This window comes from Ambystoma mexicanum, chromosome 12, assembly GCF_040938575.1.
Source record: "Ambystoma mexicanum isolate Mex_15411 chromosome 12, UKY_AmexF1_1, whole genome shotgun sequence".
NCBI lineage: Eukaryota > Metazoa > Chordata > Amphibia > Caudata > Ambystomatidae > Ambystoma > Ambystoma mexicanum.
This window is the reverse complement of record NC_090936.1, coordinates 347386121-347458209: the sequence shown is the minus strand read 5'-3', so window position 1 is coordinate 347458209 and position 72089 is coordinate 347386121.

Genomic DNA, 72089 nt, shown 5'->3' with positions numbered 1-72089 from the left:
AGAGCTGTAACTTAGCTTACAGTGCCCTCTTGTGTCGTGTTGCACTAAAGCTGCGACACGATAAAAGAAACTACGGGAAACCACGTTCCCCGGTACTGACTGTCTTAAGGGCATGTCAGTTTCCCCGTAAGAAAGGAGCGAAAGCCCAGAGAAGTGCGGCAGAAGGCTGTACTTCTCTGGCAAAGTCAAAAACAAGGTTAAAAACAATAGCAAAAAGTTTAGGGGTTGCCACATGGAAGGACAATTCCCTACAATTACGAAATCTTTCCTAACAACATCTCATGCTAAAGGAAGGGTCTCAGGTTTGGAAGGGGAAGGGTTTGGATATCACATCTCACTTTATAGGACGGGTCTGTGGTTTGGTATTAGAAGCATTAAGATATCATGTCTCATGCTATCGGAAGGGTCTCAGGATTGGATTGGGAAGGAGTTGGATATCACATCTCATGTTATAGGAAGGGTCTCGGGTTTGTTATTAGAAGCATTGGGATATCATATCTCATGCTATCGGAAGGGTCTCAGGATTGGATTGGGAAGGAGTTGGATATCACATCTCATGTTATAGGAAGGGTCTCAGGATTGGAATGGGAAGAAGTTGGATATCATATCTCATGCTATATGAAGGGTCACAGGTTGGAATTGGAAGGAGTTGGATATCACATCTCATGCTATCGGAAGGGTCTCAGGATTGGAATGGGAAGGAGTTGGATATCACATCTCATTCTATAGGGAGGGTCTCAGGTTTGATATTAGAAGCATTGAGATATCATATCTCATGCTATCGGAAGGGTCTCAGGATTGGATTGGGAAGGAGTTGGATATCACATCTCATGTTATAGGAAGGGTCTCAGGATTGGATGGGAAGAGTTTGATATCACATCTCATGCTATAGGAAGGGTCTCAGGTTTGGTAGAAGCATTGGGATATCACATCTCATGCTATAGGAAGGGTCTCAGGATTGGAATGGGAAGGAGTTGGATATCACATCTCATGATAAAGGAAGGGTCTCAGGTTTGGAAGGGGAAGGATTTTGATATCACATCTCAAATTATAGGACGGGTCTGTGGTTTGGTATTAGAAGCATTGAGATATCATATCTCATGCTATTGGAAGGGTCTCAGGATTGGATTGGGAAGGAGTTGGATATCACATCTCATTTTATAGGAAGGGTCTCAAGGTTGGAATGGGAAGGTCATGGATATCACATCTCATGTTATAGGAAGGGTCTCAGGTTTGTTATTAGAAGCATTGAGATACCACATCTCATGTTATAGGACAGTCTCAGGTTTGGTATTAGAAGCATTGAGATATAACATCTCTTAGTATAAGGCGGGTCTCAGGATTGGAATGGGAAGGAGTTGGATATCACATCTCATGCTATAGGAAGGGTCTCAGGATTGGAATGGGAAGGAGTTTAATATCACATCTCATGCCATGGGAAGGTCTCAGGTTTGCTAGAAGCATTAAGATATCACATCTCATGCTATCGGAAGGGTCTCAGGATTGGATTGGGAAGGAGTTGGATATCGCATCTCATGCTATAGGAAGGGTCACAGGTTGGAATTGGAAGGAGTTGGATATCACATCTCATGTTATAGGAAGGGTATCAGGATTGGAATGGGAAGGACTTTGATTTCACATCTCACGCTATAGGGAGGGTCTCAGGTTTGGTATTAGAAGCATTGAGATATCACATCTCATGCTATCGGAAAGATCTCAGGATTGGATTGGGAAGGAGTTGGATATCACATCTCATGTTATAGGAAGTGTCTCAGGATTGGATGGGAAGAGTTGGATATCACATCTCATGTTATAGGAAGGGTGTCAGGATTGGAATGGGAAGGACTTCGATATCACATCTCACGCTATAATGAGGGTCTCAGGTTTGGTATTAGAAGCATTGAGATATCACATCTCATGCTATAGGAAGGGTCTCAGGATTGGAATGGGAAGGAGATGGATATCACATCTCATGCTAAAGGAAGGGTCTCAGGTTTGGAAGGGCAAGGATTTGGAATTCACATCTCAAGTTATAGGACGGGTCTGTGGTTTGGTATTAGAAGCATTGAGATATCATATCTCATGCTATCGGACGGGTCTCAGGATTGGGTTGGGAAGGAGTTGGATATCACATCTCATGTTATAGGAAGGGTCTCAAGATTGGAATGGGAAGGACTTGGATATCACATCTCATGTTATAGGAAGGGTCTCAGGTTTGTTATTAGAAGCATTGAGATATCACATCTCATGTTATAGGGCAGTCTCAGGTTTGGTATTAGAAGCATTGAGATATAACATCTCATAGTATAGGACGGGTCTCAGGATTGGAATGGGAAGGAGTTGGATATCACATCTCATGCTATAGGGAGGGTCTCAGGTTTGATATTAGAAGCATTGAGATATCACATCTCATGCTATCGGAAGGGTCTCAGGATTGGATTGGGAAGGAGTTGGATATCACATCTCATGTTATAGGAAGGCTCTCAGGTTTGGTATTAGAAGCATTGAGATATCACATCTCATGTTATAGGACAGTCTCAGGTTTGGTATTAGAAGCATTGAGATATCAAATCTCATGGTATAAGACGGTCTCAGGATTGGTATGGGAAGGAGTTGGATATCACTTCTCATGCTAAAGGAAGGGTCTCAGGTTTGGAAGGGGAAGGATTTGGATACCACATTTCAATTCATAGGACGGGTCTGTGGTTTGGTATTAGAAGCATTGAGATATCATATCTCATGCTATCGGAAGGGTCTCAGGATTGGATTGGGAAGGAGTTGGATATCACATCTCATGTTATAGGAAGGGTCTCAGGATTGCAATGGGAAGGATTTGGATATCACATCTCATGTTATAGGAAGGGTCTCAGGTTTGTTATTAGAAGCATTGAGATATCGCATCTCATGTTATAGGACAGTCTCAGGTTTGGTATTAGAAGCATTGAGATATCATATCTCATGGTATAGGACGGGTCTCAGGATTGGAATGGGAAGGAGTTGGATATCACATCTCATGCTATAGGAAGGGTCTCAGGATTGGAATGGGAAGGATTTGGATATCACATCTCATGTTATAGGAAGGGTCTCAGGTTTGTTATTAGAGGCATTGAGATATCACATCTCATGTTATGGGACAGTCTCAGGTTTGGTATTAGAAGCATTGAGATATCACATCCCATGGTATAGGATGGGTCTCAGGATTGGAATGGGAAGGAGTTGGATATCACATCTCATGCTATAGGAAGGGTCTCAGGATTGAAATGGGAAATAGTTTGATTTCACATCTCATGCCATAGGAAGGTCTCAGGTATGGTAGAAGCATTAAGATATCACATCTCATGCTATCGGAAGGGTCTCAGGATTGGATTTGGAAGGAGTTGGATATCCCATCTCATGCTATAGGAAGGGTCACAGGTTGGAATTGGAAGGAGTTGGATATCACATCTCATGCTATCGGAAGGGTCTCAAGATTGGAATGGGAAGGAGTTGGATATCACATCTAATGCAATAGGGAGGGTCTCAGGTTTGATATTAGAAGCATTGAGATATCATATCTCATGCTATCGGAAGGGTCTCAGGATTGGATTGGGAAGGAGTTGTATATCACATCTCAATTTATAGGACGGGTCTGTGGTTTGGTATTAGAAGCATTGAGATATCATATCTCATGGTATAGGACGGGTCTCAGGATTGGAATGGGAAGGAGTTGGATATCACATCTCATGCTATAGGAAGGGTCTCAGGATTGGAATGGGAAGGATTTGGATATCACATCTCATGTTATAGGAAGGGTCTCAGGTTTGTTATTAGAAGCATTGAGATATCACATCTCATGTTATAGGACAGTCTCAGGTTTGGTATTAGAAGCATTGAGATATCACATCTCATGGTATAGGACGGGTCTCAGGATTGGAATCGGAAGGAGTTGGATATCACATCTCATGCTATAGGAAGGGTCTCAGGATTGAAATGGGAAATAGTTTGATTTCACATCTCATGCCATAGGAAGGTCTCAGGTATGGTAGAAGTGTTAAGACGGATTTCTGAACTCTGTCCTGGTGGCGCAGAGGTTCAGAAGGCCAACCTAATTACTTGGAACAGGGTAACCTCTGGACAAGCCAGACCAATCAAGGTAGCGATCGCGGCGGTCAAGACTAGGTCTCAAGAGGGGTGAGGGTGACTGAAAGCCCGCAATGAGCACACAAAGCAAGAGCGCTTACAAACTACTCCAAACAGTTGTTTATATCAAAAATAGATACACATTTATTATAAGGCCTTGAAACTAATAACTACAGTAAAAGCAGCAATATACAACGATATTAAACCAACACATACACTATCCACCCAATATATATACAGAATACACAGTTTCACAGCATTAGCAGCACGAAATATGTTATCCACCTGCAGGGGAAGGAAAACAGGCAGTGCGAACCAATGCGTGTGATATGTCCGCCTTCTGAGGCCCCTAACTAGATGGTAGTCCAATCCCTACGAAGAGTGGAGCCTAGCGCTCAAAAGTACCTGCACACGCCGGTGCCAATGGGCAGAAGGTGAAGCTCTTCGGAGGACGTTGAACAGCTCTGTAGGGAGCTCTAATGAAGGAGAACACGGTCCGCGACTCTAGCGCAGCCTCCACTGTGAGGCAGAAGCAGGGCGCGAGTACGGACAAGGGGTGCTGTATTCACAGCGGGGAAAAGCAAGGGGCACTGCAGGAGGGCGACCAGATCCTAGCTAATCTACTCACCGGTCCCCGAAGCAAGCAGGCCCGAGCTTCTCCTCGATAGATGCAGCTTCTGGCAGGTTCTGAAGAGCAGGGAACGTCTCGTCGTCGTGCAGAGTAAAAAGACGTCCCGATCGAAGAAACAAGCACAGTTTTGTCGCCACAGCAGGGCAACGGAACGGCCGGGTGTATTCAAGCCAAACGAGCACTGCTCACCTCTAGCTTAGGACTGCTAAGCAAACGAAGCGTGTGAGCATGCCCCGGACTCAGAATACCACCCAACCTGTCGGCGATTACAGAGCAGGCCTCCTTAGTAAGCTGGTCAGTCAACTGGATGGCCCAGAGACACTTCCGAAGGCTTACAGCAGGAGTTGATGAAGGTGCCGGGAATAGCTGGTCCTGCTATTCCAATAGGTCGAAGCGCCAGTACAGGCCTTCTTGTTCGATCTTAGGTGGAAAGGGCTTCACCGGACGACAGCAATGAGGAGCAGAAGTTCTTCAGGGGGTCACCAGCGATTCCTCGGTCCAGCCTCGTGTTCGCAGGATACTTGGCTCCTGTATCCCTGGGTTCGTAAGAACTCAGGAGATCGACATGGTAGTGGTGTTTCCAGCTCCCTCTTATCCACGGTTCCCTTCGCGCCAAAACGGAGGGGAGCCAATGGGAGATCCGCTCATCAACACACATACCATACGTGGACCAATCACGGACCACAGTGGTCCCAGGCATTCACACCACCCTAGACTCTCTGGCACCCAGGATGTGTATTGGGACCAGACAGCCCAGCCCACATCCTGGGGGCACTCAAACGACATGTAGAAGCCCGCGAAAGCAACCGTGTTTCGCGGGAAACTACATGCCCAAATAAGGAAGGCCCCGGGTCGCCTGACCTGGGGGAAGGTAAAGGGAGCAAGACGGACAGTGGACGAGACAAAGGAGCCTCGTGGTCCGGCCATTTTGTGTAGCCGGGCCACCCTTTTGTGTTCGCGGCAAAAACGTGCTCAGAACGGCAAAAGGAGCTCAAAATAAACCAAATGATCGCTGCCACCAGCCCAGTCCCTGAATGACTTGCACCGATCCAAAAACCATCCTACAAGAGTGTCTAGGGTCTGTAGAAGGCTAGAGACCCAAGAGAGCTGTAACTTAGCTTACAGTGCCCTCTTGTGTCGTGTTGCACTAAAATGGCGACACGATAAGAGAAACTACGGGAAACAGCGTTCCCCGGTACTGACTGTCTTAAGGGCATGTCAGTTTCCCCGTAAGAAAGGAGCGAAAGCCCAGAGGAGTACAGCAGAAGGCTGCACTTCTCTGGCAAAGTCAAGAAAACAGGTTGAAAACAATAGCAAAAAGTTTAGGGGTTGCCACATGGAAGGAAAGTTCCCTACAATAACGAAATCTTTCCTAACACTCGCCCCTCCCAGACTATGGACAGGGGGAACTAATCCACCCCTGGATGAGTCTCTTGTTCAGGTCGGTAAAACATTCTGGACAACCCATCAGCATTGCTATGTTGGACACCTGGCCTATGCTCAATAGTGAAGTCGAAGCCTTGTAGACTTATGGACCACCTAAGCAACTTTGGATTCTCCCCCTTCATGTTCATTAGCCACTTTAACGGCTTATGGTCAGTCTGCACAGTGAAGTGGGTCCCATAGAGGTAGGGCCGCAGCTTCCTTAGGGCCCACACAACAGAGAAACATTCTTTCTCTACCGTGGACCATCTGAGCTCTCTGTCCTTAAGCTGGCGACTAATAAAACCGATAGGGTGTTCCTTACCCTTCTCATCTACTTGTGATAGTACAGCTCCTATCCCAGTGTCAGAGGCATCCGTCTGCACGATAAAAGGTCTTTGATAATCAGGGGCCCTGAGCACAGGGGCCTGGCACAAGGAGTCTTTCAAGCCATTGAAGGCCTTCTCACACTCGTCAGTCCAAGTTACCTTCTTGGGTTTCTTCGGAGTTGTGAGGGCAGTCAGAGGAGCAGCTATGGTGCCATAGTCTGCCACAAAATTGCGGTAATAACCCGTGAGTCCTAAGACGGCTCTCACTTGGGTTTGCGTAGTGGGGGTAGGCCAGTCTTGTACCGCTGGTACCTTACTGGATAGAGGCTGTCTCCTCCCTCCACCTACTTCATGTCCAAGGCAAACCACTGAGCCTTGTCCATTTTGGTGAGGGGCCACTCGGACACCCTCAAAAGAGCTTTCTGAAGGACTGCTTTGGAACAGGTCAGGGAGAGGTTCAGACTCCTCTTCCTCAACGTCTGAAGCCAATAGCAGTGCTGCGATTTCGCCGCTTGGGACGAAAGCCTTCAGCCTATTCACGTGAAACACTTTTAGAGCCTGTCCAGGCCTTCCAAGGTCCACTGAATAGCTAACCTCACCCAGGGGCTCCACCACTGGGTAAGGGCCTGGCCATTTGTCCTGTAAAGCTCGAGGCCTTATGGGATTCACGATCAGGACTTGCTGGCCATGTGTAAAGTTGATGAGGGAAGCTTTCTGGTCGTACCAATGTTTCACCAGCGCTTGCCCTGCCTTCAATTTAGCACTAGCCAAGCCCATCAGAAGTACCATCCGTTTTCTGAGCCCTAGCACATAATCAACTACATTGGTAGTAACAGGGGGAGTGGGCATCTCCCATCCCTCCTTGACAATGGCTAAGGGTCCCCGTACGGGATGACCGAACAGAAGTTCGAAGGGGCTGAAGCCAACACCCTCCTGTGGTACCTCTCGGTAGGCAAACAGCAAGCATGAAACAAGAAGATCCCATTTTCTTCTCTGAGGCTCCTCCAGAGCCCCAATCATGCTTTTTAACGTCCTGTTAAGACGCCCCCCCAGACCATCGGTCTGGGGGCGGTATGCAGAAGAGAACCTGTAGGTGACCCCACATTCTTTCCACATAGCCTGCCTATACTTCGACATAAAGTTGCTGCCATGATCCGACACAACTTCTTTAGGGAAGCCAACCCTAGTAAACATGCCGAGTAAAGCTTCTGCAACTGGCTTGGCAGTTACAGTTGTAAATGGGACGGCCTCAGGATACCTGGTTGCATGGTCGACCAGCACCAGGATAAACCTATTGCCTGAGGATGTTTGCGGGTCAAGGGGACCAACCATGTCGATCCCTACCCTTTCAAATGGTACCCCCACAACTGGGAGCGGTACCAACGGAGCTTGGATTGTCGCGCCAACCTTACCAGACAACTGGCAGGAGGCACAACTCCTGCAGTGACTTTCTACTTGCACCCCCATCTTGGGCCAGTAGAAGTGCATGGATAACCTTTGCTTGGTCCTCCTCATACCAAGGTGACCAGCAAGGTGAACGACATGCGCCAACTGCAGGAGGAAGGGCCTAACAGCAAGGGAAACCACCAACCTCCTATGGTCTCCTTCTGTAGACTCTGTGGGCTCACTATACAGGAGTCCACCTTCCTGGTAAATCCTTTGCAACCCAGGAGGTTCACCCTCAAGCTGGGAGCAGGCCTGTCTCCTTAGGCCTTCCAGAGATGGGCACTCACGTTGGCCCTTACTGAAGTCGTCCCTATCAGGACCTCCTTCAACTAACAAGTCTTTTAGTTCAGGATGGTCGTTGGGGTCGAACACTTCAGGCATCGCCACCTCCTCGTCAGGCTCGGGCGATTGACCAACTCCCTCCACCGCAGTGGTAGGCGAGCTCGGGGGAATATTCTCTTTCCCCCGTCGGGACTTGTTGACTCCTTTCGCCTTGGGTTTCCCCTTCGGCTGGGGCGGCGTATTGGACTTGGCCAATGCTGCCCGTGCTTGAGACCGTGTGTAGGGTCTTTCGGCAGTGTCTCCTACGAGCCCTAGAGCTCTGAGATCATTGCCCAACAAGACCTTTCCCGGGACGTTTCTCTGAATGCTCACTGGAATCCTAACTGCTGTACCATTTAAAGTTAGATTAACAGGGATCACGGGAAACATACGGAGGGGGCCGTCAGCCAACTTAGTGGGCATCAGAGTAGCTCTGGCAACTTCCTCTGAGTCTACCAAGGTAGAATCCACTACAGTTCGACTGCACCCACTATCCCTAAGAGCTGGAGTATCCACTCCATTGATCAGCACACTGTCTTTAAAGTAGTGCTTGGTATTATCCGGAATCCTAGCATACGCCTCTGCGACTTTAGGCTCCCAGGAACCCAGGGACACTAAAACTACCTCAGCCTCTATTCCGCTGGGAAATGAGTCTGAGGAGAAGGATGCTCCTGTAATCTCTTCTTCCTCGTAGGAGGAGAAGGCCAGATTAGCGGAGTGGACCCCCAAAGGTCTAACCTTACAACGGGGATCCCCCTTCACATGGTCAGTTGCTCCACAAGAAAAACAAGCCCCATTGGGTCTGTTTACGTAGGGAGGCTTATTATAACCAGAGTTCTGTTTCGGAGGCGAACCTCCACTACCCTGTGAGTTCTCGGATGGCTTACCCTTATTTTTCTTTTTGTGGCCCTTATGGGAAGAAGATTTAGCAGATTCCCCACCCTCCATATCTTTGGACTTTTTCCCTTCCTCCTGCTTACCAGGATGAGTTTTGTCCTTATGGGACACTCGATGTGACACCCATAAGTCTGCTGCAATGGCCAGCTTCTTAGGATCTATCTCCTTCGAATCGGCCAAATGCTGCTTAAGCTCCGGGGAAGAAGAAGCAAAAATGTGTTCCAGCATGACCAGATTGATCATGCCTTCGAAGGTAGAAACCTTATAACCTTCAACCCAGCCAGTCAAGTTTTTCAGGGACTCAGCTACATACGACACCCAAGTACCACCTTCCTTTTTCTTATACTCTCTAAACCTTTTCAAATATTGGGTCGGAGTCTTCCCAAACTTTAAAATGAGAGTCTGCTTCAACATTGCAAAATCAGCGCGCTCAGCCTTCGACATTTCCATAATGGCACTGCAACCAGAATGGGGCAGTCTGCTGAGTAACCATGCAATCTTATCCGCATTATCAACCTCTTGAACCTCGCATGCATATTCAAACGCATTCAACCAGTCCATAATGTCATTTCGTTCCTCATACACACTGAGCAGATCTTTTGGAAACCGTGGATGAGAGGAAGCCCCAGAACCATGTCCAGGACCCTTGGACCCATTTGCGAACTGAAGCTTGGCCAGTTCCAACTGGTGATCCCTGTCTTTTTGTTTTTCTGCCTGGTCGATTTTCAGTTTGGCTATGCTGAATTCAAGCTCCTGCTGCCTAAACCGCAGCTCTTGCTTCTTGAATTCAAGCATAGCCTCCCCATCAACACTGGCAGAGGAAACGTTAGACATTACATCCTCCCTGTCCTCGTGGTCGTGATGGATCAGTGCAGCGGCAGAACCGTCGGTTCTGCCAGTGAGAGCAGCCCCACCACCTTCTGCACTGTCCTCGGAAGTTATAGCGTCAAGCTGCGCTTCTTGCCACGCCACGATTCTCTGGATCATTTCCAATTTAGTGCCTTGAGAGGAAACCCCTCTCTCCGCACACATCTTCTTCAATGTTTCAGATTTCGAAGCATTTAAGGTTAACAAAGTATTCGTTTCCATACTGTTGATAGGACTATGGCCTTTTTAACGTTATATTCAATACTTTACTGCGTGTCCTGGTTGGAATAACCTGAAAACGCCTTAGCTCGTGCGCAACACTGGATACCTTCAGTCGTATCCCACCGCTGACACCAATTTGTTAAGACGGATTTCTGAACTCTGTCCTGGTGGCGCAGAGGTTCAGAAGGCCAACCTAATTACTTGGAACAGGGTAACCTCTGGACAAGCCAGACCAATCAAGGTAGCGATCGCGGCGGTCAAGACTAGGTCTCAAGAGGGGTGAGGGTGACTGAAAGCCCGCAATGAGCACACAAAGCAAGAGCGCTTACAAACTACTCCAAACAGTTGTTTATATCAAAAATAGATACACATTTATTATAAGGCCTTGAAACTAATAACTACAGTAAAAGCAGCAATATACAACGATATTAAACCAACACATACACTATCCACCCAATATATATACAGAATACACAGTTTCACAGCATTAGCAGCACGAAATATGTTATCCACCTGCAGGGGAAGGAAAACAGGCAGTGCGAACCAATGCGTGTGATATGTCCGCCTTCTGAGGCCCCTAACTAGATGGTAGTCCAATCCCTACGAAGAGTGGAGCCTAGCGCTCAAAAGTACCTGCACACGCCGGTGCCAATGGGCAGAAGGTGAAGCTCTTCGGAGGACGTTGAACAGCTCTGTAGGGAGCTCTAATGAAGGAGAACACGGTCCGCGACTCTAGCGCAGCCTCCACTGTGAGGCAGAAGCAGGGCGCGAGTACGGACAAGGGGTGCTGTATTCACAGCGGGGAAAAGCAAGGGGCACTGCAGGAGGGCGACCAGATCCTAGCTAATCTACTCACCGGTCCCCGAAGCAAGCAGGCCCGAGCTTCTCCTCGATAGATGCAGCTTCTGGCAGGTTCTGAAGAGCAGGGAACGTCTCGTCGTCGTGCAGAGTAAAAAGACGTCCCGATCGAAGAAACAAGCACAGTTTTGTCGCCACAGCAGGGCAACGGAACGGCCGGGTGTATTCAAGCCAAACGAGCACTGCTCACCTCTAGCTTAGGACTGCTAAGCAAACGAAGCGTGTGAGCATGCCCCGGACTCAGAATACCACCCAACCTGTCGGCGATTACAGAGCAGGCCTCCTTAGTAAGCTGGTCAGTCAACTGGATGGCCCAGAGACACTTCCGAAGGCTTACAGCAGGAGTTGATGAAGGTGCCGGGAATAGCTGGTCCTGCTATTCCAATAGGTCGAAGCGCCAGTACAGGCCTTCTTGTTCGATCTTAGGTGGAAAGGGCTTCACCGGACGACAGCAATGAGGAGCAGAAGTTCTTCAGGGGGTCACCAGCGATTCCTCGGTCCAGCCTCGTGTTCGCAGGATACTTGGCTCCTGTATCCCTGGGTTCGTAAGAACTCAGGAGATCGACATGGTAGTGGTGTTTCCAGCTCCCTCTTATCCACGGTTCCCTTCGCGCCAAAACGGAGGGGAGCCAATGGGAGATCCGCTCATCAACACACATACCATACGTGGACCAATCACGGACCACAGTGGTCCCAGGCATTCACACCACCCTAGACTCTCTGGCACCCAGGATGTGTATTGGGACCAGACAGCCCAGCCCACATCCTGGGGGCACTCAAACGACATGTAGAAGCCCGCGAAAGCAACCGTGTTTCGCGGGAAACTACATGCCCAAATAAGGAAGGCCCCGGGTCGCCTGACCTGGGGGAAGGTAAAGGGAGCAAGACGGACAGTGGACGAGACAAAGGAGCCTCGTGGTCCGGCCATTTTGTGTAGCCGGGCCACCCTTTTGTGTTCGCGGCAAAAACGTGCTCAGAACGGCAAAAGGAGCTCAAAATAAACCAAATGATCGCTGCCACCAGCCCAGTCCCTGAATGACTTGCACCGATCCAAAAACCATCCTACAAGAGTGTCTAGGGTCTGTAGAAGGCTAGAGACCCAAGAGAGCTGTAACTTAGCTTACAGTGCCCTCTTGTGTCGTGTTGCACTAAAATGGCGACACGATAAGAGAAACTACGGGAAACAGCGTTCCCCGGTACTGACTGTCTTAAGGGCATGTCAGTTTCCCCGTAAGAAAGGAGCGAAAGCCCAGAGGAGTACAGCAGAAGGCTGCACTTCTCTGGCAAAGTCAAGAAAACAGGTTGAAAACAATAGCAAAAAGTTTAGGGGTTGCCACATGGAAGGAAAGTTCCCTACAATAACGAAATCTTTCCTAACAAGAAGCATTAAGATTTCACATCTCATGCTATCGGAAGGGTCTCAGGATTGGATTTGGAAGGAGTTGGATATCCCATCTCATGCTATAGGAAGGGTCACAGGTTGGAATTGGAAGGAGTTGGATATCAAATCTGATGCTATCGGAAGGGTCTCAAGATTGGAATGGGAAGGAGTTGGATATCACATCTCATGCTATAGGGAGGGTCTCAGGTTTGATATTAGAAGCATTGAGATATCATATCTCATGCTATCGGAAGGGTTTCAGGATTGGATTGGGAAGGAGTTGTATATCACATCTCATGTTATAGGAAGGGTCTCAGGATTGGATGGGAAGAGTTGGATATCACGCCTCATGCTATAGGAAGGGTCTCAGGTTTGGTAGAAGCATTGGGATATCACATCTCATGCAATAGGAAGGGTCTCAGGATTGGAATGGGAAGGAGTTGGATATCACATCTCATGATAAAGGAAGGGTCTCAGGTTTGGAAGGGGAAGGATTTGGATATCACATCTCAAGTTATAGGACAGGTCTGTGGTTTGGTATTAGAAGCATTGAGATATCATATCTCATGCTATCGGAAGGGTCTCAGGATTGGATTGGGAAGGAGTTGGATATCACATCTCATGTTATAGTAAGGGCCTCAAGATTGGAATGGGAAGGACTTGGATATCACATCTCATGTTATAGGAAGGGTCTCAGGTTTGTTATTAGAAGCATTGAGATATCACATCTCATGTTATAGGACAGTCTCAGGTTTGTTATTAGAAGCATTGAGATATCATATCTCATGGTATAGGACGGGTCTCAGGATTGGAATGGGAAGGAGTTGGATATCACATCTCATGCTATAGGAAGGGTCTCAGGATTGGAATGGGAAGGATTTGGATATCACATCTCATGCTATAGGGAGGGTCTCAGGTTTCATATTAGAATCATTGAGATATCACATCTCATGCTATCGGAAGGGTCTCAGGTTTGGAATGGGAAGGATTTGGATATCACATCTCAAGTTATAGGACGGGTCTGTGGTTTGGTATTAGAAGCATTGAGATATCATATCTCATGCTATTGGAAGGGTCTCAGGATTGGATTGGGAAGGAGTTGGATATCACATCTCATGTTATAGGAAGGGTCTCAGGATTGGAATGGGAAGGACTTGGATATCACATCTCATGTTATAGGAAGGGTCTCAAGATTGGAATGGGAAGGAGTTGGATATCACATATCATGCTAAAGGAAGGGTCTCAGGTTTGGAAGGGGAAGGATTTGGATATCACATCTCAAGTTATAGGACAGGGCTGTGGTTCGGTATTAGAAGCATTGAGATATCATATCTCATGTTATAGGACAGTCTCATGTTTGGTATTAGAAGCATTGAGATATAACATCTCATGGTAAAGGACGGGTCTCAGGATTGGAATGGGAAGGAGTTGGATATCACATCTCATGCTATACGAAGGGTCTCAGGATTGGAATGGGAAGGAGTTTGATATCACATCTCATGCCATGGGAAGGTCTCAGGTTTGCTAGAAGCATTAAGATATCACATCTCATGCTATCGGAAGGGTCTCAGGATTGGATTGGGAAGGAGTTGGATATCCCATCTCATGATATAGGAAAGGTCACAGGTTGGAATTGGAAGGAGTTGGATATCACATCTCATGTTATAGGAAGGGTATCAGGATTGGAATGGGAAGGACTTTGATATCACATCTCACGCTATAGGGAGGGTCTCAGGTTTGGTATTAGAAGCATTGAGATATCACATCTCATGCTATCAGAAGGGTCTCAGGATAGGAATGGGAAGATGTTGGATATCACATCTCATGCTATAGGAAGGGTCTCAAGTTTTGTATTACAAGCATTAAGATATCACATCTCATGCTATAGGAAGGGTCTCAGGATTGGAATGGGAAGGAGTTGGATATCACATCTCATGCTATAGGAAGGGTCTCAGGATTGGAATGGGAAGGAGTTTGATATCACATCTCATGCGTGGGAAGGTCCCAGGTTTGCTAGAAGCATTAAGATATCACATCTCATGCTATCGGAAGGGTCTCAGGATTGGATTGGGAAGGAGTTGGATATCCCATCTCATGCTATAGGAAGGGTCACAGGTTGGAATTGGAAGGAGTTGGATATCACATCTCATGCTATCGGAAGGGTCTCAGGATTGGAATGGGAAGGAGAAGGATATCACATCTCAAGTTATAGGACGGGTCTGTGGTTTGGTATTAGAAGCATTGAGATATCATATCTCATGCTATCGGAAGGGTCTCAGGATTGGATTGGGAAGGAGTTGGATATCACATCTCATGTTATAGGAAGGGTCTCAGGATTGGAATGGGAAGGACTTGGATATCACATCTCATGTTATAGGAAGGGTCTCAAGATTGGAATGGGAAGGAGTTGGATATCACATATCATGCTAAAGGAAGGGTCTCAGGTTTGGAAGGGGAAGGATTTGGATATCACATCTCAAGTTATAGGACAGGGCTGTGGTTCGGTATTAGAAGCATTGAGATATCATATCTCATGTTATAGGACAGTCTCATGTTTGGTATTAGAAGCATTGAGATATAACATCTCATGGTAAAGGACGGGTCTCAGGATTGGAATGGGAAGGAGTTGGATATCACATCTCATGCTATACGAAGGGTCTCAGGATTGGAATGGGAAGGAGTTTGATATCACATCTCATGCCATGGGAAGGTCTCAGGTTTGCTAGAAGCATTAAGATATCACATCTCATGCTATCGGAAGGGTCTCAGGATTGGATTGGGAAGGAGTTGGATATCCCATCTCATGATATAGGAAAGGTCACAGGTTGGAATTGGAAGGAGTTGGATATCACATCTCATGTTATAGGAAGGGTATCAGGATTGGAATGGGAAGGACTTTGATATCACATCTCACGCTATAGGGAGGGTCTCAGGTTTGGTATTAGAAGCATTGAGATATCACATCTCATGCTATCAGAAGGGTCTCAGGATAGGAATGGGAAGATGTTGGATATCACATCTCATGCTATAGGAAGGGTCTCAAGTTTTGTATTACAAGCATTAAGATATCACATCTCATGCTATAGGAAGGGTCTCAGGATTGGAATGGGAAGGAGTTGGATATCACATCTCATGCTATAGGAAGGGTCTCAGGATTGGAATGGGAAGGAGTTTGATATCACATCTCATGCGTGGGAAGGTCCCAGGTTTGCTAGAAGCATTAAGATATCACATCTCATGCTATCGGAAGGGTCTCAGGATTGGATTGGGAAGGAGTTGGATATCCCATCTCATGCTATAGGAAGGGTCACAGGTTGGAATTGGAAGGAGTTGGATATCACATCTCATGCTATCGGAAGGGTCTCAGGATTGGAATGGGAAGGAGAAGGATATCACATCTCAAGTTATAGGACGGGTCTGTGGTTTGGTATTAGAAGCATTGAGATATCATATCTCATGCTATCGGAAGGGTCTCAGGATTGGATTGGGAAGGAGTTGGATATCACATCTCATGTTATAGGAAGGGTCTCAGGATTGGAATGGGAAGGACTTGGATATCACATCTCATGTTATAGGAAGGGTCTCAAGATTGGAATGGGAAGGAGTTGGATATCACATATCATGCTAAAGGAAGGGTCTCAGGTTTGGAAGGGGAAGGATTTGGATATCACATCTCAAGTTATAGGACAGGTCTGTGGTTCGGTATTAGAAGCATTGAGATATCATATCTCATGTTATAGGACAGTCTCATGTTTGGTATTAGAAGCATTGAGATATAACATCTCATGGTAAAGGACGGGTCTCAGGATTGGAATGGGAAGGAGTTGGATATCACATCTCATGCTATACGAAGGGTCTCAGGATTGGAATGGGAAGGAGTTTGATATCACATCTCATGCCATGGGAAGGTCTCAGGTTTGCTAGAAGCATTAAGATATCACATCTCATGCTATCGGAAGGGTCTCAGGATTGGGTTGGGAAGGAGTTGGATATCCCATCTCATGATATAGGAAGGGTCACAGGTTGGAATTGGAAGGAGTTGGATATCACATCTCATGTTATAGGAAGGGTATCAGGATTGGAATGGGAAGGACTTTGATCTCACGCTATAGGGAGGGTCTCAGGTTTGGTATTAGAAGCATTGAGATATCACATCTCATGCTATCAGAAGGGTCTCAGGATAGGAATGGGAAGATGTTGGATATCACATCTCATGCTATAGGAAGGGTCTCAAGTTTTGTATTACAAGCATTAAGATATCACATCTCATGCTATAGGAAGGGTCTCAGGATTGGAATGGGAAGGAGTTGGATATCATATCTCATGATATAAGAAGGGTCTCAGGTTTGGAATGGGAAGGAGTTGGAAATCACATCTCATGCTAATGGGAGGGTCTCAGGTTTGATATTAGAAGCATTGAGATATCACATCTCATGCTTTCGGAAGGGTCTCAGGATTGGATTGGGAAGGAGTTGGATATCACATCTCATGTTATAGGAAGGATCTCAGGTTTGGTATTAATAGCATTGAGATATCACATCTCATACTATAGGAAGGGTCTCAGGATTGGAATGGGAAGGAGTTGGATATCACATCTCATGCTAAAGGAAGGGTCTCAGGTTTGGTAGAAGCATTAGGATATCACATCTCATGCTATAGGAAGGGTCTCAGGATTGGAATGGGAAGGAGCTGGATATCACATCTCATGCTAAAGGAAGGGTCTCAGGTTTTGAAGGGGAATGGTTTGGATATCACATCTCACTTTATAGGACGGGTCTGTGGTTTGGTATTAGAAGCATTGAGATATCATGTCTCATGCTATCGGAAGGGTCTCAGGATTGGATTGGGAAGGAGTTGGATATCACATCTCATGTTATAGGAAGGGTCTCGGGTTTGTTATTAGAAGCATTGAGATATCATATCTCATGCTATCGGAAGGGTCTCAGGATTGGATTGGGAAGGAGTTGGATATCACATCTCATGTTATAGGAAGGGTCTCAGGATTGGAATGGGAAGAAGTTGGATATCATATCTCATGCTATAGGAAGGGTCACAGGTTGGAATTGGAAGGAGTTGGATATCACATCTCATGCTATCGGAAGGGTCTCAGGATTGGAATGGGAAGGAGTTGGATATCACATCTCATGCTCTAGGGAGGGTCTCAGGTTTGATATTAGAAGCATTGAGATATCATATCTCATGCTATCGGAAGGGTTTCAGGATTGGATTGGGAAGGAGTTGTATATCACATCTCATGTTATAGGAAGGGTCTCAGGATTGGATGGGAAGAGTTGGATATCACGTCTCATGCTATAGGAAGGGTCTCAGGTTTGGTAGAAGCATTGGGATATCACATCTCATGCAATAGGAAGGGTCTCAGGATTGGAATGGGAAGGAGTTGGATATCACATCTCATGATAAAGGAAGGGTCTCAGGTTTGGAAGGGGAAGGATTTGGATATCACATCTCAAGTTATAGGACGGGTCTGTGGTTTGGTATTAGAAGCATTGAGATATCATATCTCATGCTATCGGAAGGGTCTCAGGATTGGATTGGGAAGGAGTTGGATATCACATCTCATGTTATAGTAAGGGCCTCAAGATTGGAATGGGAAGGACTTGGATATCACATCTCATGTTATAGGAAGGGTCTCAGGTTTGTTATTAGAAGCATTGAGATATCACATCTCATGTTATAGGACAGTCTCAGGTTTGTTATTAGAAGCATTGAGATATCATATCTCATGGTATAGGACGGGTCTCAGGATTGGAATGGGAAGGAGTTGGATATCACATCTCATGCTATAGGAAGGGTCTCAGGATTGGAATGGGAAGGATTTGGATATCACATCTCATGCTATAGGGAGGGTCTCAGGTTTCATATTAGAATCATTGAGATATCACATCTCATGCTATCGGAAGGGTCTCAGGATTGGAATGGGAAGGAGTTGGATATCACATCTCATGCTAAAGGAAGGGTCTCAGGTTTGGAAGGGGAAGGATTTGGATATCACATCTCAAGTTATAGGACAGGTCTATGGATCGGTATTAGAAGCATTGAGATATCATATCTCATGTTAAAGGACAGTCTCATGTTTGGTATTAGAAGCATTGAGATATAACATCTCATGGTATAGGACGGGTCTCAGGATTGGAATGGGAAGGAGTTGGATATCACATCTCATGCTAAAGGAAGGGTCTCAGGTTTGGAAGGGGAAGGATTTGGATATCACATCTCAAGTTATAGGACATGTCTGTGGTTCGGTATTAGAAGCATTGAGATATCATATCTCATGTTATAGGACAGTCTCATGTTTGGTATTAGAAGCATTGAGATATAACATCTCATGGTAAAGGACGGGTCTCAGGATTGGAATGGGAAGCAGTTGGATATCACATCTCATGCTGTAGGAAGGGTCTCAGGATTGGAATGGGAAGGAGTTTGATATCACATCTCATGCCATGGGAAGGTCTCAGGTTTGCTAGAAGCATTAAGATATCACACCTCATGCTATCGGAAGGGTCTCAGGATTGGATTGGGAAGGAGTTGGATATCCCATCTCATGATATAGGAAGGGTCACAGGTTGGAATTGGAAGGAGTTGGATATCACATCTCATGTTATAGGAAGGGTATCAGGATTGGAATGGGAAGGACTTTGATATCACATCTCACGCTATAGGGAGGGTCTCAGGTTTGGTATTGGAAGCATTGAGATATCACATCTCATGCTATCAGAAGGGTCTCAGGATAGGAATGGGAAGATGTTGGATATCACATCTCATGTTATAGGAAGGGTCTCAGGTTTGTTATTAGAGGCATTGAGATATCACATCTCATGTTATGGGACAGTCTCAGGTTTGGTATTAGAAGCATTGAGATATCACATCCCATGGTATAGGACGGGTCTCAGGATTGGAATGGGAAGGAGTTGGATATCACATCTCATGCTATAGGAAGGGTCTCAGGATTGAAATGGGAAATAGTTTGATTTCACATCTCATGCCATAGGAAGGTCTCAGGTATGGTAGAAGCATTAAGATATCACATCTCATGCTATCGGAAGGGTCTCAGGATTGGATTTGGAAGGAGTTGGATATCCCATCTCATGCTATAGGAAGGGTCACAGGTTGGAATTGGAAGGAGTTGGATATCACATCTCATGCTATCGGAAGGGTCTCAAGATTGGAATGGGAAGGAGTTGGATATCACATCTAATGCAATAGGGAGGGTCTCAGGTTTGATATTAGAAGCATTGAGATATCATATCTCATGCTATCGGAAGGGTCTCAGGATTGGATTGGGAAGGAGTTGTATATCACATCTCAATTTATAGGACGGGTCTGTGGTTTGGTATTAGAAGCATTGAGATATCATATCTCATGGTATAGGACGGGTCTCAGGATTGGAATGGGAAGGAGTTGGATATCACATCTCATGCTATAGGAAGGGTCTCAGGATTGGAATGGGAGGGATTTGGATATCACATCTCATGTTATAGGAAGGGTCTCAGGTTTGTTATTAGAAGCATTGAGATATCACATCTCATGTTATAGGACAGTCTCAGGTTTGGTATTAGAAGCATTGAGATATCACATCTCATGGTATAGGACGGGTCTCAGGATTGGAATCGGAAGGAGTTGGATATCACATCTCATGCTATAGGAAGGGTCTCAGGATTGAAATGGGAAATAGTTTGATTTCACATCTCATGCCATAGGAAGGTCTCAGGTATGGTAGAAGCATTAAGATTTCACATCTCATGCTATCGGAAGGGTCTCAGGATTGGATTTGGAAGGAGTTGGATATCCCATCTCATGCTATAGGAAGGGTCACAGGTTGGAATTGGAAGGAGTTGGATATCAAATCTGATGCTATCGGAAGGGTCTCAAGATTGGAATGGGAAGGAGTTGGATATCACATCTCATGCTATAGGGAGGGTCTCAGGTTTGATATTAGAAGCATTGAGATATCATATCTCATGCTATCGGAAGGGTTTCAGGATTGGATTGGGAAGGAGTTGTATATCACATCTCATGTTATAGGAAGGGTCTCAGGATTGGATGGGAAGAGTTGGATATCACGCCTCATGCTATAGGAAGGGTCTCAGGTTTGGTAGAAGCATTGGGATATCACATCTCATGCAATAGGAAGGGTCTCAGGATTGGAATGGGAAGGAGTTGGATATCACATCTCATGATAAAGGAAGGGTCTCAGGTTTGGAAGGGGAAGGATTTGGATATCACATCTCAAGTTATAGGACAGGTCTGTGGTTTGGTATTAGAAGCATTGAGATATCATATCTCATGCTATCGGAAGGGTCTCAGGATTGGATTGGGAAGGAGTTGGATATCACATCTCATGTTATAGTAAGGGCCTCAAGATTGGAATGGGAAGGACTTGGATATCACATCTCATGTTATAGGAAGGGTCTCAGGTTTGTTATTAGAAGCATTGAGATATCACATCTCATGTTATAGGACAGTCTCAGGTTTGTTATTAGAAGCATTGAGATATCATATCTCATGGTATAGGACGGGTCTCAGGATTGGAATGGGAAGGAGTTGGATATCACATCTCATGCTATAGGAAGGGTCTCAGGATTGGAATGGGAAGGATTTGGATATCACATCTCATGCTATAGGGAGGGTCTCAGGTTTCATATTAGAATCATTGAGATATCACATCTCATGCTATCGGAAGGGTCTCAGGTTTGGAATGGGAAGGATTTGGATATCACATCTCAAGTTATAGGACGGGTCTGTGGTTTGGTATTAGAAGCATTGAGATATCATATCTCATGCTATTGGAAGGGTCTCAGGATTGGATTGGGAAGGAGTTGGATATCACATCTCATGTTATAGGAAGGGTCTCAGGATTGGAATGGGAAGGACTTGGATATCACATCTCATGTTATAGGAAGGGTCTCAAGATTGGAATGGGAAGGAGTTGTATATCACATATCATGCTAAAGGAAGGGTCTCAGGTTTGGAAGGGGAAGGATTTGGATATCACATCTCAAGTTATAGGACAGGGCTGTGGTTCGGTATTAGAAGCATTGAGATATCATATCTCATGTTATAGGACAGTCTCATGTTTGGTATTAGAAGCATTGAGATATAACATCTCATGGTAAAGGACGGGTCTCAGGATTGGAATGGGAAGGAGTTGGATATCACATCTCATGCTATACGAAGGGTCTCAGGATTGGAATGGGAAGGAGTTTGATATCACATCTCATGCCATGGGAAGGTCTCAGGTTTGCTAGAAGCATTAAGATATCACATCTCATGCTATCGGAAGGGTCTCAGGATTGGATTGGGAAGGAGTTGGATATCCCATCTCATGATATAGGAAAGGTCACAGGTTGGAATTGGAAGGAGTTGGATATCACATCTCATGTTATAGGAAGGGTATCAGGATTGGAATGGGAAGGACTTTGATATCACATCTCACGCTATAGGGAGGGTCTCAGGTTTGGTATTAGAAGCATTGAGATATCACATCTCATGCTATCAGAAGGGTCTCAGGATAGGAATGGGAAGATGTTGGATATCACATCTCATGCTATAGGAAGGGTCTCAAGTTTTGTATTACAAGCATTAAGATATCACATCTCATGCTATAGGAAGGGTCTCAGGATTGGAATGGGAAGGAGTTGGATATCACATCTCATGCTATAGGAAGGGTCTCAGGATTGGAATGGGAAGGAGTTTGATATCACATCTCATGCGTGGGAAGGTCCCAGGTTTGCTAGAAGCATTAAGATATCACATCTCATGCTATCGGAAGGGTCTCAGGATTGGATTGGGAAGGAGTTGGATATCCCATCTCATGCTATAGGAAGGGTCACAGGTTGGAATTGGAAGGAGTTGGATATCACATCTCATGCTATCGGAAGGGTCTCAGGATTGGAATGGGAAGGAGAAGGATATCACATCTCAAGTTATAGGACGGGTCTGTGGTTTGGTATTAGAAGCATTGAGATATCATATCTCATGCTATCGGAAGGGTCTCAGGATTGGATTGGGAAGGAGTTGGATATCACATCTCATGTTATAGGAAGGGTCTCAGGATTGGAATGGGAAGGACTTGGATATCACATCTCATGTTATAGGAAGGGTCTCAAGATTGGAATGGGAAGGAGTTGGATATCACATATCATGCTAAAGGAAGGGTCTCAGGTTTGGAAGGGGAAGGATTTGGATATCACATCTCAAGTTATAGGACAGGTCTGTGGTTCGGTATTAGAAGCATTGAGATATCATATCTCATGTTATAGGACAGTCTCATGTTTGGTATTAGAAGCATTGAGATATAACATCTCATGGTAAAGGACGGGTCTCAGGATTGGAATGGGAAGGAGTTGGATATCACATCTCATGCTATACGAAGGGTCTCAGGATTGGAATGGGAAGGAGTTTGATATCACATCTCATGCCATGGGAAGGTCTCAGGTTTGCTAGAAGCATTAAGATATCACATCTCATGCTATCGGAAGGGTCTCAGGATTGGGTTGGGAAGGAGTTGGATATCCCATCTCATGATATAGGAAGGGTCACAGGTTGGAATTGGAAGGAGTTGGATATCACATCTCATGTTATAGGAAGGGTATCAGGATTGGAATGGGAAGGACTTTGATATCACATCTCACGCTATAGGGAGGGTCTCAGGTTTGGTATTAGAAGCATTGAGATATCACATCTCATGCTATCAGAAGGGTCTCAGGATAGGAATGGGAAGATGTTGGATATCACATCTCATGCTATAGGAAGGGTCTCAAGTTTTGTATTACAAGCATTAAGATATCACATCTCATGCTATAGGAAGGGTCTCAGGATTGGAATGGGAAGGAGTTGGATATCATATCTCATGATATAAGAAGGGTCTCAGGTTTGGAATGGGAAGGAGTTGGAAATCACATCTCATGCTAATGGGAGGGTCTCAGGTTTGATATTAGAAGCATTGAGATATCACATCTCATGCTTTCGGAAGGGTCTCAGGATTGGATTGGGAAGGAGTTGGATATCACATCTCATGTTATAGGAAGGATCTCAGGTTTGGTATTAATAGCATTGAGATATCACATCTCATACTATAGGAAGGGTCTCAGGATTGGAATGGGAAGGAGTTGGATATCACATCTCATGCTAAAGGAAGGGTCTCAGGTTTGGTAGAAGCATTAGGATATCACATCTCATGCTATAGGAAGGGTCTCAGGATTGGAATGGGAAGGAGCTGGATATCACATCTCATGCTAAAGGAAGGGTCTCAGGTTTTGAAGGGGAATGGTTTGGATATCACATCTCACTTTATAGGACGGGTCTGTGGTTTGGTATTAGAAGCATTGAGATATCATGTCTCATGCTATCGGAAGGGTCTCAGGATTGGATTGGGAAGGAGTTGGATATCACATCTCATGTTATAGGAAGGGTCTCGGGTTTGTTATTAGAAGCATTGAGATATCATATCTCATGCTATCGGAAGGGTCTCAGGATTGGATTGGGAAGGAGTTGGTGTTAAGACGGATTTCTGAACTCTGTCCTGGTGGCGCAGAAGTTCAGAAGGCCAACCTAATTACTTGGAACAGGGTAACCTCTGGACAAGCCAGACCAATCAAGGTAGCGATCGCGGCGGTCAAGACTAGGTCTCAAGAGGGGTGAGTGTGACTGAAAGCCCACAGTGAGCACACAAAGCAAGAGCGCTTACAAACTACTCCAAACAGTTGTTTATATCAAAAATAGATACACATTTATTATAAGGCCTTGAAACTAATAACCACAGTAAAAGCAGCAATATACAACGATATTAAACCAACACATACACTATCCACCCAATATATATACAGAATACACAGTTTCACAGCATTAGCAGCACGAAATATGTTATCCACCTGCAGGGGAAGGAAAACAGGCAGTGCGAACCAATGCGAGTGATATGTCCGCCTTCTGAGGCCCCTAACTGGATGGTAGTCCAATCCCTACGAAGAGTGGAGCCTAGCGCTCAAAAGTACCTGCACACGCCGGTGCCAATGGGCAGAAGGTGAAGCTCTTCGGAGGACGTTGAACAGCTCTGTAGGGAGCTCTAATGAAGGAGAACACGGTCCGCGACTCTAGCGCAGCCTCCACTGTGAGGCAGAAGCAGGGCGCGAGTACGGACAAGGGGTGCTGTATTCACAGCGGGGAAAAGCAAAGGGCACTGCAGGAGGGCGACCAGATCCTAGCTAATCTACTCACCGGTCCCCGAAGCAAGCAGGCCCGAGCTTCTCCTCGATAGATGCAGCTTCTGGCAGGTTCTGAAGAGCAGGGAACGTCTCGTCGTCGTGCAGAGTAAAAAGACGTCCCGATCGAAGAAACAAGCACAGTTTTGTCGCCACCGCAGGGCAACGGAACGGCCGGGTGTATTCAAGCCAAACGAGCACCGCTCACCTCTAGCTTAGGACTGCTAAGCAAACGAAGCGTGTGAGCATGCCCCGGACTCAGAATACCACCCAACCTGTCGGCGATTACAGAGCAGGCCTCCTTAGTAAGCTGGTCAGTCAACTGGATGGCCCAGAGACACTTCCGAAGGCTTACAGCAGGAGTTGATGAAGGTGCCGGGAATAGCTGGTCCTGCTATTCCAATAGGTCGAAGCGCCAGTACAGGCCTTCTTGTTCGATCTTAGGTGGAAAGGGCTTCACCGGACGACAGCAATGAGGAGCAGAAGTTCTTCAGGGGGTCACCAGTGATTCCTCGGTCCAGCCTCGTGTTCGCAGGATACTTGGCTCCTGTATCCCTGGGTTCGTAAGAACTCAGGAGATCGACATGGTAGTGGTGTTTCCAGCTCCCTCTTATCCACGGTTCCCTTCGCGCCAAAACGGAGGGGAGCCAATGGGAGATCCGCTCATCAACACCCATACCATACGTGGACCAATCACGGACCACAGTGGTCCCAGGCATTCACACCACCCTAGACTCTCTGGCACCCAGGATGTGTATTGGGACCAGACAGCCCATCCCACATCCTGGGGGCACTCAAACGACATGTAGAAGCCCGCGAAAGCAACCGTGTTTCGCGGGAAACTACATGCCCAAATAAGGAAGGCCCCGGGTCGCCTGACCCGGGGGAAGGTAAAGGGAGCAAGACGGACAGTGGACTAGACAAAGGAGCCTCGTGGTCCGGCCATTTTGTGTAGCCGGGCCACCCTTTTGTGTTCGCGGCAAAAACGTGCTCAGAACGGCAAAAGGAGCTCAAAATAAACCAAATGATCGCTGCCACCAGCCCAGTCCCTGAATGACTTGCACCGATCCAAAAACCATCCTACAAGAGTGTCTAGGGTCTGTAGAAGGCTAGAGACCCAAGAGAGCTGTAACTTAGCTTACAGTGCCCTCTTGTGTCGTGTTGCACTAAAATGGCGACACGATAAAAGAAACTACGGGAAACAGCGTTCCCCGGTACTGACTGTTTTAAGGGCATGTCAGTTTCCCCGTAAGAAAGGAGCGAAAGCCCAGAGGAGTACAGCAGAAGGCTGCACTTCTCTGGCAAAGTCAAGAAAACAGGTTGAAAACAATAGCAAAAAGTTTAGGGGTTGCCACATGGAAGGAAAGTTCCCTACAATAACGAAATCTTTCCTAACACTCGCCCCTCCCAGACTATGGACAGGGGGAACTAATCCACCCCTGGATGAGTCTCTTGTTCAGGTCGGTAAAACATTCTGGACAACCCATCAGCATTGCTATGTTGGACACCTGGCCTATGCTCAATAGTGAAGTCGAAGCCTTGTAGACTTATGGACCACCTAAGCAACTTTGGATTCTCCCCCTTCATGTTCATTAGCCACTTTAACGGCTTATGGTCAGTCTGCACAGTGAAGTGGGTCCCATAGAGGTAGGGCCGCAGCTTCCTTAGGGCCCACACAACAGAGAAACATTCTTTCTCTACCGTGGACCATCTGAGCTCTCTGTCCTTAAGCTGGCGACTAATAAAACCGATAGGGTGTTCCTTACCCTTCTCATCTACTTGTGATAGTACAGCTCCTATCCCAGTGTCAGAGGCATCCGTCTGCACGATAAAAGGTCTTTGATAATCAGGGGCCCTGAGCACAGGGGCCTGGCACAAGGAGTCTTTCAAGCCATTGAAGGCCTTCTCACACTCGTCAGTCCAAGTTACCTTCTTGGGTTTCTTCGGAGTTGTGAGGGCAGTCAGAGGAGCAGCTATGGTGCCATAGTCTGCCATAAAATTGCGGTAATAACCCGTGAGTCCTAAGAAGGCTCTCACTTGGGTTTGTGTAGTGGGGGTAGGCCAGTCTTGTACTGCTTGTACTTTACTGGGGAGAGGCTGTATCCTTCCTCCACCTACTTCATGCCCAAGGTAAACCACTGAGCCTTGTCCATTTTGGTGAGGGGCCACTGGGACACCCTCAGAAGAGCTAACTGAAGGACTGCTTGGGAACAGGTCGGGGAGAGGTTCAGACTCCTCTCCCACAACGTCTGAAGCCAGTAGCAGTGCTGCGATTTCGACGCTTGGGCCGAAAGCCTTCAGCCTATTCACGTGAAACACTTTTAGAGCCTGTCCAGGCCTTCCAAGGTCCACTGAATAGCTAACCTCACCCAGGGGCTCCACCACTGGGCAAGGGCCTGACCATTTGTCCTGTAAAGCTCGAGGCCTTATGAGATTCATGATCAGGACTTGCTGACCAAGTGTAAAGTTGATGAGGGAAGCTTTCTGGTCGTACCAATGTTTCACCAGCGCTTGCCCTGCCTTCAATTTATCACTGGCCAAGCCCATCAGAAGTACCATCCGTTTTCTGAGCCCTAGCACATAATCAACTACATTGGTAGTAACCGGGGGAGTGGGCATCTCCCATCCCTCCTTGACAATGGCTAAGGGTCCCCGTACGGGATGACCGAACAGAAGTTCGAAGGGGCTGAAGCCAACACCCTCCTGTGGTACCTCTCGGTAGGCAAACGGTAAGCATGAAACAAGAAGATCCCATTTTCTTCTCTGAGGCTCCTCCAGAGCCCCAATCATGCTTTTTAACGTCCTGTTAAGACGCCCCCCCAGACCATCGGTCTGGGGGCGGTATGCAGAAGAGAACCTGTAGGTGACCCCACATTCTTTCCACATAGCCTGCCTATACTTCGACATAAAGTTGCTGCCATGATCCGACACAACTTCTTTAGGGAAGCCAACCCTAGTAAACATGCCGAGTAAAGCTTCTGCAACTGGCTTGGCAGTTACAGTTGTAAATGGGACGGCCTCAGGATACCTGGTTGCATGGTCGACCAGCACCAGGATAAACCTATTGCCTGAGGATGTTTGCGGGTCAAGGGGACCAACCATGTCGATCCCTACCCTTTCAAATGGTACCCCCACAACTGGGAGCGGTACCAACGGAGCTTGGATTGTCGCGCCAACCTTACCAGACAACTGGCAGGAGGCACAACTCCTGCAGTGACTTTCTACTTGCACCCCCATCTTGGGCCAGTAGAAGTGCATGGATAACCTTTGCTTGGTCCTCCTCATACCAAGGTGACCAGCAAGGTGAACGACATGCGCCAACTGCAGGAGGAAGGGCCTAACAGCAAGGGAAACCACCAACCTCCTATGGTCTCCTTCTGTAGACTCTGTGGGCTCACTATACAGGAGTCCACCTTCCTGGTAAATCCTTTGCAACCCAGGAGGTTCACCCTCAAGCTGGGAGCAGGCCTGTCTCCTTAGGCCTTCCAGAGATGGGCACTCACGTTGGCCCTTACTGAAGTCGTCCCTATCAGGACCTCCTTCAACTAACAAGTCTTTTAGTTCAGGATGGTCGTTGGGGTCGAACACTTCAGGCATCGCCACCTCCTCGTCAGGCTCGGGCGATTGACCAACTCCCTCCACCGCAGTGGTAGGCGAGCTCGGGGGAATATTCTCTTTCCCCCGTCGGGACTTGTTGACTCCTTTCGCCTTGGGTTTCCCCTTCGGCTGGGGCGGCGTATTGGACTTGGCCAATGCTGCCCGTGCTTGAGACCGTGTGTAGGGTCTTTCGGCAGTGTCTCCTACGAGCCCTAGAGCTCTGAGATCATTGCCCAACAAGACCTTTCCCGGGACGTTTCTCTGAATGCTCACTGGAATCCTAACTGCTGTACCATTTAAAGTTAGATTAACAGGGATCACGGGAAACATACGGAGGGGGCCGTCAGCCAACTTAGTGGGCATCAGAGTAGCTCTGGCAACTTCCTCTGAGTCTACCAAGGTAGAATCCACTACAGTTCGACTGCACCCACTATCCCTAAGAGCTGGAGTATCCACTCCATTGATCAGCACACTGTCTTTAAAGTAGTGCTTGGTATTATCCGGAATCCTAGCATACGCCTCTGCGACTTTAGGCTCCCAGGAACCCAGGGACACTAAAACTACCTCAGCCTCTATTCCGCTGGGAAATGAGTCTGAGGAGAAGGATGCTCCTGTAATCTCTTCTTCCTCGTAGGAGGAGAAGGCCAGATTAGCGGAGTGGACCCCCAAAGGTCTAACCTTACAACGGGGATCCCCCTTCACATGGTCAGTTGCTCCACAAGAAAAACAAGCCCCATTGGGTCTGTTTACGTAGGGAGGCTTATTATAACCAGAGTTCTGTTTCGGAGGCGAACCTCCACTACCCTGTGAGTTCTCGGATGGCTTACCCTTATTTTTCTTTTTGTGGCCCTTATGGGAAGAAGATTTAGCAGATTCCCCACCCTCCACATCTTTGGACTTTTTCCCTTCCTCCTGCTTACCAGGATGAGTTTTGTCCTTATGGGACACTCGATGTGACACCCATAAATCTGCTGCAATGGCCAGCTTCTTAGGATCTATCTCCTTCGAATCGGCCAAATGCTGCTTAAGCTCCGGGGAAGAAGAAGCAAAAATGTGTTCCAGCATGACCAGATTGATCATGCCTTCGAAGGTAGAAACCTTATAACCTTAAACCCAGCCAGTCAAGTTTTTCAGGGACTCAGCTACATACGACACCCAAGTACCACCTTCCTTTTTCTTATACTCTCTAAACCTTTTCAAATATTGGGTCGGAGTCTTCCCAAACTTTAAAATGAGAGTCTGCTTCAACATTGCAAAATCAGCGCGCTCAGCCTTCGACATTTCCATAATGGCACTGCAACCAGAATGGGGCAGTCTGCTGAGTAACCATGCAATCTTATCCGCATTATCAACCTCTTGAACCTCGCATGCATACTCAAACGCATTTAACCAGTCCATAATGTCATTTCGTTCCTCATACACACTGAGCAGATCTTTTGGAAACCGTGGATGAGAGGTAGCCCCAGAACCATGTCCAGGACCCTTGGACCCATTTGCGAACTGAAGCTTGGCCAGTTCCAACTGGTGATCCCTGTCTTTTTGTTTTTCTGCCTGGTCGATTTTCAGTTTGGCTATGCTGAATTCAAGCTCCTGCTGCCTAAACCGCAGCTCTTGCTTCTTGAATTCAAGCATAGCCTCCCCATCAACACTGGCAGAGGAAACGTTAGACATTACATCCTCCCTGTCCTCGTGGTCGTGATGGATCAGTGCAGCGGCAGAACCGTCGGTTCTGCCAGTGAGAGCAGCCCCACCACCTTCTGCACTGTCCTCGGAAGTTATAGCGTCAAGCTGCGCTTCTTGCCACGCCACGATTCTCTGGATCATTTCCAATTTAGTGCCTTGAGAGGAAACCCCTCTCTCCGCACACATCTTCTTCAATGTTTCAGATTTCGAAGCATTTAAGGTTAATAAAGTATTCGTTTCCATACTGTCGATAGGACTATGGCCTTTTTAACGTTATATTCAATACTTTACTGCGTGTCCTGGTTGGAATAACCTGAAAACGCCTTAGCTCGTGCGCAACACTGGATACCTTCAGTCGTATCCCACCGCTGTACACCAATTTGTTAAGACGGATTTCTGAACTCTGTCCTGGTGGCGCAGAAGTTCAGAAGGCCAACCTAATTACTTGGAACAGGGTAACCTCTGGACAAGCCAGACCAATCAAGGTAGCGATCGCGGCGGTCAAGACTAGGTCTCAAGAGGGGTGAGTGTGACTGAAAGCCCACAGTGAGCACACAAAGCAAGAGCGCTTACAAACTACTCCAAACAGTTGTTTATATCAAAAATAGATACACATTTATTATAAGGCCTTGAAACTAATAACCACAGTAAAAGCAGCAATATACAACGATATTAAACCAACACATACACTATCCACCCAATATATATACAGAATACACAGTTTCACAGCATTAGCAGCACGAAATATGTTATCCACCTGCAGGGGAAGGAAAACAGGCAGTGCGAACCAATGCGAGTGATATGTCCGCCTTCTGAGGCCCCTAACTGGATGGTAGTCCAATCCCTACGAAGAGTGGAGCCTAGCGCTCAAAAGTACCTGCACACGCCGGTGCCAATGGGCAGAAGGTGAAGCTCTTCGGAGGACGTTGAACAGCTCTGTAGGGAGCTCTAATGAAGGAGAACACGGTCCGCGACTCTAGCGCAGCCTCCACTGTGAGGCAGAAGCAGGGCGCGAGTACGGACAAGGGGTGCTGTATTCACAGCGGGGAAAAGCAAAGGGCACTGCAGGAGGGCGACCAGATCCTAGCTAATCTACTCACCGGTCCCCGAAGCAAGCAGGCCCGAGCTTCTCCTCGATAGATGCAGCTTCTGGCAGGTTCTGAAGAGCAGGGAACGTCTCGTCGTCGTGCAGAGTAAAAAGACGTCCCGATCGAAGAAACAAGCACAGTTTTGTCGCCACCGCAGGGCAACGGAACGGCCGGGTGTATTCAAGCCAAACGAGCACCGCTCACCTCTAGCTTAGGACTGCTAAGCAAACGAAGCGTGTGAGCATGCCCCGGACTCAGAATACCACCCAACCTGTCGGCGATTACAGAGCAGGCCTCCTTAGTAAGCTGGTCAGTCAACTGGATGGCCCAGAGACACTTCCGAAGGCTTACAGCAGGAGTTGATGAAGGTGCCGGGAATAGCTGGTCCTGCTATTCCAATAGGTCGAAGCGCCAGTACAGGCCTTCTTGTTCGATCTTAGGTGGAAAGGGCTTCACCGGACGACAGCAATGAGGAGCAGAAGTTCTTCAGGGGGTCACCAGTGATTCCTCGGTCCAGCCTCGTGTTCGCAGGATACTTGGCTCCTGTATCCCTGGGTTCGTAAGAACTCAGGAGATCGACATGGTAGTGGTGTTTCCAGCTCCCTCTTATCCACGGTTCCCTTCGCGCCAAAACGGAGGGGAGCCAATGGGAGATCCGCTCATCAACACCCATACCATACGTGGACCAATCACGGACCACAGTGGTCCCAGGCATTCACACCACCCTAGACTCTCTGGCACCCAGGATGTGTATTGGGACCAGACAGCCCATCCCACATCCTGGGGGCACTCAAACGACATGTAGAAGCCCGCGAAAGCAACCGTGTTTCGCGGGAAACTACATGCCCAAATAAGGAAGGCCCCGGGTCGCCTGACCCGGGGGAAGGTAAAGGGAGCAAGACGGACAGTGGACTAGACAAAGGAGCCTCGTGGTCCGGCCATTTTGTGTAGCCGGGCCACCCTTTTGTGTTCGCGGCAAAAACGTGCTCAGAACGGCAAAAGGAGCTCAAAATAAACCAAATGATCGCTGCCACCAGCCCAGTCCCTGAATGACTTGCACCGATCCAAAAACCATCCTACAAGAGTGTCTAGGGTCTGTAGAAGGCTAGAGACCCAAGAGAGCTGTAACTTAGCTTACAGTGCCCTCTTGTGTCGTGTTGCACTAAAATGGCGACACGATAAAAGAAACTACGGGAAACAGCGTTCCCCGGTACTGACTGTTTTAAGGGCATGTCAGTTTCCCCGTAAGAAAGGAGCGAAAGCCCAGAGGAGTACAGCAGAAGGCTGCACTTCTCTGGCAAAGTCAAGAAAACAGGTTGAAAACAATAGCAAAAAGTTTAGGGGTTGCCACATGGAAGGAAAGTTCCCTACAATAACGAAATCTTTCCTAACAGTTGGATATCACATCTCATGTTATAGGAAGGGTCTCAGGATTGGAATGGGAAGAAGTTGGATATCATATCTCATGCTATAGGAAGGGTCACAGGTTGGAATTGGAAGGAGTTGGATATCACATCTCATGCTATCGGAAGGGTCTCAGGATTGGAATGGGAAGGAGTTGGATATCACATCTCATGCTCTAGGGAGGGTCTCAGGTTTGATATTAGAAGCATTGAGATATCATATCTCATGCTATCGGAAGGGTTTCAGGATTGGATTGGGAAGGAGTTGTATATCACATCTCATGTTATAGGAAGGGTCTCAGGATTGGATGGGAAGAGTTGGATATCACGTCTCATGCTATAGGAAGGGTCTCAGGTTTGGTAGAAGCATTGGGATATCACATCTCATGCAATAGGAAGGGTCTCAGGATTGGAATGGGAAGGAGTTGGATATCACATCTCATGATAAAGGAAGGGTCTCAGGTTTGGAAGGGGAAGGATTTGGATATCACATCTCAAGTTATAGGACGGGTCTGTGGTTTGGTATTAGAAGCATTGAGATATCATATCTCATGCTATCGGAAGGGTCTCAGGATTGGATTGGGAAGGAGTTGGATATCACATCTCATGTTATAGTAAGGGCCTCAAGATTGGAATGGGAAGGACTTGGATATCACATCTCATGTTATAGGAAGGGTCTCAGGTTTGTTATTAGAAGCATTGAGATATCACATCTCATGTTATAGGACAGTCTCAGGTTTGTTATTAGAAGCATTGAGATATCATATCTCATGGTATAGGACGGGTCTCAGGATTGGAATGGGAAGGAGTTGGATATCACATCTCATGCTATAGGAAGGGTCTCAGGATTGGAATGGGAAGGATTTGGATATCACATCTCATGCTATAGGGAGGGTCTCAGGTTTCATATTAGAATCATTGAGATATCACATCTCATGCTATCGGAAGGGTCTCAGGATTGGAATGGGAAGGAGTTGGATATCACATCTCATGCTAAAGGAAGGGTCTCAGGTTTGGAAGGGGAAGGATTTGGATATCACATCTCAAGTTATAGGACAGGTCTATGGATCGGTATTAGAAGCATTGAGATATCATATCTCATGTTAAAGGACAGTCTCATGTTTGGTATTAGAAGCATTGAGATATAACATCTCATGGTATAGGACGGGTCTCAGGATTGGAATGGGAAGGAGTTGGATATCACATCTCATGCTAAAGGAAGGGTCTCAGGTTTGGAAGGGGAAGGATTTGGATATCACATCTCAAGTTATAGGACATGTCTGTGGTTCGGTATTAGAAGCATTGAGATATCATATCTCATGTTATAGGACAGTCTCATGTTTGGTATTAGAAGCATTGAGATATAACATCTCATGGTAAAGGACGGGTCTCAGGATTGGAATGGGAAGCAGTTGGATATCACATCTCATGCTGTAGGAAGGGTCTCAGGATTGGAATGGGAAGGAGTTTGATATCACATCTCATGCCATGGGAAGGTCTCAGGTTTGCTAGAAGCATTAAGATATCACACCTCATGCTATCGGAAGGGTCTCAGGATTGGATTGGGAAGGAGTTGGATATCCCATCTCATGATATAGGAAGGGTCACAGGTTGGAATTGGAAGGAGTTGGATATCACATCTCATGTTATAGGAAGGGTATCAGGATTGGAATGGGAAGGACTTTGATATCACATCTCACGCTATAGGGAGGGTCTCAGGTTTGGTATTGGAAGCATTGAGATATCACATCTCATGCTATCAGAAGGGTCTCAGGATAGGAATGGGAAGATGTTGGATATCACATCTCATGCTATAGGAAGGGTCTCAAGTTTTGTATTACAAGCATTAAGATATCACATCTCATGCTATAGGAAGGGTCTCAGGATTGGAATGGGAAGGAGTTGGATATCACATCTCATGCTATAGGAAGGGTCTCAGGATTGGAATGGGAAGGAGTTTGATATCACATCTCATGCGTGGGAAGGTCCCAGGTTTGCTAGAAGCATTAAGATATCACATCTCATGCTATCGGAAGGGTCTCAGGATTGGATTGGGAAGGAGTTGGATATCCCATCTCATGCTATAGGAAGGGTCACAGGTTGGAATTGGAAGGAGTTGGATATCACATCTCATGCTATCGGAAGGGTCTCAGGATTGGAATGGGAAGGAGAAGGATATCACATCTCAAGTTATAGGACGGGTCTGTGGTTTGGTATTAGAAGCATTGAGATATCATATCTCATGCTATCGGAAGGGTCTCAGGATTGGATTGGGAAGGAGTTGGATATCACATCTCATGTTATAGGAAGGGTCTCAGGATTGGAATGGGAAGGACTTGGATATCACATCTCATGTTATAGGAAGGGTCTCAAGATTGGAATGGGAAGGAGTTGGATATCACATATCATGCTAAAGGAAGGGTCTCAGGTTTGGAAGGGGAAGGATTTGGATATCACATCTCAAGTTATAGGACAGGTCTGTGGTTCGGTATTAGAAGCATTGAGATATCATATCTCATGTTATAGGACAGTCTCATGTTTGGTATTAGAAGCATTGAGATATAACATCTCATGGTAAAGGACGGGTCTCAGGATTGGAATGGGAAGGAGTTGGATATCACATCTCATGCTATACGAAGGGTCTCAGGATTGGAATGGGAAGGAGTTTGATATCACATCTCATGCCATGGGAAGGTCTCAGGTTTTCTAGAAGCATTAAGATATCACATCTCATGCTATCGGAAGGGTCTCAGGATTGGATTGGGAAGGAGTTGGATATCCCATCTCATGATATAGGAAGGGTCACAGGTTGGAATTGGAAGGAGTTGGATATCACATCGCATGTTATAGGAAGGGTATCAGGATTGGAATGGGAAGGACTTTGATATCACATCTCACGCTATAGGGAGGGTCTCAGGTTTGGTATTAGAAGCATTGAGATATCACATCTCATGCTATCAGAAGGGTCTCAGGATAGGAATGGGAAGATGTTGGATATCACATCTCATGCTATAGGAAGGGTCTCAAGTTTTGTATTACAAGCATTAAGATATCACATCTCGTGCTATAGGAAGGGTCTCAGGATTGGAATGGGAAGGAGTTGGATATCATATCTCATGATATAAGAAGGGTCTCAGGTTTGGAATGGGAAGGAGTTGGAAATCACATCTCATGCTAATGGGAGGGTCTCAGGTTTGATATTAGAAGCATTGAGATATCACATCTCATGCTATCGGAAGGGTCTCAGGATTGGATTGGGAAGGAGTTGGATATCACATCTCATGTTATAGGAAGGATCTCAGGTTTGGTATTAATAGCATTGAGATATCACATCTCATACTATAGGAAGGGTCTCAGGATTGGAATGGGAAGGAGTTGGATATCACATCTCATGCTAAAGGAAGGGTCTCAGGTTTGGTAGAAGCATTAGGATATCACATCTCATGCTAAAGGAAGGGTCTCAGGTTTTGAAGGGGAAGGGTTTGGATATCACATCTCACTTTATAGGACGGGTCTGTGGTTTGGTATTAGAAGCATTGAGATATCATATCTCATGCTATCGGAAGGGTCGCAGGATTGGATTGGGAAGGAGTTGGATATCACATCTCATTTTATAGGAAGGGCCTCAAGATTGGAATGGGAAGGTCATGGATATCACATCTCATGTTATAGGAAGGGTCTCAGGTTTGTTATTAGAAGCATTGAGATACCACATCTCATGTTATAGGACAGTCTCAGGTTTGGTATTAGAAGCATTGAGATATAACATCTCTTAGTATAAGACGGGTCTCAGGATTGGAATGGGAAGGAGTTGGATATCACATCTGATGCTATAGGAAGGGTCTCAGGATTGGAATGGGAAGGAGTTTAATATCACATCTCATGCCATGGGAAGGTCTCAGGTTTGCTAGAAGCATTAAGATATCACATCTCATGCTATCGGAAGGGTCTCAGGATTGGATTGGGAAGGAGTTGGATATCGCATCTCATGCTATAGGAAGGGTCACAGGTTGGAATTGGAAGGAGTTGGATATCACATCTCATGTTATAGGAAGGGTATCAGGATTGGAATGGGAAGGACTTTGATTTCACATCTCACGCTATAGGGAGGGTCTCAGGTTTGGTATTAGAAGCATTGAGATATCACATCTCATGCTATCGGAAGGGTCTCAGGATTGGATTGGGAAGGAGTTGGATATCACATCTCATGTTATAGGAAGTATCTCAGGATTGGATGGGAAGAGTTGGATATCACATCTCATGTTATAGGAAGGGTGTCAGGATTGGAATGGGAATGACTTTGATATCACATCTCACGCTATAATGAGGGTCTCAGGTATTAGAAGCATTGAGATATCACATCTCATGCTATAGGAAGGGTCTCAGGATTGGAATGGGAAGGAGATGGATATCACATCTCATGCTAAAGGAAGGGTCTCAGGTTTGGAAGGGGAAGGATTTGGATATCACATCTCAAGTTATAGGACGGGTCTGTGGTTTGGTATTAGAAGCATTGAGATATCATATCTCATGCTATCGGACGGGTCTCAGGATTGGGTTGGGAAGGAGTTGGATATCACATCTCATGTTATAGGAAGGGTCTCAAGATTGGAATGGGAAGGACTTGGATATCACATCTCATGTTATAGGAAGGGTCTCAGGTTTGTTATTAGAAGCATTGAGATATCACATCTCATGTTATAGGACAGTCTCAGGTTTGTTATTAGAAGCATTGAGATATCATATCTCATGGTATAGGACGGGTCTCAGGATTGGAATGGGAAGGAGTTGGATATCACATCTCATGCTATAGGAAGGGTCTCAGGATTGGAATGGGAAGGATTTGGATATCACATCTCATGCTATAGGGAGGGTCTCAGGTTTCATATTAGAATCATTGAGATATCACATCTCATGCTATCGGAAGGGTCTCAGGATTGGAATGGGAAGGAGTTGGATATCACATCTCATGCTAAAGGAAGGGTCTCAGGTTTGGAAGGGGAAGGATTTGGATATCACATCTCAAGTTATAGGACAGGTCTGTGGTTCGGTATTAGAAGCATTGAGATATCATATCTCATGTTATAGGACAGTCTCATGTTTGGTATTAGAAGCATTGAGATATAACATCTCATGGTAAAGGACGGGTCTCAGGATTGGAATGGGAAGCAGTTGGATATCACATCTCATGCTGTAGGAAGGGTCTCAGGATTGGAATGGGAAGGAGTTTGATATCACATCTCATGCCATGGGAAGGTCTCAGGTTTGCTAGAAGCATTAAGTTATCACACCTCATGCTATCGGAAGGGTCTCAGGATTGGATTGGGAAGGAGTTGGATATCCCATCTCATGATATAGGAAGGGTCACAGGTTGGAATTGGAAGGAGTTGGATATCACATCTCATGTTATAGGAAGGGTATCAGGATTGGAATGGGAAGGACTTTGATATCACATCTCACGCTATAGGGAGGGTCTCAGGTTTGGTATTAGAAGCATTGAGATATCACATCTCATGCTATCAGAAGGGTCTCAGGATAGGAATGGGAAGATGTTGGATATCACATCTCATGCTATAGGAAGGGTCTCAAGTTTTGTATTACAAGCATTAAGATATCACATCTCATGCTATAGGAAGGGTCTCAGGATTGGAATGGGAAGGAGTTGGATATCACATCTCATGCTATAGGAAGGGTCTCAGGATTGGAATGGGAAGGAGTTTGATATCACATCTCATGCCATGGGAAGGTCCCAGGTTTGCTAGAAGCATTAAGATATCACATCTCATGCTATCGGAAGGGTCTCAGGATTGGATTGGGAAGGAGTTGGATATCCCATCTCATGCTATAGGAAGGGTCACAGGTTGGAATTGGAAGGAGTTGGATATCACATCTCATGCTATCGGAAGGGTCTCAGGATTGGAATGGGAAGGAGTTGGATATCACATCTCAAGTTATAGGACGGGTCTGTGGTTTGGTATTAGAAGCATTGAGATATCATATCTCATGCTATCGGAAGGGTCTCAGGATTGGATTGGGAAGGAGTTGGATATCACATCTCATGTTATAGGAAGGGTCTCAGGATTGGAATGGGAAGGACTTGGATATCACATCTCATGTTATAGGAAGGGTCTCAAGATTGGAATGGGAAGGAGTTGGATATCACATATCATGCTATAGGGAGGGTCTCAGGTTTCATATTAGAATCATTGAGATATCACATCTCATGCTATCGGAAGGGTCTCAGGATTGCAATGGGAAGGAGTTGGATATCACATCTCATGCTAAAGGAAGGGTCTCAGGTTTGGAAGGGGAAGGATTTGGATATCACATCTCAAGTTATAGGACAGGTCTGTGGTTCGGTATTAGAAGCATTGAGATATCATATCTCATGTTATAGGACAGTCTCATGTTTGGTATTAGAAGCATTGAGATATAACATCTCATGGTAAAGGACGGGTCTCAGGATTGGAATGGGAAGGAGTTGGATATCACATCTCATGCTATAGGAAGGGTCTCAGGATTGGAATGGGAAGGAGTTTGATATCACATCTCATGCCATGGGAAGGTCTCAGGTTTGCTAGAAGCATTAAGATATCACATCTCATGCTATCGGAAGGGTCTCAGGATTGGATTGGGAAGGAGTTGGATATCCCATCTCATGATATAGGAAGGGTCACAGGTTGGAATTGGAAGGAGTTGGATATCACATCTCATGTTATAGGAAGGGTATCAGGATTGGAATGGGAAGGACTTTGATATCACATCTCACGCTATAGGGAGGGTCTCAGGTTTGGTATTAGAAGCATTGAGATATCACATCTCATGCTATCAGAAGGGTCTCAGGATAGGAATGGGAAGATGTTGGATATCACATCTCATGCTATAGGAAGGGTCTCAAGTTTTGTATTACAAGCATTAAGATATCACATCTCATGCTATAGGAAGGGTCTCAGGATTGGAATGGGAAGGAGTTGGATATCATATCTCATGATATAAGAAGGGTCTCAGGTTTGGAATGGGAAGGAGTTGGAAATCACATCTCATGCTAATGGGAGGGTCTCAGGTTTGATATTAGAAGCATTGAGATATCACATCTCATGCTATCGGAAGGGTCTCAGGATTGGATTGGGAAGGAGTTGGATATCACATCTCATGTTATAGGAAGGATCTCAGGTTTGGTATTAATAGTATTGAGATATCACATCTCATACTATAGGAAGGGTCTCAGGATTGGAATGGGAAGGAGTTGGATATCACATCTCATGCTAAAGGAAGGGTCTCAGGTTTGGTAGAAGCATTAGGATATCACATCTCATGCTATAGGAAGGGTCTCAGGATTGGAATGGGAAGGAGGTGGATATCACATCTCATGCTAAAGGAAGGGTCTCAGGTTTGGAAGGGGAAGGGTTTGGATATCACATCTCACTTTATAGGACGGGTCTGTGGTTTGGTATTAGAAGCATTGAGATATCATGTCTCATGCTATCGGAAGGGTCTCAGGATTGGATTGGGAAGGAGTTGGATATCACATCTCATGTTATAGGAAGGGTCTCGGGTTTCTTATTAGAAGCATTGAGATATCATATCTCATGCTATCGGAAGGGTCTCAGGATTGGAATGGGAAGAAGTTGGATATCACATCTCATGCTATAGGAAGGGTCACAGGTTGGAATTGGAAGGAGTTGGATATCACATCTCATGCTATCGGAAGGGTCTCAGGATTGGAATGGGAAGGAGTTGGATATCACATCTCATGCTATAGGGAGGGTCTCAGGTTTGATATTAGAAGCATTGAGATATCATATCTCATGCTATCGGAAGGGTCTCAGGATTGGATTGGGAAGGAGTTGGATATCACATCTCATGTTATAGGAAGGGTCTCAGGATTGGATGGGAAGAGTTTGATATCACATCTCATGCTATAGGAAGGGTCTCAGGTTTGGTAGAAGCATTGGGATATCACATCTCATGCTATAGGAAGGGTCTCAGGATTGGAATGGGAAGGAGTTGGATATCACATCTCATGATAAAGGAAGGGTCTCAGGTTTGGAAGGGGAAGGATTTGGATATCACATCTCAAATTATAGGACGGGTCTGTGGTTTGGTATTAGAAGCATTGAGATATCATATCTCATGCTATCGGAAGGGTCTCAGGATTGGATTGGGAAGGAGTTGGATATCACATCTCATTTTATAGGAAGGGTCTCAAGATTGGAATGGGAAGGTCATGGATATCACATCTCATGTTATAGGAAGGGTCTCAGGTTTGTTATTAGAAGCATTGAGATACCACATCTCATGTTATAGGACAGTCTCAGGTTTGGTATTAGAAGCATTGAGATATAACATCTCTTAGTATAAGACGGGTCTCAGGATTGGAATGGGAAGGAGTTGGATATCACATCTCATGCTATAGGAAGGGTCTCAGGATTGGAATGGGAAGGAGTTTAATATCACATCTCATGCCATGGGAAGGTCTCAGGTTTGCTAGAAGCATTAAGATATCACATCTCATGCTATCGGAAGGGTCTCAGGATTGGATTGGGAAGGAGTTGGATATCGCATCTCATGCTATAGGAAGGGTCACAGGTTGGAATTGGAAGGAGTTGGATATCACATCTCATGTTATAGGAAGGGTATCAGGATTGGAATGGGAAGGACTTTGATTTCACATCTCACGCTATAGGGAGGGTCTCAGGTTTGGTATTAGAAGCATTGAGATATCACATCTCATGCTATCGGAAGGGTCTCAGGATTGGATTGGGAAGGAGTTGGATATCACATCTCATGTTATAGGAAGTGTCTCAGGATTGGATGGGAAGAGTTGGATATCACATCTCATGTTATAGGAAGGGTGTCAGGATTGGAATGGGAAGGACTTTGATATCACATCTCACGCTATAATGAGGGTCTCAGGTTTGGTATTAGAAGCATTGAGATATCACATCTCATGCTATAGGAAGGGTCTCAGGATTGGAATGGGAAGGAGATGGATATCACATCTCATGCTAAAGGAAGGGTCTCAGGTTTGGAAGGGGAAGGATTTGGATATCACATCTCAAGTTATAGGACGGGTCTGTGGTTTGGTATTAGAAGCATTGAGATATCATATCTCATGCTATCGGACGGGTCTCAGGATTGGGTTGGGAAGGAGTTGGATATCACATCTCATGTTATAGGAAGGGTCTCAAGATTGGAATGGGAAGGACTTGGATATCACATCTCATGTTATAGGAAGGGTCTCAGGTTTGTTATTAGAAGCATTGAGATATCACATCTCATGTTATAGGGCAGTCTCAGGTTTGGTATTAGAAGCATTGAGATATAACATCTCATAGTATAGGACGGGTCTCAGGATTGGAATGGGAAGGAGTTGGATATCATATCTCATGCTATAGGGAGGGTCTCAGGTTTGATATTAGAAGCATTGAGATATCACATCTCATGCTATCGGAAGGGTCTCAGGATTGGATTGGGAAGGAGTTGGATATCACATCTCAAGTTATAGGACGGGTCTGTGGTTTGGTATTAGAAACATTGAGATATCATATCTCATGCTATCGGAAGGGTCTCAGGATTGGATTGGGAAGGAGTTGGATATCACATCTCATGTTATAGGAAGGCTCTCAGGTTTGGTATTAGAAGCATTGAGATATCACATCTCATGTTATAGGACAGTCTCAGGTTTGGTATTAGAAGCATTGAGATATCATATCTCATGGTATAAGACGGTCTCAGGATTGGTATGGGAAGGATTTGGATATCACTTCTCATGCTAAAGGAAGGGTCTTAGCTTTGGAAGGGGAAGGATTTGGATACCACATCTCAATTTATAGGACGGGTCTGTGGTTTGGTATTAGAAGCATTGAGATATCATATCTCATGCTATCGGAAGGGTCTCAGGATTGGATTGGGAAGGAGTTGGATATCACATCTCATGTTATAGGAAGGGTCTCAGGATTGGAATGGGAAGGATTTGGATATCACATCTCATGTTATAGGAAGGGTCTCAGGTTTGTTATTAGAAGCATTGAGATATCGCATCTCATGTTATAGGACAGTCTCAGGTTTGGTATTAGAAGCATTGAGATATCATATCTCATGGTATAGGACGGGTCTCAGGATTGGAATGGGAAGGAGTTGGATATCACATCTCATGCTATAGGAAGGGTCTCAGGATTGGAATGGGAAGGATTTGGATATCACATCTCATGTTATAGGAAGGGTCTCAGGTTTGTTATTAGAAGCATTGAGATATCACATCTCATGTTATAGGACAGTCTCAGGTTTGGTATTAGAAGCATTGAGATATCACATCTCATGGTATAGGACGGGTCTCAGGATTGGAATGGGAAGGAGTTGGATATCAAATCTCATGCTATAGGAAGGGTCTCAGGATTGAAATGGGAAATAGTTTGATTTCACATCTCATGCCATAGGAAGGTCTCAGGTATGGTAAAAGCATTAAGATATCACATCTCATGCTATCGGAAGGGTCTCAGGATTGGATTTGGAAGGAGTTGGATATCCCATCTCATGCTATAGGAAGGGTCACAGGTTGGAATTGGAAGGAGTTGGATATCACATCTCATGCTATCGGAAGGGTCTCAAGATTGGAATGGGAAGGAGTTGTATATCACATCTCATGTTATAGGAAGGGTCTCAGGATTGGATGGGAAGATTTGGATATCACGTCTCATGCTATAGGAAGGGTCTCAGGTTTGGTAGAAGCATTGGGATATCACATCTCATGCAATAGGAAGGGTCTCAGGATTGGAATGGGAAGGAGTTGGATATCACATCTCATGATAAAGGAAGGGTCTCAGGTTTGGAAGGGGAAGGATTTGGATATCACATCTCAAGTTATAGGACGGGTCTGTGGTTTGGTATTAGAAGCATTGAGATATCATATCTCATGCTATCGGAAGGGTCTCAGGATTGGATTGGGAAGGAGTTGGATATCACATCTCATGTTATAGGAAGGGTCTCAAGATTGGAATGGGAAGGACTTGGATATCACATCTCATGTTATAGGAAGGGTCTCAGGTTTGTTATTAGAAGCATTGAGATATCACATCTCATGTTATAGGACATTCTCAGGTTTGGTATTAGAAGCATTGAGATATAACATCTCATGGTATAGGACGGGTCTCAGGATTGGAATGGGAAGGAGTTTGATATCACATCTCATGCCATGGGAAGGTCTCAGGTTTGCTAGAAGCATTAAGATATCACATCTCATGCTATCGGAAGGGTCTCAGGATTGGATTGGGAAGGAGTTGGATATCGCATCTCATGCTATAGGATGGGTCACAGGTTGGAATTGGAAGGAGTTGGATATCACAGCTCATGTTATAGGAAGGGTCTCAGGTTTGTTATTAGAAGCATTGAGATTTCGCATCTCATGTCATAGGACAGTCTCAGGTTTGGTCAAGGAAGCATTGAGATATCATATCTCATTGTATAGGACGGGTCTCAGGATTGGAATGGGAAGGAGTTGAATATCATATATCATGCTATAGGACGGGTCTCAGGTTTGGAATGGGAAGGAGGTGGATATCACATCTCATGATAAAGGAAGGGTCTCAGGTTTGGAAGGGGAAGGATTTGGATATCACATCTCATGCTATCGGAAAGGTCTCAGGTTTGGTAGAAGCATTGGGATATCACATCTCATGCTATAGGAAGGGCCTCATGATTGGAATGGGAAGGAGTTGGATATCACATCTCATGCTATCGGAAAGGTCTCAGGTTTGGTAGAAGCATTGGGATATCACATCTCATGCTCTCGGAAGGGTCTCAGGATTGGATTGGGAAGGAGTTGGATATCTCATCTCATGTTATAGGAAGGGGCTCAGGATTGGAATGGGAAGGACTTGGACATCACATCTTACGTTATAGGAAGTGTCTCAGGTTTGTTATTAGAAGCATTGAGATATCACATCTCATGTTATAACCTGAGACTGTCATGGACAGTCTCAGGTTTGGTATTAGAAGCATTGAGATATAACATCTCATGGTATAGGACGGGTCTCAGGATTGGAATGGGAAGGAGTTTGATATCACATCTCATGCCTTAGGAAGGTCTCAGGTTTGGTGGAAGCATTAGGATATCACATCTCATGCTATCGGAAGGGTCTCAGGATTGGATTGGGAAGGAGTTGGATATCCCATCTCATGGTATAGGAAGGGTCACAGGTTGGAATTGGAAGGAGTTGAATATCACATCTCATGTTATAGGAAGGGTATCAGGATTGGAATGGGAAGGACTTTTATATCATATCTCGCTATAGGGAGGGTCTCAGGTTTGGTATTAGAAGCATTGAGATATCACATCTCATGCTATCAGAAGGGTCTCAGGATTGGATTGGGAAGGAGTTGGATATCACATCTCATGTTATCGGAAGGGTCTCAGGTTTGGTATTAGAAGCATTGAGATATCACATCTCATGCTATCGGAAGAGTCACAGGTTGGAATTGGAAGGAGTTGGATATCACATCTCATGCTATCGGAAGGGTCTCAGGATTGGAATGGGAAGGAATTGGATATCTCATCTCATGCTATAGGGAGGGTCTCAGGTTTGATATTAGAAGCATTGAGATATCATATCTCATGCTATCGGAAGGGTCTCAGGATTGGATTTGGAAGGAGTGGGATATCACATCTCATGTTATAGGACGGGTCTCAGGATTGGATGGGAAGAGTTGGATATCACATCTCATGCCATAGGAAGGGTCTCAGGATTGGAATGGGAAGGAGTTGGATATCACATCTCATGCTTAAGGAAGGGTCTCAGGTTTGGAAGGGGAAGGATTTGGATATCACATCTCAAGTTATAGGACGGGTCTGTGGTTTGGTATTAGAAGCATTGAGATATCATTTCTCATGCTATCGGAAGGGTCTCAGGATTGGAATGGGAAGGACTTGGATATCACATCTCATGTTATAGGAAGAGTCTCAGGTTTGTTATTAGAAGCATTGAGATATCACATCTCATGTTAAAGGACAGTCTCAGGTTTGATATTAGAAGCATTGAGATATCACATCTCATGCTATCGGAAGGGTCTCAGGATTGGATTGGGAAGGAGTTGGATATCACATCTCAAGTTATAGGACGGGTCTGCGGTTTGGTATTAGAAGCATTGAGATATCATATCTCATGCTATCGGAAGGGTCTCTGGATTGTATTGGGAAGGAGTTGGATATCACATATGTTATAGGAAGGCTCTCAGGTTTGTTATTAGAATCATTGAGATATCACATCTCATGCTATCGGAAGGGTATCAGGATTGGATTGGGAAGGAGTTGGATATCACATCTCATGTTATAGGAAGGGTCTCAGGATTGGAATGGGAAGGATTTGGATATCACATCTCATGTTATAGGAAGGGTCTCAGGTTTGTTATTAGAACCATTGAGATATCGCATCTCATGTCATAGGACAGTCTCAGGTTTGGTCATAGAAGCATTGAGATATCATATCTCTTTGTATAGGACGGGTCTCAGGATTGGAATGGGAAGGAGTTGGATATCATATATCATGCTATAGGACGAGTCTCAGGATTGGAATGGGAAGGAGGTGGATATCACCTCTCATGTTATAGGACAGTCTCAGGTTTGGTATTAGAAGCATTGAGATATAACATCTCATGGTATAAGGCAGGTCTCAGGATTGGAATGGGAAGGAGTTTGATATCACATCTCATGCCTTAGGAAGGTCTCAGGTTTGGTAGAAGCATTAAGATATCACATCTCATGCTATCGGAAGGGTCTCAGGATTGGATTGGGAAGGAGTTGGATATCCCATCTCATGCTATAGGAAGGATCACAGGTTGGAATTGGAAGGAGTTGGATATCACATCTCATGCTATCGGAAGGGTCTCGGGATTGGATTGGGAAGGAGTTGGATATCACATCTCATGTTATAGGAAGGGTGTCAGGATTGGATGGGAAGAGTTGGATATCACATCTCATGCTATAGGAAGGGTCTCAGGTTTGGAAGGGGAAGGATTTGGATATCACATCTCAAGTTATAGGACGGGTCTGTGGTTTGGTATTAGAAGCATTGATATATCATATCTCATGCTATCGGAAGGGTCTCAGGATTGGATTGGGAAGGAGTTGGATATCACATCTCATGTTATAGGAAGGGTCTCAGGATTGGAATGGGAAGGACTTGGACATCACATCTCATGTTATAGGAAGGGTCTCAGGTTTGTTATTAGAAGCATTGAGATATCACATCTCATGTTATAGGACAGTCTCAGGTTTGGTATTAGAAGCATTGAGATATAACATCTCATGGTATAGGACGGGTCTCAGTATTGGAATGGGAAGGAGTTAGATATCACATCTCATGCTATAGGAAGGGTCTCAGGTTTGGTAGAAGCATTGGGATATCACATCTCATGCTATAGGAATGGTCTCAGGATTGGAATGGAAAGGAGTTGGATATCACATCTCATGCTAAAGGAAGGGTCTCAGGTTTGGAAGGGGAAGGATTTGGATATCACATCTCAAGTTATAGGAAGTTCTCAGGTTTGGTAGAAGCATTAAGATATCACATCTCATGCTATCGGAAGGGTCTCAGGATTGGATTGGGAAGGAGTTGGATATCCCATCTCATGCTATAGGAAGGGTCACAGGTTGGAATTGGAAGGAGTTGGATATCACATCTCACGCTATCGGAAGGGTCTCAGGATTGGAACGGGAAGGAGATGGATATCACATCTCAAGTTATAGGACGGGTCTGTGGTTTGGTATTAGAAGCATTGAGATATCATATCTCATGCTATCGGAAGGGTCTCAGGATTGGATTGGGAAGGAGTTGGATATCACATCTCATGTTATAGGAAGGGTCTCAGGATTGGAATGGGAAGGACTTGGATATCACATCTCATGTTATAGGAAGGGTCTCAGGATTGGAATGGGAAGGAGTTGGATATCACATCTCATGCTATAGGGAGGGTCTCAGGTTTCATATTAGAATCATTGAGATATCACATCTCATGCTATCGGAAGGGTCTCAGGATTGGAATGGGAAGGAGTTTGTTATCACATCTCATGCCATGGGAAGGTCTCAGGTTTGCTAGAAGCATTAAGATATCACATCTCATGCTATCGGAAGGGTCTCAGGATTGGATTGGGAAGGAGTTTGATATCCCATCTCATGATATAGGAAGGGTCACAGGTTGGAAATGGAAGGAGTTGGATATCACATCTCATGTTATAGGAAGGGTATCAGGATTGGAATGGGAAGGACTTTGATATCACATCTCACGCTATAGGGAGGGTCTCAGGTTTGGTATTAGAAGCATTGAGATATCACATCTCATGCTATCAGAAGGGTCTCAGGATAGGAATGGGAAGGAGTTGGATATCACATCTCATGCTATAGGAAGGGTCTCAAGTTTTGTATTACAAGCATTGAGATATCACATCTCATGCTATAGGAAGGGTCTCAGGATTGGAATGGGAAGGAGTTGGATATCATATCTCATGATATAGGAAGGGTCTCAGGTTTGGAATGGGAAGGAGTTGGATATCACATCTCATGCTAATGGGAGGGTCTCAGGATTGGATTGGGAAGGAGTTGGATATCACATATCATGTTATAGGAAGGATCTCAGGTTTGGTATTAATAGCATTGAGATATCACATCTCATGCTATAGGAAGGGTCTCAGGATTGGAATGGGAAGGAGTTGGATATCACATCTCATGCTAAAGGAAGGGTCTCAGGTTTGGTAGAAGCATTAGGGTATCACATCTCATGCTATAGGAAGCGTCTCAGGATTGGAATGGGAAGGAGTTGGATATCACATCTCATGCTAAAGGAAGGGTCTCAGGTTTGGTAGAAGCATTAGGATATCACATCTCATGCTATAAGAAGGGTCTCAGGATTGGAATGGGAAGGAGTTGGATATCACATCTCATGCTAAAGGAAGGGTCTCAGGTTTGGAAGGGGAAGGATTTCGATATCACATCTCAATTTATAGGACGGGTCTGTGGTTTGGTATTAGAAGCATTGAGATATCATATCTCATGCTATCGAAAGGGTCTCAGGATTGGATTTGGAAAGAGTTGGATATCACATCTCATGTTATAGGAAGGGTCTCAGGATTGAAATGGGAAGGATTTGGATATCACATCTCATGTTATAGGAAGGGTCTCAGGTTTGTTATTAGAAGCATTGAGAGGGTCTCAGGATTGGATTGGGAAGGAGTTGGATATCACATCTCATGTTATAGGAAGGGTCTCAGGATTGGAATGGGAAGGAGTTGGATATCATATCTCATGCTATAGGAAGGGTCACAGTTTGGAATTGGAAGGAGTTGGATATCACATCTGTTAAGACGGATTTCTGAACTCTGTCCTGGTGGCGCAGAAGTTCAGAAGGCCAACCTAATTACTTGGAAAAGGGTAACCTCTGGACGAGCCAGACCAATCAAGGTAGCGATCGCGGCGGTCAAGACTAGGTCTCAAGAGGGGTGAGGGTGACTGAAAGCCCGCAATGAGCACACAAAGCAAGATCACTTACAAACTACTCCAAACAGTTGTTATATTAAAAATATATACACATTTATTTCAAGGCCTTTAAAACAATGACCGTAGCTAGAAAATCACAATATAACGATAGTAAACCATCACATACCATATCAACACAATATATATACAAATACGACAGTCTCAAGCGTTAGATGCACGAAATGGGTAGTCCACCTAAAAGGGAAGGAAGACAGGCAGTGCGAAATAATGCTTAGACCCAGTTCACCTTCAGAGGCACCTAACTAGATGGAAGTCTGAGCCCTGCGAAGAGTGGAGCCTTGTGCTCAAAAGTACCTGCACGCGCTGGTGCCAACGGGCAAAAGGAGAAGCTCTTCGAGGGAAATCAGGCAGTTCATTTTAGAGCACAAAAGAAGAAGAACAAGTTCCGCGACTCAAGCGCCTTCTCCACAGTGGGCAGAAGCAGAGCGCAAGTACGAAAAAGGGTGCTGTTTGACACAGCGGGGAAAAGCAATGGGCTCCTGCAGGAGGGCGACCAGATCCTAGCTATGCTACTCACTGGTCCCCGATGCAAGCAGACCCAGGCTTCTCCTTGTCCGTTTCAGTAGCTGGCATTTCAAAAGAGCAGGGAACGCCTCGTCGTCGTGTTGAGTAAAAAGACGTCCCAATCAAAGAAACCCGCACAGTTTGTTACCACAGCAGGGCAACAGAGCGGCCGTGTGTATCTGGGATAGGAGCTGTACTATCACAAGTAGATGAGAAGGGTAAGGAACACCCTATTGGTTTTATTAGCCGCCAGCTTAAGGACAAAGAGCTCAGATGGTCCATGGTAGAGAAAGAATGTTTCTCTGTTGTGTTGGCCCTAAGGAAGCTGAGGCCCTACCTCTATGGGACCCACTTCACTGTGCAAACTGACCATAAGCCCTTAAAGTGGCTAATGAACATGAAGGGGGAGAATCCAAAGTTGCTTAGGTGGTCCATAAGTCTACAAGGCTTCGACTTCACTATTGCGCATAGGCCAGGTGTCCAACATAGCAATGCTGATGAGTTGTCCAGAATGTTTAACCGACCTGAACAAGATACTCATCCAGGGGTGGATTAGTTCCCCCTGTCCATAGTCTGGGAGGGGCGAGTGTTAGGAAAGATTTCGTAATTGTAGGTAATTTTCCTTCCATGTGGCAACCCCTAAACTTTTTGCTTTGTTTTTCACCTTGTTCTTGACTTTGCCAGAGAAGTGCAGCCTTCTGCTGCACTCCTCTGGGCTTTCGCTCCTTTCTTACGGGGAAACTGACATGCCCTTAAGACAGTCAGTACCGGGGAACGCTGTTTCCCGTAGTTTCTTTTATCATGTTGCGGCTTTCGTGCGACATGACACAAGAGGGCACTGTAAGCTAAGTTACAGCTCTCTTGGGTCTCTAGCCTTCTACAGGCCCTAGATACTCGTTTAGGTTTGTATCTGATCGGAGTAAGTGATTCAGGGACAGGAATGGTGGCAGCGATCGTTTCTTGTGTTTTGAGCTCCTTTTGGCGTTCTAAGCGCGTTTCTCGCGCTTAACCCAAAATGGTGGCCTGGCTCCCAAAATGGCCAGACCACGAGGTTCCTTTGTCCTGTCCGCTGACCGTCTTGCTCCCTTCACCTTCCCCAGGTCGAGCCGACCCGGGGCCTTCCTTATTTGGGCATGTACTTTCCAGCGAAACACGGATGCTTTCGCAGGCTTCTACATGTCTTGTGTGTGCCTCCAGGATGTGGGCTGGGATGTCTGGTCCCAATACACATCCTGGGTGCCAGAGAGTCTAGGGTGGTGTGAATGCCTGGGACCACCGTGGTCCGTGATTGGTCCACGAATGGTGTGAGTGTTGATGAGCGGATCTCCCATTGGGTCCCCTCCGTTTTGGCGCGAAGGGAACCGTGGATAAAAGGGGGCTGGAAACACCACTACCATGTCGATCTCCTGAGTTCTCACGAACGAAGGAATACAGGAGCCAAGTATCCTGCAACCAAGAAGCTGGACCGAGGAATCGCTGGTGACCCGCTGAAGGACTTCTCCTCTGCACTGCTGTCGCCTTGTGAAACTCTTTTCACCTTTGATCGAACCAGAAGGCCTGTACTGGTACTTCGACCCTTGGAATAACGGGAACAGCTATTCTCGGCATCTTCACCATCTCCTGCCAGTAAGCCTTCGGAAGCGTCTCTGGGCCATCCAGTTGACTGACCAGCTTACACGGGAGTCTTGCTCTGTAACCGCCGCCAGGTTGTGTAGTATTTCGAGTCCTTGTCACTCTCACACGCTTCGTACACTTGGCGTTCCCAGGTCTGAAGTGAGTAGTGTACATTTGGCTCAGATACACACGGCCGCTCCGTTGCCCTGCTGTGGTAACAAACTGTGCGGGTTTCTTCGATTGGGACGTCTTTTTACTCAACACGACGACGAGGCGTTCCCTGCTCTTTTGAACCTGCCAGCTACTGAAACGGACGCGGAGAAGCCTGGGTCTGCTTCCATCGGGGACCGGTGAGTAGCATAGCTAGGATCTGGTCGCCCTCCTGCAGGAGCCCATTGCTTTTCCCCGCTGTGTCAAACAGCACCCTTTTTCGTACTTGCGCTCTGCTTCTGCCCACTGTGGAGGCTGCGCTTGAGTCGCGGAACTTGTTCTTCTTCTTTTGTGCTCTAAACTGAACTGCCTGATTTCCCTCGAAGAGCTTCTCCTTTTGCCCATTGGCACCAGCGCGTGCAGGTACTTTTGAGCACAAGGCTCCACTCTTCGCAGGGCTCAGACTTCCATCTAGTTAGGTGCCTCTGAAGGTGAACTGGGTCTAAGCATTATTTCGCACTGCCTGTCTTCCTTCCCTTTTAGGTGGACTACCCATTTCGTGCATCTAACGCTTGAGACTGTCGTATTTGTATATATGTTGTGTTGATATGGTATGTGTTGGTTTACTATCGTTATATTGTGATTTTCTCGCTACGGTCATTGTTTTAAAGGCCTTGAAATAAATGTGTATATATTTTTAATATAACAACTGTTTGGAGTAGTTTGTAAGTGATCTTGCTTTGTGTGCTCATTGCGGGCTTTCAGTCACCCTCACCCCTCTTGAGACCTAGTCTTGACCGCCGCGATCGCTACCTTGATTGGTCTGGCTCGTCCAGAGGTTACCCTTTTCCAAGTAATTAGGTTGGCCTTCTGAACTTCTGCGCCACCAGGACAGAGTTCAGAAATCCGTCTTAACAAATTGGTGTACAGCGGTGGGATACGACTGAAGGTATCCAGTGTTGCGCACGAACTAAGGCATTTCAGGTTATTCCAACCAGGACACGTAGTGAATTGTTGTAGTATAACTTTAAAAAGGCCATAGTCCTATCTAACAGTATGGAAACAAATACCTTGTTAACTTTAAATGCTTCCAAATCAGAAACATTGAAAAAGATGTGTGCGGAGAGAGGTGTTTCCTCTCAAGGCACTAAATTGGAAATGATCCAAAGAATCGTGGCGTGGCAAGAAGCGCAGCTTGACGCTATAACGTCTGAGGACAGTGCGGAAGGTGGTGGGGCTGCTCTCACTGGTAGAACCGACGGTTCTGCCGCTGCACTGATCCATCGCGACCACGAGGACAGGGAGGACGAGATGCTTATGTTTCCTCTGCCAGTGCTGATGGGGAGGCTATGCTTGAATTCAAGAAGCAAGAGCTGCGGTTTAGGCAGCAGGAGCTTGAATTCAGCATAGCCAAACTAAAAATCGAACAGGCAGAAAAACAAAAAGACAGGGATCACCAGTTGGAACTGGCCAAGCTTCAGTTTGCAAATGGGTCCAAGGGTCCTGGACATGGGTCTGGGGCTTCCTCTCATCCACGGTTTCCGAAAGATCTGCTCAGTGTATATGAGGAAAGGAATGACATTATGGACTGGCTGAATGCGTTTGAGTATGCATGCGAAGTTCAACAAGTTGACAATGCTGATGAGATTGCCTGGTTACTCATCAGACTGCCCCATTCTGGCTGTAGTGCCATTATGGAAATGTCGAAGGCTGAGCGAGCTGATTTCGCAATGTTAAAGCAAACTCTCATTTTAAAGTTTGGGAAGACTCCGGCCCAATATTTGAAACGTTTCAGAGAGTATAAGAAAAAGGAAGGTGGTACTTGGGTATTTTATGTCACTGAATCCTTGAAAAACTTAACTGGCTGGGTCGAAGGTTATAAGGTTTCTACCTTCGAAGGCATGATAAATCTTGTCATGCTGGAACACATTTTTGCATCTTCTTCCCCGGAGCTTAAGCAGCATTTGGCCGATTCAAAGGAGATAGATCCTAAGAAGCTGGCCATTGCAGCAGACTTATGGGTGTCACATCGAGTGTCCCATAAGGACAAAACTCATCCTGGTAAGCCGGAGGAAGGGAAAAAGTCCAAAGATAAGGAGGGTGGAGAATCTGATAAATCTTCTTCTCATAAGGGCCACAAAAAGAAAAATAAGGGTAAGACACAAGAGAACTCACAGGGTAGTGGAGGTCCGCCTCCGAAACAGAACTTTGGTTACAATAAGCCTCCCTATGTAAACAGACCCAATGGATCTTGTTTTGCTTGTGGAGCAACTGACCACGTGAAGGGGGATCCCCGGTGTAAGGTTAGACCTTTGGGGGTCCACTCCGCTAATCTGGCCTTCTCCTCCTACGAGGAAGAAGAGATTACAGGAGCATCCTTCTCCTCAGACTCATTTCCCAGTGGAATAGAGGCTGAGGTAGTTTTAGTGTCCCTGGGTCCCCGGGAGCCTAAAGTCGCAGAGGCTTATGCTAGGATTCCGGATAATACCAAGCACTACTTTAAAGACAGTGTGCTGATCAATGGAGTAGATACTCCAGCTCTTAGGGATAGTGGGTGCAGTCGCACTGTAGTGGATTCTACCTTGGTAGACTCAGAGGAAGTTGCCAGAGCTACTCTGATGCCCACTAAGTTGGCTGACGTCCCACTCCGTATGTTCCCAGTAATACCTGTAAATCTTACTTTAAATGGTACAGCAGTCAGGATTCCAGTGAGCATTCAGAGAAACGTCCCGGGAAAGGTCTTGTTAGTTAATGATCTCAGAGCTTTAGGGCTCGTAGGAGACACTGCCGAAAGACCCTACACACGGTCTCAAGCACGGGCAGCATTGGCCAAGTTCAATACGCCGCCCCAGCTGAAGGGGAAACCCAAGGCGAAAGGAGTCGACAAGTCAAGACGAGGGAAAGAGAATATTCCCCCGAGCTCGCCTACCACTGCCGTGGAGGAAGTTGGTCAATCGCCCGGGCCTGACGAGGAGGTAGGGATGCCTGAAGTATTTGACCCCAACGATCATCCTGAACTAAAAGACTTGTTAGTTGAAGGAGGTCCTGATAGGGACGAATTCAGTAAAGGCCAACGTGAGTGCCCATCTCTGGAAGGCCTAAGGAGACAGGCCTGCTCCCAGCTTGAGGGTGAACCTCCTGGGACGCATAGGATTTATTGGGAAGGTGGACTCCTGTATAGTGAGCCCACAGAGTCTACAGAAGGAGACCATAGGAGGTTGGTGGTTCCCCTTGGTGTTAGGCCCTTCCTCCTGCAGTTGGCGCATGAAGTTCCTCTTGCTGGTCACCTTGGTATGAAGAGGACCAAGCAAAGGTTATCCATGCACTTCTACTGGCCCAAGATGGGGGTGCAAGTAGAAAGTCACTGCAGGAGTTGTGCCTCCTGCCAGTTGTCTGGTAAGGTTGGCGCGACAATCCAAGCTCCGTTGGTACCGCTCCCAGTTGTGGGGGTACCATTTGAAAGCGTAGGGATCAACATCGTTGGTCCCCTTGACCCGCAAACATCCTCGGGCAATAGGTTTATCCTGGTGCTGGTCGACCATGCAACCAGATATCCTGAGGCCATCCCATTGAAAACTGTAACTGCCAAGTCAGTTGCAAAAGCTTTACTTGGCATATTTACTAGGGTTGGCTTCCCTAAAGAAGTTGTGTCGGATCGTGGCAGCAACTTTATGTCGAAGTATATGCAGGCTATGTGGAAAGAATGTGGGGTCACCTACAAGTTCTCTTCTGCATACCACCCCCAGACCAATGGTCTGGTGGAACGTTTCAACAGAACGTTAAAAAGAATGATTGGGGCTCTGGAGGACCCTCAGAGAAGAAAATGGGATCTTCTTTTACCATGCTTACTGTTTGCCTACCGAGAGGTACCACAGGAGGGTGTTGGCTTCAGCCCCTTGGAACTTCTGTTCGGTCATCCGTACGGGGACCCTTAGCCATCATCAAAGAGGGATGGGAGATACCCACTCCCCCTGTTACTACCAACGCAGTTGATTATGTGCTAGGGCTCAGAAAACGGATGGTACTTCTGATGGGCTTGGCTAGTGATAAATTGAAGGCAGGACAAGCGCTGGTGAAACATTGGTACGACCAGAAAGCTTCCCTCATCAACTTTACACCTGGTCAGCAAGTCCTGATCATGAATCCCATAAGGCCTCGAGCTTTACAGGACAAATGGTCAGGCCCTTACACAGTGGTGGAGCCCCTGGGTGAGGTTAACTATTTAGTGGACCTTGGAAGGCCTGGACAGGCTCCAAAAGTGTTTCACGTGAATAGGCTGAAGGCTTTCATCCCAAGAGTCGAAATTGCAGCACTGCTACTGGCTTCAGACGTTGAGGAAGAGGAGTCTGAACCTCTCCCCGACCTGTTCCAAAGCCGTCCTTCAAATAGCTCCTTTGCGGGTGTCCGAGTGGCCCCTCACCTGACTTCTGATCAGCAGGCTGAGGTGAAAAGTTTGCTTAGGCAGTTTTCCCCCCTGTTTTCACAGTCGCCCGGTTTGACACCTTGGTGCAAACATAACATAGACACGGGAGACAGTGTACCTATTAAAAGTAGGGGATACAGGATGTCAGACAAAGTACGGTCTTATATTAAGACCGAGGTCAACAAGATGTTAGACCTTGGGGTGATTGAACCCTCTAGTAGTCCTTGGTCCAGCCCAGTGGTTTTGGTTCCAAAGGCAGGCACTTCTGAATTGAGGTTCTGCGTGGATTACAGGGCTCTGAATGCTGTCACCAAGACAGATGCACACCCCTTGCCTCGAACAGATGAGCTGGTGGATACTTTGGGTGCCTCCAAGTACCTCAGCACGTTTGACCTCACTGCTGGCTATTGGCAAATAGCTTTAGCAGAACATGCCAAGGAGAAGACAGCATTTTCTACTCCAGACGGCCTTTATCAATTCCGGGTAATGCCGTTCGGGTTGAAGAATGCAGCTGCCACTTTCCAGAGGCTTGTGAATCATGTGTTGAATGGGTTGGACGAATTCTGTCTTGCATATCTGGACGATATAGCAGTTTTCAGTGCCACCTGGGAAGACCATGTGAAACACCTCGGGATTGTGCTCCAGGCTCTTCAAAAAGCACACCTGACCATAAAGGCTAGTAAATGCCAGATTGGACAAGGCTCAGTGGTTTACCTTGGACATGAAGTAGGTGGAGGGAGGATACAGCCTCTTCCCAGTAAAGTACAAGCAGTACAAGACTGGCCTACCCCCACTACACAAACCCAAGTGAGAGCCTTCTTAGGACTCACGGGGTATTACCGCAATTTTGTGGCAGACTATGGCACCATAGCTGCTCCTCTGACTGCCCTCACAACTCCGAAGAAACCCAAGAAGGTAACTTGGACCGACGAGTGTGAGAAGGCCTTCAATGGCTTAAAAGACTCCTTGTGCCAGGCCCCTGTCCTCAGGGCCCCTGATTATCAAAGACCTTTTATCGTGCAGACGGCGCCTCTGACACTGGGATAGGAGCTGTACTATCACAAGTAGATGAGAAGGGTAAGGAACACCCTATTGGTTTTATTAGACGCCAGCTTAAGGACAGAGAGCTCAGATGGTCCATGGTAGAGAAAGAATGTTTCTCTGTTGTGTGGGCCCTAAGGAAGCTGAGGCCCTACCTCTATGGGACCCACTTCACTGTGCAAACTGACCATAAGCCCTTAAAGTGGCTAATGAACATGAAGGGGGAGAATCCAAAGTTGCTTAGGTGGTCCATAAGTCTACAAGGCTTCGACTTCACTATTGAGCATAGGCCAGGTGTCCAACATAGCAATGCTGATGGGTTGTCCAGAATGTTTAACCGACCTGAACAAGAGACTCATCCAGGGGTGGATTAGTTCCCCCTGTCCATAGTCTGGGAGGGGGGAGTGTTAGGAAAGATTTCGTAATTGTAGGTAATTTTCCTTCCATGTGGCAACCCCTAAACTTTTTGCTGTTGTTTTTCACCTTGTTCTTGACTTTGCCAGAGAAGTGCAGCCTTCTGCTGCACTCCTCTGGGCTTTCGCTCCTTTCTTACGGGGAAACTGACATGCCCTTAAGACAGTCAGTACCGGGGAACGCTGTTTCCCGTAGTTTGTTTTATCATGTTGCGGCTTTCGTGCGACATGACACAAGAGGGCACTGTAAGCTAAGTTACAGCTCTCTTGGGTCTCTAGCCTTCTACAGGCCCTAGATACTCGTTTAGGTTTGTATCTGATCGGTGTAAGTGATTCAGGGACAGGAATGGTGGCAGCGATCGTTTCTTGTGTTTTGAGCTCCTTTTGGCGTTCTAAGCGCGTTTCTCGCGCTTAACCCAAAATGGTGGCCTGGCTCCCAAAATGGCCAGACCACGAGGCTCCTTTGTCCTGTCCGCTGACCGTCTTGCTCCCTTAACCTTCCCCAGGTCGAGCCGACCCGGGGCCTTCCTTATTTGGGCATGTACTTTCCTGCGAAACACGGATGCTTTCGCGGGCTTCTACATGTCTTGTGTGTGCCTCCAGGATGTGGCCTGGGATGTCTGGTCCCAATACACATCCTGGGTGCCAGAGAGTCTAGGGTGGTGTGAATGCCTGGGACCACCGTGGTCCGTGATTGGTCCACGAATGGTGTGAGTGTTGATGAGCGGATCTCCCATTGGGTCCCCTCCATTTTGGCGCGAAGGGAACCGTGGATAAGAGGGGGCTGGAAACACCACTACCATGTCGATCTCCTGAGTTCTCACGAACGAAGGAATACAGGAGCCAAGTATCCTGCAACCAAGAAGCTGGACCGAGGAATCGCTGGTGACCCGCTGAAGGACTTCTCCTCTGCACTGCTGTAGCCTTGTGAAACCCTTTTCACCTTTGATCGAACCAGAAGGCCTGTACTGGTACTTCGACCCTTGGAATAACGGGAACAGCTATTCTCGGCATCTTCACCATCTCCTGCCAGTAAGCCTTCGGAAGCGTCTCTGGGCCATCCAGTTGACTGACCAGCTTACACGGGAGTCTTGCTCTGTAACCGCCGCCAGGTTGTGTAGTATTTCGAGTCCTTGTCACTCTCACACGCTTCGTACACTTGGCGTTCCCAGGTCTGAAGTGAGTAGTGTACATTTGGCTCAGATACAAACGGCCGCTCCGTTGCCCTGCTGTGGTAACAAACTGTGCGGATTTCTTTGATTGGGACGTCTTTTTACTCAACACGACGACAAGGCGTTCCCTGCTCTTTTGAACCTGCCAGATACTGAAACGGACGCGGAGAAGCCTGGGTCTGCTTGCATCGGGGACCAGTGAGTAGCATAGCTAGGATCTGGTCGCCCTCCTGCAGGAGCCCATTGCTTTTCCCCGCTGTGTCAAACAGCACCCTTTTTCGTACTTGCGCTCTGCTTCTGCCCACTGTGGAGGCTGCGCTTGAGTCGCGGAACTTGTTCTTCTTCTTTTGTGCTCTAAACTGAACTGCCTGATTTCCCTCGAAGAGCTTCTCCTTTTGCCCGTTGGCACCAGCGCGTGCAGGTACTTTTGAGCACAAGGCTCCACTCTTCGCAGGGCTCAGACTTCCATCTAGTTAGGTGCCTCTGAAGGTGAACTGGGTCTAAGCATTATTTCGCACTGCCTGTCTTCCTTCCCTTTTAGGTGGACTACCCATTTCGTGCATCTAACGCTTGAGACTGTCGTATTTGTATATATATTGTGTTGATATAGTATGTGTTGGTTTACTATTGTTATATTGTGATTTTCTCGCTACGGTCATTGTTTTAAAGGCCTTGAAATAAATGTGTATATATTTTTAATATAACAACTGTTTGGAGTAGTTTGTAAGTGATCTTGCTTTGTGTGCTCATTGCGGGCTTTCAGTCACCCTCACCCCTCTTGAGACCTAGTCTTGACCGCTGCGATCGCTACCTTGATTGGTCTGGCTCGTCCAGAGGTTACCCTGTTCCAAGTAATTAGGTTGGCCTTCTGAACATCTGCGCCACCAGGACAGAGTTCAGAAATCCGTCTTAACAGATGTGATATCCAACTCCTTCCAATTCCAAACTGTGACCCTTCCTATAGCATGAGATATGATATCCAACTCCTTCCCATTCCAATCCTGAGACCCTTCCTATAACATGAGATGTGATATCCAACTCCTTCCCAATCCAATCCTGAGACCCTCTCAATGCTTCTAATAACAAACCTGAGACCCTTCCTATAACATGAGATGTGATATCCAAATCCTTCCCATTTCAATGCTGAGACCCTTCCTATAACATGAGATGTGATATCCAACTCTTTCCCAATCCAATCCTGAGACCCTTTCGATAGCATGAGATATGATATCTCAATGCTTCTAATACCAAACCACAGACCCGTCCTATAAATTGAGATGTGATATCGAAATCCTTCCCCTTCCAAACCTGAGACCCTTCCTTTAGCATGAGATGTGATATCCAACTCCTTCCCATTCCAATCCTGAGACCCTTCTTATAGCATGAGATGTGATATCCTAATGCTTATACCAAACCTGAGACCCTTCCTTTAGCATGAGATGTGATATCCAACTCCTTCCCATTCCAATCCTGAGACCCTTCCTATAGCATGAGATGTGATATCCTAATGCTTCTACCAAACCTGAGACCCTTCCTTTAGCATGAGATGTGATATCCAACTCCTTCCCATTCCAATCCTGAGACCCTCCCATTAGCATGAGATGTGATATCCAACTCCTTCCCATTCCAAACCTGAGACCCTTCCTATATCATGAGATGTGATATCCAAGTCCTTCCCATTCCAATCCTGAGACCCTTCCGATAGCATGAGATATGATATCTCAATGCTTCTAATACCAAACCACAGACCCGTCCTATAACTTGAGATGTGATATCCAAATCCTTCCCCTTCCAAACCTGAGACCCTTCCTTTAGCATGAGATGTGATATCCAACTCCTTCCCATTCCAATCCTGAGATCCTTCCTATGGCATGAGATGTGATATCCAACTCTTCCCATCCAATCCTGAGACCCGTCCTATAACATGAGATGTGATATCCAACTCCTTCCAAATCCAATCCTGAGACCCTTCCGATAGCATGAGATATGATATCTCAATGCTTCTAATATCAAACCTGAGACCCTCCCTATAGCATGAGATGAGATATCCAATTCCTTCCCATTCCAATCCTGAGACCCTTCCGATAGCATGAGATGTGATATCCAACTCCTTCCAATTCCAACCTGTGACTCTTCCGATAGCATGAGATGTGATATCTCAATGCTTCTAATACCAAACCTGAGACCCTTCCTATAACATGAGATGTGATATCCAACTCCTTCCCAATCCAATCCTGAGACCCTTCTGATAGCACGAGATGTGATATCTCAATGCTTCTAATACCAAACCTGAGACCCTCCCTATAGCGAGATATGATATAAAAGTCCTTCCCATTCCAATCCTGATACCCTTCCTATAACATGAGATGTGATATCCAACTCCTTCCAATTCCAACCTGTGACCCTTCCTATAGCATGAGATGGGATATCCAACTCCTTCCCAATCCAATCCTGAGACCCTTCCGATAGCATGAGATGTGATATCCTAATGCTTCCACCAACCCTGAGACCTTCCTAAGGCATGAGATGTGATATCAAACTCCTTCCCATTCCAATCCTGAGACCCGTCCTATACCATGAGATGTTATATCTCAATGCTTCTAATACCAAACCTGAGACTGTCCATGACAGTCTCAGGTTATAACATGAGATGTGATATCTCAATGCTTCTAATAACAAACCTGAGACCCTTCCTATAACGTAAGATGTGATGTCCAAGTCCTTCCCATTCCAATCCTGAGCCCCTTCCTATAACATGAGATGGGATATCCAACTCCTTCCCAATCCAATCCTGAGACCCTTCCGAGAGCATGAGATGTGATATCCCAATGCTTCTACCAAACCTGAGACCTTTCCGATAGCATGAGATGTGATATCGAACTCCTTCCCATTCCAATCATGAGGCCCTTCCTATAGCATGAGATGTGATATCCCAATGCTTCTACCAAACCTGAGACCTTTCCGATAGCATGAGATGTGATATCCAAATCCTTCCCCTTCCAAACCTGAGACCCTTCCTTTATCATGAGATGTGATATCCACCTCCTTCCCATTCCAATCCTGAGACCCGTCCTATAGCATGATATATGATATCCAACTCCTTCCCATTCCAATCCTGAGACCCGTCCTATACAATGAGATATGATATCTCAATGCTTCTATGACCAAACCTGAGACTGTCCTATGACATGAGATGCGATATCTCAATGCTTCTAATAACAAACCTGAGACCCTTCCTATAACATGAGATGTGATATCCAAATCCTTCCCATTCCAATCCTGAGACCCTTCCTATAACATGAGATGTGATATCCAACTCCTTCCCAATCCAATCCTGATACCCTTCCGATAGCATGAGATGTGATATCAAAGTCCTTCCCATTCCAATCCTGAAACCCTTCCTATAACATGAGCTGTGATATCCAACTCCTTCCAATTCCAACCTGTGACCCTTCCTATAGCATGAGATGCGATATCCAACTCCTTCTCAATCCAATCCTGAGACCCTTCCGATAGCATGAGATGTGATATCTTAATGCATCTAGCAAACCTGAGACCTTCCCATGGCATGAGATGTGATATCAAACTCCTTCCCATTCCAATCCTGAGACCCGTCCTATACCATGAGATGTTATATCTCAATGCTTCTAATACCAAACCTGAGACTGTCCTATAACATGAGATGTGATATCTCAATGCTTCTAATAACAAACCTGAGACCCTTCCTATAACATGAGATGTGATGTCCAAGTCCTTCCCATCCCAATCCTGAGACCCTTCCTATAACATGAGATGTGATATCCAACTCCTTCCCAATCCAATCCTGAGACCCTTCCGATAGCATGAGATGTGATATCTCAAAGCTTCTAATACCAAACCTGAGGCCCTCCCTATAGCAAGAGATGTGATATCAAAGTTCTTCCCATTCCAATCCTGATACCCTTCCTATAACATGAGATGTGATATCCAACTCTTCCAATCCAATCCTGAGACCCTTCCTATAACATGAGATGTGATATCCAACTCCTTCCCAATCCAATCCTGAGACCCTTCCGATAGCATGAGATGTGATATCTCAATGCTTCTAATACCAAACCACAGACCCGTCCTATAAATTGAGATGTGATATCCAAATCCTTCCCCTTCCAAACCTGAGACCCTTCCTTTAGCATGAGATGTGATATCCAACTCCTTCCCATTCCAATCCTGAGACCCGTCCTATACTATGAGATATGATATCTCAATGCTTCTAATACCAAACCTGAGACTGTCCTATAACATGAGATGTGATATCTCAATGCTTCTAATAACAAACCTGAGAGCCTTCCTATAACATGAGATGTTATATCCAACTCTTTCCCAATCCAATCCTGAGACCCTTCCGATAACATGAGATGTGATATCCAACTCCTTCGCAATCCAATCCTCAGACCGTTCCGATAGCATGAGATATGATATCTCAATGCTTCTAATACCAAACCACAGACCCGTCCTATAGCTTGAGATGTGATATCCAACTCTTCCCATCCAATCCTGAGACCCGTCCTATACCATGAGATGTTATATCTCAATGCTTCTAATACCAAACCTGAGACTGTCCTATAACATGAGATGTGATATCTCAATGCTTCTAATAACAAACCTGAGACCCTTCCGATAGCATGAGATGTGATATCTCAATGCTTCTAATACCAAACCTGAGACCCTCCCTATAGCGTGAGATGTGATATCAAAGTCCTTCCCATTCCCATCCTGATACCCTTCCTATAACATGAGATGTGATATCCAACTCTTCCCATCCAATCCTGAGACCCTTCCTATAACATGAGATGTTATATCCAACTCCTTCCCAATCCAATCCTGAGACCCTTCCGATAGCATGAGATGTGATATCTCAATGCTTCTAATACCAAACCACAGACCCGTCCTATAAATTGAGATGTGATATCCAAATCCTTCCCCTTCCAAACCTGAGACCCTTCCTTTAGCATGAGATGTGATATAAAACTCCTTCCCATTCCAATCCTGAGACCCGTCCTATACCATGAGATATGATATCTCAATGCTTCTAATACCAACCCTGAGACTGTCCTATAACATGAGATGTGATATCTCAATGCTTCTAATAACAAACCTGAGAGCATTCCTATAACATGAGATGTTATATCCAACTCTTTCCCAATCCAATCCTGAGACCCTTCCGATAACATGAGATGTGATATCCAACTCCTTCGCAATCCAATCCTCAGACCCTTCCGATAGCATGAGATATGATATCTCAATGCTTCTAATACCAAACCACAGACCCGTCCTATAGCTTGAGATGTGATATCCAACTCTTCCCATCCAATCCTGAGACCCGTCCTATAACATGAGATGTGATATCCAACTCTTCCCATCCAATCCTGAGACCCTTCCTATAACATGAGATGTTATATCCAACTCCTTCCCAATCCAATCCTGAGACCCTTCCGATAGCGTGAGATGTGATATCAAAGTCCTTCCCATTCCAATCCTGATACCCTTCCTATAACATGAGCTGTGATATCCAACTCCTTCCAATTCAAACCTGTGACCCTTCCTATAGCATGAGATGCGATATCCAACTCCTTCCCAATCCAATCCTGAGACCCTTCCGATAGCATGAGATGTGATATCTTAATGCTTCTAGCAAACCTGAGACCTTCCCATGGCATGAGATGTGATATCAAACTCCTTCCCATTCCAATCCTGAGACCCTTCTGATAGCATGAGATGTGATATCTCAATGCTTCTAATACCAAACCTGAGACTGTCCTATAACATGAGATGTGATATCTCAATGCTTCTAATAACAAACCTGAGACCCTTCCTATAACATGAGATGTGATATCCAAGTCCTTCCCATTCAAATCTTGAGACCCTTCCTATAACATGAGATGTTATATCCAACTCCTTCCCAATCCAATCCTGAGACCCTTCCGATAGCATGAGATGTGATATCTCAATGCTTCTAATACCAAAGCACAGACCCGTCCTATAGCTTGAGATGTGATATCCAACTCTTCCCATCCAATCCTGAGACCCGTCCTATAACATGAGATGTGATATCCAACTCTTCCCATCCAATCCTGAGACCCTTCCTATAACATGAGATGTTATATCCAACTCCTTCCCAATCCAATCCTGAGACCCTTCCGATAGCATGAGATGTGATATCTCAATGCTTCTAATACCAAACCACAGACCCGTCCTATAAATTGAGATGTGATATCCAAATCCTTCCCCTTCCAAACCTGAGACCCTTCCTTTAGCATGAGATGTGATATAAAACTCCTTCCCATTCCAATCCTGAGACACGTCCTATACCATGAGATATGATATCTCAATGCTTCTAATACCAACCCTGAGACTGTCCTATAACATGAGATGTGATATCTCAATGCTTCTAATAACAAACCTGAGAGCATTCCTATAACATGAGATGTTATATCCAACTCTTTCCCAATCCAATCCTGAGACCCTTCCGATAACATGAGATGTGATATCCAACTCCTTCGCAATCCAATCCTCAGACCCTTCCGATAGCATGAGATATGATATCTCAATGCTTCTAATACCAAACCACAGACCCGTCCTATAGCTTGAGATGTGATATCCAACTCTTCCCATCCAATCCTGAGACCCGTCCTATACCATGAGATGTTATCTCTCAATGCTTCTAATACCAAACCTGAGACTGTCCTATAACATGAGATGTGATATCTCAATGCTTCTAATAACAAACCTGAGACCCTTCCTATAACATGAGATGTGATATCTCAATGCTTCTAATACCAAACCTGAGACCCTCCCTATAGCGTGAGATGTGATATCAAAGTCCTTCCCATTCCCATCCTGATACCCTTCCTATAACATGAGATGTGATATCCAACTCTTCCCATCCAATCCTGAGACCCTTCCTATAACATGAGATGTTATATCCAACTCCTTCCCAATCCAATCCTGAGACCCTTCCGATAGCGTGAGATGTGATATCAAAGTCCTTCCCATTCCAATCCTGATACCCTTCCTATAACATGAGCTGTGATATCCAACTCCTTCCAATTCAAACCTGTGACCCTTCCTATAGCATGAGATGCGATATCCAACTCCTTCCCAATCCAATCCTGAGACCCTTCCGATAGCATGAGATGTGATATCTTAATGCTTCTAGCAAACCTGAGACCTTCCCATGGCATGAGATGTGATATCAAACTCCTTCCCAATCCAATCCTGAGACCCTTCTGATAGCATGAGATGTGATATCTCAATGCTTCTAATACCAAACCTGAGACTGTCCTATAACATGAGATGTGATATCTCAATGCTTCTAATAACAAACCTGAGACCCTTCCTATAACATGAGATGTGATATCCAAGTCCTTCCCATTCAAATCTTGAGACCCTTCCTATAACATGAGATGTGATATCCAACTCCTTCCCAATCCAATCCTGAGACCGTTCCGAAAGCATGAGATATGATATCTCAATGCTTCTAATACCAAACCACAGACCAGTCCTATAACATGAGCTGTGATATCCAAATCCTTCCCATTCCAATCCTGAGACCCTTCCTATAACATGAGATGTGATATCCAACTCCTTCCCAATCCAATCCTGATACCCTTCCAATAGCATGAGAGGTGATATCTCAATGCTTCTAATAACAAACCTGAGAGCCTTCCTATAACATATGTGATATCCAACTCCTTCCCAATACAATCCAGAGACCCTTCCGATAGCATGAGATATGATATCTCAATGCTTCTAATACCAAACCACAGACCCGTCCTATAACTTGAGATGTGATATCCAACTCCTTCCCAATCCAATCCTGTGACCCTTCCGATAGCATGAGATGTGATATCTCAATGCTTCTAATATCAAACCTGAGACTGTCCTTTAACATGAGATGTGATATCTCAATGCTTCTAATAACAAACCTGAGAATCTTCCTATAACATGAGATGTGATATCCAAGTCCTTCCCATTCCAATCCTGAGACCCTTCCGATAGCATGAGATATGATATCTCAATGCTTCTAATACCAAACCACAGACCCGTCCTATAACTTGAGATGTGATATCCAAATCCTTCCCCTTCCAAACCTGAGACCCTTCCTTTAGCATGAGATGTGATATCCAACTCCTTCCCATTCCAATCCTGAGACCCTTCCTATGGCATGAGATGTGATATCCAACTCTTCCCATCCAATCCTGAGACCCGTCCTATAACATGAGATGTGATATCCAACTCCTTCCAAATCCAATCCTGAGACCCTTCCGATAGCATGAGATATGATATCTCAATGCTTCTAATATCAAACCTGAGACCCTCCCTATAGCATGAGATGAGAAATCCAATTCCTTCCCATTCCAATCCTGAGACCCTTCCGATAGCATGAGATGTGATATCCAACTCCTTCCAATTCCAACCTGTGACTCTTCCGATAGCATGAGATGTGATATCTCAATGCTTCTAATACCAAACCTGAGACCCTTCCTATAACATGAGATGTGATATCCAACTCCTTCCCAATCCAATCCTGAGACCCTTCTGATAGCATGAGATGTGATATCTCAATGCTTCTAATACCAAACCTGAGACCCTCCCTATAGCGAGATATGATATAAAAGTCCTTCCCATTCCAATCCTGATACCCTTCCTATAACATGAGATGTGATATCCAACTCCTTCCAATTCCAACCTGTGACCCTTCCTATAGCATGTGATGGGATATCCAACTCCTTCCCAATCCAATCCTGAGACCATTCCGATAGCATGAGATGTGATATCCTAATGCTTCCACCAAACCTGAGACCTTCCTAAGGCATGAGATGTGATATCAAACTCCTTCCCATTCCAATCCTGAGACCCGTCCTATACCATGAGATGTTATATCTCAATGCTTCTAATACCAAACCTGAGACTGTCCATGACAGTCTCAGGTTATAACATGAGATGTGATATCTCAACGCTTCTAATAACAAACCTGAGACCCTTCCTATAACGTAAGATGTGATGTCCAAGTCCTTCCCATTCCAATCCTGAGCCCCTTCCTATAACATGAGATGTGATATCCAACTCTTCCCATCCAATCCTGAGACCCTTCCTATAACATGAGATGTTATATCCAACTCCTTCCCAATCCAATCCTGAGACCCTTCCGATAGCGTGAGATGTGATATCAAAGTCCTTCCCATTCCAATCCTGATACCCTTCCTATAACATGAGCTGTGATATCCAACTCCTTCCAATTCAAACCTGTGACCCTTCCTATAGCATGAGATGCGATATCCAACTCCTTCCCAATCCAATCCTGAGACCCTTCCGATAGCATGAGATGTGATATCTTAATGCTTCTAGCAAACCTGAGACCTTCCCATGGCATGAGATGTGATATCAAACTCCTTCCCATTCCAATCCTGAGACCCTTCTGATAGCATGAGATGTGATATCTCAATGCTTCTAATACCAAACCTGAGACTGTCCTATAACATGAGATGTGATATCTCAATGCTTCTAATAACAAACCTGAGACCCTTCCTATAACATGAGATGTGATATCCAAGTCCTTCCCATTCAAATCTTGAGACCCTTCCTATAACATGAGATGTTATATCCAACTCCTTCCCAATCCAATCCTGAGACCCTTCCGATAGCATGAGATGTGATATCTCAATGCTTCTAATACCAAACCACAGACCCGTCCTATAGCTTGAGATGTGATATTCAACTCTTCCCATCCAATCCTGAGACCCGTCCTATAACATGAGATGTGATATCCAACTCTTCCCATCCAATCCTGAGACCCTTCCTATAACATGAGATGTTATATCCAACTCCTTCCCAATCCAATCCTGAGACCCTTCCGATAGCATGAGATGTGATATCTCAATGCTTCTAATACCAAACCACAGACCCGTCCTATAAATTGAGATGTGATATCCAAATCCTTCCCCTTCCAAACCTGAGACCCTTCCTTTAGCATGAGATGTGATATAAAACTCCTTCCCATTCCAATCCTGAGACCCGTCCTATACCATGAGATATGATATCTCAATGCTTCTAATACCAACCCTGAGACTGTCCTATAACATGAGATGTGATATCTCAATGCTTCTAATAACAAACCTGAGAGCATTCCTATAACATGAGATGTTATATCCAACTCTTTCCCAATCCAATCCTGAGACCCTTCCGATAACATGAGATGTGATATCCAACTCCTTCGCAATCCAATCCTCAGACCCTTCCGATAGCATGAGATATGATATCTCAATGCTTCTAATACCAAACCACAGACCCGTCCTATAGCTTGAGATGTGATATCCAACTCTTCCCATCCAATCCTGAGACCCGTCCTATACCATGAGATGTTATCTCTCAATGCTTCTAATACCAAACCTGAGACTGTCCTATAACATGAGATGTGATATCTCAATGCTTCTAATAACAAACCTGAGACCCTTCCTATAACATGAGATGTGATATCTCAATGCTTCTAATACCAAACCTGAGACCCTCCCTATAGCGTGAGATGTGATATCAAAGTCCTTCCCATTCCCATCCTGATACCCTTCCTATAACATGAGATGTGATATCCAACTCTTCCCATCCAATCCTGAGACCCTTCCTATAACATGAGATGTTATATCCAACTCCTTCCCAATCCAATCCTGAGACCCTTCCGATAGCGTGAGATGTGATATCAAAGTCCTTCCCATTCCAATCCTGATACCCTTCCTATAACATGAGCTGTGATATCCAACTCCTTCCAATTCAAACCTGTGACCCTTCCTATAGCATGAGATGCGATATCCAACTCCTTCCCAATCCAATCCTGAGACCCTTCCGATAGCATGAGATGTGATATCTTAATGCTTCTAGCAAACCTGAGACCTTCCCATGGCATGAGATGTGATATCAAACTCCTTCCCAATCCAATCCTGAGACCCTTCTGATAGCATGAGATGTGATATCTCAATGCTTCTAATACCAAACCTGAGACTGTCCTATAACATGAGATGTGATATCTCAATGCTTCTAATAACAAACCTGAGACCCTTCCTATAACATGAGATGTGATATCCAAGTCCTTCCCATTCAAATCTTGAGACCCTTCCTATAACATGAGATGTGATATCCAACTCCTTCCCAATCCAATCCTGAGACCGTTCCGAAAGCATGAGATATGATATCTCAATGCTTCTAATACCAAACCACAGACCAGTCCTATAACATGAGCTGTGATATCCAAATCCTTCCCATTCCAATCCTGAGACCCTTCCTATAACATGAGATGTGATATCCAACTCCTTCCCAATCCAATCCTGATACCCTTCCAATAGCATGAGAGGTGATATCTCAATGCTTCTAATAACAAACCTGAGAGCCTTCCTATAACATATGTGATATCCAACTCCTTCCCAATACAATCCAGAGACCCTTCCGATAGCATGAGATATGATATCTCAATGCTTCTAATACCAAACCACAGACCCGTCCTATAACTTGAGATGTGATATCCAACTCCTTCCCAATCCAATCCTGTGACCCTTCCGATAGCATGAGATGTGATATCTCAATGCTTCTAATATCAAACCTGAGACTGTCCTTTAACATGAGATGTGATATCTCAATGCTTCTAATAACAAACCTGAGAATCTTCCTATAACATGAGATGTGATATCCAAGTCCTTCCCATTCCAATCCTGAGACCCTTCCGATAGCATGAGATATGATATCTCAATGCTTCTAATACCAAACCACAGACCCGTCCTATAACTTGAGATGTGATATCCAAATCCTTCCCCTTCCAAACCTGAGACCCTTCCTTTAGCATGAGATGTGATATCCAACTCCTTCCCATTCCAATCCTGAGACCCTTCCTATGGCATGAGATGTGATATCCAACTCTTCCCATCCAATCCTGAGACCCGTCCTATAACATGAGATGTGATATCCAACTCCTTCCAAATCCAATCCTGAGACCCTTCCGATAGCATGAGATATGATATCTCAATGCTTCTAATATCAAACCTGAGACCCTCCCTATAGCATGAGATGAGAAATCCAATTCCTTCCCATTCCAATCCTGAGACCCTTCCGATAGCATGAGATGTGATATCCAACTCCTTCCAATTCCAACCTGTGACTCTTCCGATAGCATGAGATGTGATATCTCAATGCTTCTAATACCAAACCTGAGACCCTTCCTATAACATGAGATGTGATATCCAACTCCTTCCCAATCCAATCCTGAGACCCTTCTGATAGCATGAGATGTGATATCTCAATGCTTCTAATACCAAACCTGAGACCCTCCCTATAGCGAGATATGATATAAAAGTCCTTCCCATTCCAATCCTGATACCCTTCCTATAACATGAGATGTGATATCCAACTCCTTCCAATTCCAACCTGTGACCCTTCCTATAGCATGTGATGGGATATCCAACTCCTTCCCAATCCAATCCTGAGACCATTCCGATAGCATGAGATGTGATATCCTAATGCTTCCACCAAACCTGAGACCTTCCTAAGGCATGAGATGTGATATCAAACTCCTTCCCATTCCAATCCTGAGACCCGTCCTATACCATGAGATGTTATATCTCAATGCTTCTAATACCAAACCTGAGACTGTCCATGACAGTCTCAGGTTATAACATGAGATGTGATATCTCAACGCTTCTAATAACAAACCTGAGACCCTTCCTATAACGTAAGATGTGATGTCCAAGTCCTTCCCATTCCAATCCTGAGCCCCTTCCTATAACATGAGATGTGATATCCAACTCCTTCCCAATCCAATCCTGAGACCCTTCCGAGAGCATGAGATGTGATATCCCAATGCTTCTACCAAACCTGAGACCTTTCCGATAGCATGAGATGTGATATCCAACTTCTTCCCATTCCAATCATGAGGCCCTTCCTATAGCATGAGATGTGATATCCCAATGCTTCTACCAAACCTGAGACCTTTCCGATAGCATGAGATGTGATATCCAAATCCTTCCCCTTCCAAACCTGAGACCCTTCCTTTATCATGAGATGTGATATCCACCTCCTTCCCATTCCAATCCTGAGACCCGTCCTATAGCATGATATATGATATCCAACTCCTTCCCATTCCAATCCTGAGACCCGTCCTATACAATGAGATATGATATCTCAATGCTTCTATGACCAAACCTGAGACTGTCCTATGACATGAGATGTGATATCTCAATGCTTCTAATAACAAACCTGAGACTCTTCCTATAACATGAGATGTGATATCCAAGTCCTTCCCATTCCAATCCTGAGACCCTTCCGATAGCATGAGATATGATATCTCAATGCTTCTAATACCAAACCACAGGCCCGTCCTATAACTTGAGATGTGATATCCAAATCCTTCCCCTTCCAAACCTGAGACCCTTCCTTTAGCATGAGATGTGATATCCAACTCCTTCCCATTCCAATCCTGAGACCCTTCCTATGGCATGACATGTGATATCCAACTCTTCCCATCCAATCCTGAGACCCGTCCTATAACATGAGATGTGATATCCAACTCCTTCCAAATCCAATCCTGAGACCCTTCCGATAGCATGAGATATGATATCTCAATGCTTCTAATATCAAACCTGAGACCCTCCCTATAGCATGAGATGAGAAATCCAATTCCTTCCCATTCCAATCCTGAGACCCTTCCGATAGCATGAGATGTGATAT